General features: G+C 42.3%; 1 long non-coding RNA gene across 2 annotated transcripts; it reads right to left on the bottom strand.

Annotated features, from left to right (window-relative positions):
• Window positions 1-16,803: 16,803 nt before the first annotated feature.
• LOC127384051 (uncharacterized) lies at window positions 16,804-63,672 on the bottom strand. 2 transcript variants are annotated; one of them, XR_007889358.1, is made up of 7 exons: window positions 62,979-63,672; window positions 59,427-61,957; window positions 35,027-35,121; window positions 23,824-23,963; window positions 23,075-23,160; window positions 22,819-22,918; window positions 16,804-17,817 (listed from the first exon to the last, which is right to left on the bottom strand). It is a non-coding gene; the product is annotated as an uncharacterized LOC127384051 (long non-coding RNA). The 2 variants fall into 2 exon arrangements; XR_007889357.1 differs by having other exon boundaries at window positions 23,075-23,963.
• Window positions 63,673-72,089: the final 8,417 nt, after the last annotated feature.

Genomic DNA, 72,089 nt, shown 5'->3' with positions numbered 1-72,089 from the left:
AGCTGCAGCAAAAGTAACTGCATTTATTCCAGTTACCATCTGTCAAAAGCATAGCTCACACTTCCCAATCCTGTGAGAGAGCTGTCGACAAATAATCCTTCTGTGATGGAGTGGGATCAGATACTGTGGGGAAGAGGCTAAATAACTTGGAAAAAAAAAAAATAGATGACCTGTTCTCAGATCTGTGTCTCTTCCAAAGACATCACTTTGGACTCCCAGTGCTGAGTTAGATGATCAACACCTGATTTCTGGTTTGTGGCATCATATTTTTCATATTTTCTTATTTTAAAAGCAGATAGGATATTCCTGGTTCACAGATGCAGAAGGGGCAAATACACGTCTTTTAACACCTTCTAAGTCACCCACAGGAAAAAGGCAAGAAAACAACATACATCAGCCCTTCTGCCCAGTGCTGAAACAGCCTGAGGCAATGTACAGAACTGAAAAATATCTTTGCTTAGGTTTCTATTATAAACTGCCTTCGGTTTATAAGTGAATCTTTCTTTAACGTGGAACATACTGGGGAAGTTTAAAACTTAAATTCCTCTCTCAGTCACTAAAATTTCAAATGAGAGAGAGAAAATTGCAGAGTTATCTACTGTGACCCTTGGTGATTAGCAATGAAAAGTGTTTGATCTTCACCTGACAGCAGCAGAACAGAAGCCATCCCCAGTCTGAGCCACTTAAAAAAGAAAGAATTGCAAAGCTTTCATTCCCCTAAGGTTCTCTTCCAGATTAGCAGAGTGAACAGCAATTTCTGTTTGTTTTTACAATAATATCCTGTTTTGTAATCCACAGGAAAAGGAGTATGAAAGTAACAACCTTGGCAGGGAGTGGGGGCCAAGGGACTTTTTTCTGAAATCTCAAAGCTCAGGAACCTAATGTCTTGGAGGAATTTCCATGTGCAGTGAATGACAAATGGTAAAGAAAATGTCATGACAATGAGAGAGAGAAATTGTTTATTCACCCTCTTAATAAATTCTTCTTTCAAGGTCATTTTTTTCCTTTTTCAGTGATCAGTTAACAGGCAGTTACTTCTAAATGCTTTCAAGTAAGCACCTACTATGTGTTTAAGGGCTGTTAATATTGAGGGTTATTTTCTCAAAGAGGAAACAATAAAATATAATATTAATAATATTATAAATAATATTATTAATAATAAATGGGATAGTGACATTTAACACCAAACAAATGGACAGCTGAAAAATCCAAAAAACACAGATAGCCAAGCAGATAATATTATTAAAGGGACTGACATACAACATTTCTGTTCAGTGCTTATAGGGCAAACAGACTAGGTTGCATTTTTCTCCACGGAAGATAATAACAGGTGAAACCATCTCTGCAGCTCTGGTTCAAAGACTGGAAAGAAAAGCATGTCAGGACACGAGAAGACATTAAAAAGAAGCCTGTGTCTATCACAGCACTGTTTCAAAAGGCCATAAGCTAGAATAAATATTGACACAGTAAGGAAAAAATATGCAACAATAGCAATTGTTCAAAATGGGCATGAGTTGGAAGCTACCAGATCCACACTGACCTGAATAAGGTTGGATGGGAGCCAAGTCCCAAAATTTAAAGTTACTTTTGGAACTTAACTTCCACTGATTTCAGTATGAATTAGATACAGAAATACCTTCAGGGTTCTAGGTCTCATTTATTAACTGCCATTGCTTTCAATCCATTCCCTGATCACAACCCCTTCCAGGTATGGAAAGTAGAAGCAGAACATCAGGAAGGAGATTAATCTTGGGGCAGAAGACATCACAGAGTTTCTCTGCCTCTGCCAGAAGGTTGTTCTGGGACTTTTTTCAAGACTTTATCCTGCTTTTGTTTTCTTTTGAGTTCATTATTCCTAATAATACCTTCTCATGCTGTTATGAAGAGTGTCTAACAGTTCTTCCACTTCTGGCTGATAATATTTTTCATTCAGCTCTATTTGTATATTTCCACTCCTCTTCTCTTCTCTTCTCTTCTCTTCTCTTCTCTTCTCTTCTCTTCTCTTCTCTTCTCTTCTCTTCTCTTCTCTTCTCTTCTCTTCTCTTCTCTTCTCTTCTCTTCTCTTCTCTTCTCTTCTCATGCTTCTCTCTGGCCACTAGGTCCCCACATCAGTTAGGTGATATGGATCACACTGTCAGAGCACATCACTCTTGCAGTTTATGGTAATGCACCATTTTTACCAGTTAAAAGTATGATCTTACTTGCTGGCTCAGATGTTCAGGAAAGACTTCAGGTTTTGTTGAAAATTCCCAACTCAAAATCTAGTTGTTTCTACCCAAACATTATCTCTAGCTCTTTTAAGTTTTACTTTAATCAGTTCAGTAACCTACTTAATTATTCATTGGAAATTACTTCAGCCATGTTTCTTTGGAATGAAGGTTTCTGATAGAAAATCCAAGGCAAGAAAAGAATGGTTAATTTCTTTATTCTTTCTTCATTTGTGCAAAATCCAGTTGAAATCAATAAGCTTGAATCTCTTCTCACACCAATATTTCATTGATGTATTTTTAATGATCTTCATTGGAGCTATTCCTGATTTACACAGCCATCTTCAACAGAAAGATCTCGTAAATTTGCCTTGGAAGCAACCCAGGACAACCCACAAAATGTGCCTAGTTGCAGTTAATAGCAGCAGATAAGAATTTATGAACTTAAAAAAAAAAAAAAGTTGATTTTAACCCACTACAATATTAGTAACCTGGGCCTAAAATACACTTAAATCAATGGACTTTCAAAATGACACTAATTTTTAAAGTAAAAATTCATTGGAATCGTGTATTAAAACATTACATTGTTCTTCTCAAGCAGTTTACTGAAACCAGGGTTTTATATAAAAAAGTTCATCATTGTATGGCTGGTTGTGCATTGAGCAGATAACGTGTATCATCGTGGCTTCTGATCAACACCTATTAGCCATAGTACTCAGCGTATTAATGAACTTTGTCCTTGAACAGTGAACTCATTTTAATTGTGCTGATTTAATTAGAGAGAGGAGGAGAAAGAGTTTCAAATCACTTTGATACTTTAACTGCAAAACCAAAATGCAAATGGAGATTTGTTAAATGCTTTAGTAGCTGCTGAAGGGGAAGGTTTAAGAGCAATGGCATCACAAAAATGCCTTTCTTTACAACTTGGAGAGGGAGTTCCAGTTCTCAGAACATGACTGTATTTTTGTAGAAAACTACTTTTCAAAGTGAAGCTTCCAGTGTCAAGAAACCTTTTGTCTTGTTTTTCCAGTTTTTTGCTGGTTAATTACTTCAAATGAATTTCTTGAAGTACCTCTGAAGAATTCTCACACTTAGAGATGATTGGGACACTTAAGTGTCTCTTAAGGCCTTATCTACACATTAAAGTTGTGCAAATAGATAAAGCACTGTACACCAAATTTTGCATGTTGTTACAATGCTGCCAGCTCATTTTTAGTCTAGCATAAAGTTGTCTGCTCTGTAGGATGGACTTTGATGACTAGAAAACAAAACTATTGTTTCCCAGATTTGATATCACTATAGCAAAACTTTGTGTAGAGCATATCTACCCTACAGAAAACAGTTTTTGAAAATGGAGCAGGTTTTAGGTTCCTGAAGATGCACATTGTCAGCTGGGATATTCAGTAGTGACTCACTAAATGTCTTTCAGCATAGAGTGTCTCCAGTCTCCAAAGCGAAGATTGTAATATAAAGGCAAGCACATGAAAAGAAACTGCACCAAAGAAAAAAGGGGATACAAGCAGCTCCCTCTGTCACAGTGGATAAAGATACTCAGGTTTTTTTCTACTGAAATGTGCCTACCATGCTCTCTGCTAGCCACAGTGCATATGTAGGAGCTGAGGTGAGAAAAACACCCAGTCAGCAGCAGCAGTAACCCTCAAATAAAGCTGCTTTGTAATGGGTTAGGTGGGGTGGCTTCTTATCTTTCACATACTACATTCCTGGTTCAAAGAAGGAGGTACACACATTGAAATTAAGGTTCCTGATAGTCCTCCTCTCTGCCTTACTGAACTGGTTTATCTCCTTACCTCTTCTGCTTCCTTGCAGGGATAGAAAAGCTAAGATCTGTGAAAAGCAGGCACTGAAATCAAAGCTACAAGCAACCTTTGATCAAGGCAACTCTCATTTTCTTAATACACAGCAGCATGCCAAGGGGTGCAAAAAGTTCAAATGACAAGTGAAGAGGCAGAAAAATTTTAAGCATTTACTACACAACACAGGGAGAAGCAGGAGGTGCAAAAGGGAATCATGGTAAGCAAAGGGAAACCCTGCAGCTTAGAGCTCTGTAATAGCCACCAGCATAACATCTGGGGAATACAGACCAGATATCTGTGGTTGTGTTGCACCAAGATGGTATTTTTTATGGTAAAGCTGGACCTGGAGGCGTGCTCTCCCCAGTACACCTCCCAGCCCCTGCATGGGCCATTGGTCTGGCTATGAAACAGAGAAATGCAGCAGGGAGCTTGGCTGACACCATCCTGCCGTGGGGGCCTGGAAGAAGGTGGCAGCTGTATGGTTTTGAGATCTGAGCACTACTCTTTACAAGAGTTCAGGTCCCATAGCACTTGGCAAGTTATCCTGCCAACCGCTGTCCTGGGAGTAGATGTAAGAAGTGTGAGGAGAACTACCTCAGGGGAACAATTATAAGGAAATTACAAAACGCTGCAAAATTTCAGCCAAGACTTGTGTCAATATTGGTCTTACTGTGCTAACAGAATAACCAGTGATAATCAGTTTATTAAGCATTAGGGGTCGTGACAATTATTTCACTGGGGCCTCAGTTCAGCATTTCTTGAAAACTAATAATATTTATTTGAATACAAAAATAGTCACTTATGTACTTCCTGTTAGGTTCTCTCATTTGAAAATAAGGAGCTTAGGTATTCCCAAGAATTCACAAGGAGAGGTCTGTGTGGACAAGAAATAGGCCCAAAGATCATGTATTTCATGGTGGGATATAGCCTAAAAAAAAACCAACACCCTTCCAACTTCAAATATTATTGTTTTCCTAAATTAACTCTGGGAGATTTTAATCTAGATCTTGGGTCTCTGCCAGGGAACACACACCGCTCCCCACATCCCTGAGAACATTGTGAAGTCCTGTACAGTCAGCTGGCATAATAATGAAATAGCAACCAGTTAACTCTATCACTCCTTCACAAGGTCTTCTCTAATGCTGTTCCTCCTTTCACGCCTTGTAGTTTCCCAATTAACACCTTATGCTGGGGGACACAAACCCTTTGTTGTCTTGAGGGGTTTTTAGGGAGGTCACAGGACTATTTAGTGAAACTAAAAGGAGGACTTAATGCATCAGATTACTTCCTACAGCTCAAAGTCATAACTAACTCTTCAATAATACTGATTAACATGTCAGGCTGGATCAGGGAAGGGTAGTTAGGGTGCCTTGAGATGGTGCCTGAGAAGGAGTCTCAGTGAAGAAGGAAGGAGGGATTTATGGTGACTGGAATGCTCTGAGGCCACATTGTTTGGGCCTGAATTCAAGGGGGCCACAGTGAAAGCAGGCTGGTCAAACACAAAGCAAGTGGAGTGCAAACAGGATACTCTTCAGGGTACACCAGTCCACTGCATAAAATGCATCCTTGAGCTAGCTTTTTGTCCTACCTAATTAAAGCAAACGGTGATGTTGCTCATTGCTTATAGATCACTGTTTTCAATCTTTGTCAGGGAAAATTCTCCTGAAGAACCCCATGGGATATAACCTGAATAGAAGAGGGAAGGTGGGGCATGGAATTTTGCCAGCACACTGTGCAACTGCGTCTGGGTTAGCTTCCAATGAATCATCACAGCCATCTGGGGGAAGGGGGAGGAATTCCCTCACTTCTTAATCAACCTATCTGTGCTTTAAAAGGGAAATATTTTTCAGTAAGATGCACTGTGCATATCTGGCACTTGGCCTCTTGTTACTGCCAGCTGTCACTCTGATAATGTGTTATAAATGATGGCACACCAAGCAGACAGGGCTGCAAGCCCATGTGATTGTATTGCATTATCAAAGTGACAACCAAGAAGAACAAGAGCTCTGCCTGCTGAATTGCTCCATAAGTAGATTTTGTGTTGTTGATGTTACTACTTATGTACAAAAATGGCATCTAAACATTTTTAATATTTTCCCAGCAGGAATCAGGACATTGTTAGGACTTCAGTATGCAGATAGTTGGGGTAAGGCACAACATAAAACTTGTTTAAAATTCTGTTTTCATGGACTAAGTAGGCAAAACAGTGATTATTAATGAAACCAACTCAAGTATATACTTCTAATTTCACATCTGTAAGCACAGGTGTCTTAAGTGACATAAGCTGGCATCATTCCTCCAATAAATCAGTGCCTACATTATCAGGTGCTGTGGAGATACCTCCCCTGAGCTACACATGTGAACAAAAGCTATGATTGTCAGGTAGTGTATGGAGATTTAGCAGGAGTGATGCAGATATATCCATAGCTATCCATGAGTAGAATAAGTTGGTAAAATGTAGTGCAGAAGCTGAGTTGTGGCCCTGGGAGAAGTACAGTTGTAGGATAAGTGTTTCTGCTGCTACCCAGGAGATACTGTCACCTTCCAGTGCCATAACCAGATCTGTGACTCTGCTCTTCCACAACAACTTTGGTGGCCCAGGAGCAAGTTCTTTGTATGTCTGGATGGAGGGAAGGCTTCCTCAAGCATAAACTGACTCAACATGAGCAGAGAATTCAACTCAGTTCTAGTCTGGAAACCTCTTTTGTGGCTCTTCTCTCCCAGAAAGTCCAAAAGCAAAACTCCAGCTGAAGATAAAAAGAGTTTGTCATAATAGCGTGTTCTCTAGTTCTTGGTTTCATCTGCATTTGGAAAAGAAAGTGATAAAATGCTACAGGAAAAGTTGTTCTTTGGATTTGCATGTTTGGTCTATGGCATAAAGGCTTTTCTGGCCTTCTGTACAAAGTCTATATGTTGCTACACTGAATCCTGGCAACTTCTGCTGTTTCTGAGTGTTTCTCAAGACAAAGTAGTCACAGTTTCTTCTAGGAGATATCTACAAACACAATAACTCCTTCCACAGCAAGCATTACTGGGTAAAGTTCAAAAGCCTCAGAGACAAACTCAGAGGTCTTTGTTGTATTGGTCCATCACTCCTATGATATGTACAGGGCTTGTCCTTTTCAGGGGTGGCAGAAGGGGACAGGTGACAGACAAAATGTGTAAAAGGAAGGCAATGCCCTAATCCCACCCAGAAGTGGACCAATGAAGGGTTCAAGACTCTTATAGGAGCAACCACATCCCACTACAGAGAGCTTCTAAAGGGACCAATGGAAAAAAAGGAGAAAAAGGAGACATAAACTTGCCACAGATTAATGCCATGAATGTCTTCAACATTCGATACAACCTTCCAACAGAAATTTCTACAAGATAAAATGATAAATTTTCATGAATTAACACTGCTCATGTCATTTGAGGTAATCACTCTAAAGACAGCTGGAAACAATGTTTCAAACCAAATTAATGCTATGGGTATTAACCAATGTAAATATGTCAAGAGATATAAACTTGTCATTTGATGCAGTTATACCAAAAGGGACATTTCTACTGAGCAAAAGCTGAGTAAATGGTAAAATATCTGTAAGAAAATACCACTAAAACAAAGTTACTCAATGAATAACTACTTCCTGCTCCATATCTGTACATGCCAGTGGTGCTGTCAGGCAGTACACTCATATTTTACTAGCCACCAGATTCATACTGTGTGAATTACTTTGCTCTTACAAACTTGCACAGGAATGCAGTGCAGTCAGGGAATGCAAATAGATTTAGAAATTTTTAGGGTCAGAAGGGGAGGTGATGATTATCTTGTGTTACGTAGGAACCACAGAAAGCTACCTAGTTATTTTCAGAGTGAGAGGACTGATGCTTTCCTATATAGTGCATGTGAATTCTGCTTAGATCAGTCAAGGAGGGGAGATCAGATGGGTGGTTGGAGAGTGGGTGCTGATTCATGGTAAGAGCCATAAGGAGAAACATTGACTGGCCATAGTTAACATCACTACAAGTGTAGCCAGAAGATGCCAGAAATCTTCACATTTACTGATGAATACTGATGTTCTTTAGAAATCTTGCATTGTTTTAGAGAATCATGATGGGCCTACTCCACTGGGTGTGAGAAGCTGCAACGATTCCAGTGGAATTTCTCATGGAGAAATGTGCAAATAACCTCGTGGCCCAGAGGAAATTAGGGCAATATCTTTGATGTGGAGTCAGCAGACAGCATTCAGTTTTTTGGCTGGGGTGCATGAATTAAACCAGGATGTGTATGTCTGAGTCTGGGCTTGAAGGAGACCTCTCAGTTCTGCATTCTCAGACTTCAGGTCCAACATGCATAATCACTACAGGGTCTTGGTAGTTACTCCAGCTACTTCAGAAAGATGTAAGTGGCTCAGCATACAATATTTAACGCCTCTTCCCTAAGCTGAACCTTCCCACCAGCTCACATCACAGCTATACCTATATAGATAGGTGTAAAACATCAAAACATGGGCTAAATACACAAATCCCAAATAAGAAAATTGCCTAACTTTCTACTGATTTCTGTAATTCCTTTCTGGTGAACAAAACTCATGACAAACCTGATACTTTAAATTTCAGCCCTTCATAGAATCAAGGAATCACAGAACCATAGAACTGTAGGGGTTGGAAGGTTGGAGGTCATCAAGTCCAACTCCCCTGCCAAGCTGGATCACCTTGGGCAGGTCTCGCAGAAACTCATCCAGATGGGTCATAAAAGTCTCTAGGGAAGGAGACTCCACATCTTTCTGGGCAGCCTGTTCCAGTGCTCTGGTACCCTTACAGTAAAGAAGTTTTTCCTCATGTTGAGGTGGAACTTCCTGTGTTTCGATGACTGAAAAGAGACTGTCCCCTTCATCTTGACAACTACGCTTTGGATATTTGCAGATGTTTATAAGACCCCGTCTCAGTTTTCTCTTCTCTAGACTAACCAGACCTGGGTCTCAGTCTTTCCTCATCAGACAGGTGTTCCACTCACTTAGTCATCCTCAAAGCTCTCTGTTGGACTCTCTTAAGTAAACCCCTGTCCCTCTTGAACTGGGGAGCCCTGAACTGGCTACAATACTCCAGGTGTGGTCTCACTAGGGCAGAATAGAAGGGAGGAGAACCTCCCTCGGCCTGCTGGACACACTCTGCTTAATGCACCTCCCCCTTAATACTATTGTCCTTCTGGGCCACGAGGGCAAATTGCTGACTCCAAGGTCCTTCTCCATGGAGATGTTTTCCAGCAGGTCAAGCCCTAATCTGTACTGGTGTCTGGCGTTGTTCATCCCCAGGTAATGACCTGTTTGGCAGTTGCTTTTGGAGAAACATTTAAGGCAGGTGTTTTCTTGCCCTACCTCCCACCTTCCCTTTTTAAAGCCAGAAGACTCCACAGCTGTTTTCTCCACTGCTGGAACTACCCCTCCTGCACAGCACCTCATGACAGTGTCCATCTTTGGCCTTGAACTCATAATTCCCATTTTTAGCAATTCATGAAAAACTCACGTTGTTACTCAAAAGTAGCTTGTGACCTTAAAGTTAGAAATACCCTGGTGGGAAGAGTATAAAAAAGGCTCAGGGGAAGCCAGCAAGGATCATGTTTTCTAGCAGGTTTTTACATGATCACAAACAAGTCTTTGATCATGAGGGAGAGCTTTGGTTGCTGCTGTAGTACAAGCAATGACAATATGCATTAGCTGACTTATGCTGTATCCATGCATGTGTTTTCTTACTGAAAACGGGTAAATTAGCTGTTAAATAAGTATCCCTGGAAGCTTTTGTCAAGATGATCTTTCTCTAGCCAACCTTTTCCTCAAAGCAAAGTGACAAATGTGTATGTCTATAAATACAGCATAATTAAACCGAGCTTCTTCATCCCCTTACAGTACCCAATATATGTATCACAGCCCATGAATTAATTTTTATTAAAAATTTTTATTTAGTATTATTTTTTAAACTAAGATTAACTTTTGTCCAGAGTTATTTTGCAACCTAAAAGTCCAAGTCAGGATTTGGTTTTAGTTTTGTAATACATCGCTACTTTTGCTCTTCCCAGTTTTTTTGAGACGTGGTTTGGTTTTTAACTTAATATTCAAAAAGTCCAGACTCAATGCTTAATTAGAATATGAAAGTCCAAAATTTAATCAGCATGGTTTGCATCCAGCAAGTTTTTTCTACTATGGTATCAGTTATAACTAACTGTTCCTAATTCACCCACCAAAGCAGTCTTCTTTCTTTCCAAGAGCCATTTCCTTGCTGGAACATTTCACTACAACACATTGACATCCTACCCCTTCTGGTTGTGAGACCTGACAAAATGACTCTGAGGGTTGTGTTTAGAGGACAAATAAAGTGGTGCAAAGTGCTCCATTATATCTTGACAACACATTTAGCTGCAAAGTATGCCTCATTTTCAAGTCACCTTGTTCTGACCGTCCGTTGCAAAGACACTGCTCAACTCCTGAAGCAGTTCAGGTGTGCAGCAGCATCACACAGCAAGGTACATATTTGTAAATCTCACTTGTTTTTACAAAATGCTGGCTACTGTCTTTGGGAGTGGGTGGCTGAAAAAAGAAGCTCTACAGAAGGGTGCTTAAAATGGGAATCTGAATCAGTCAGGCAATGGCAGAATAACTTCCAGAAGGATGGTGTGTTTGACATTCAGATGTCCTGATCCAATAATACAAAAGTCGAGGAGGTGGCTGTGCATTGGAGCCCAAGTCTGAAGAACCTGAAGTACATGATACCTGTTGGATACAGCATGGAGTATGCTAAGTGGAGTACCAGAGCACTGAGCATTTATTTTCACTGATATGTCTTTATTTCCTGAACCATATGTTGTTGTTGCCGCCGCTGATGCTTGTACATCAACTGGAATTCTGCCATTGCCTGACTGATCAGATTTTGCATTAGCCTGTAAACTGGAGAAAGTTGAGGAGCAATTTGCCTCAGTGGAGCTAGCAGAACCACTGCAAACAGAGCTGACACCTTCTCCCTGTCTCATCCCTTAGCCCTTGGATGGAGCAGGCATGCCTGTGGGTTAGGTGACTCAACAGCACTGCCTTGTGCTGTCTAGACAAGCCAGCTCTGTGCAAGGAGCTTCAAGAGGGGCTGGGGAACAACATGAAGAGTTTGTACTCCTCTGCTGCATTTGCAGTCTTCACCCTCAGTTTCAGCCCCTGGGCATACCTTGTCGTGGTGTAGCAGCTTTGGGTTCCCACCTTTCTTCTATTGCCCTTACAGCCGTATTCAATATAATTATTGTCACAGTAAATCCACTTTCTGACTTTTGGGGCAAGATATAAGTACCAAATAAAGCAAGAGTGCTTAAATCTCAAGAGATTGTCTTTGCAATACAAGAGGCACCACTCCCACTGGAATTAAAAGTAGACTTAAACAAATAACACTGAGGACAGAGGATACTTCTTGGGAGCTAATGAGTAGCTGGGAGGAGCTTGTATGGCCAGAGGCAAAGTCAAAGCCATTAACCTCTGCCTGTCACTTAGGAAACATCCTCTGCTGAAGCTGTTATTGCCATGTTATGATCTAAAAGATGGAAATAAATATGTAAGTATGTAGTGGCCTTAATTTTTCACAAGTGGTGCATTGTCCATTAGTCTGTTCACAGCAATTTTAGAGGATTAATGCCCAGGATGCAACCATATAATTTGTTCCATAATAATTTCTCACCGAGGAAGCATAATGATGCCACAAACATATTGAGGAGCCGTTTGCAGAAATACTAAAAGGTTTTAGTCCACCACAGACAGCAACTTGGGCTTGCCAAGCTGTAGTAAAGCCTTGGGACATCTTTGCTCCCATGATTCTTTTTTTTCCTCTCAGCTAAACATTTCAAACCTTACCAATCTTAAAAATTTTCAAACCTGAAGTTAAATAGTTATGCAGAAATGAATTAGTTTCACAGGTTTGGAGTACCTACAGCCTCAGTTTATCTAACTAAACCCTGGGAGTGCTCAGCACTTTGAAAGATCATCTGGTTTATGCTTTCTCATCCACAGATTAAATACACAGGCTCCTTTTAATAAACAAATCAATACATTTTAGATAAATGGTTAGTCCCTTGATTTAGGCTGGTTTCCATTTTTATATCTAGAGGCTTGATTTTGGATGACCAGGTTTGAAAACACAAGCCTTAGCTGTAATCTACTCCTCCAATGTGTTTAATTTTGACACAAATGTGATTTTTTCCTTCAGAAAGTACACAGTTGTCAGAAGAAATAAGTTTGACCCTCCAAAAAAGAGTTGTCCTATCTCTGAAAATAATTTCAATGGAAATTTTTCTGCCAAGCTAGTAATTTGTAAGAGATAAAAAAGAATGAAAGACATGCTTCACCACCACTATGTGGACAGAGCCAAGCTATTTAAATTCACTTAATTTTCTAGTTTATGTCCTAATGCATACTCTTTGATGCATAAAATCCTTATTAATTTGTTTGATAAACAAAGGAATAGTGCTTTCATTTTTATCGGGTACATTGATTTTTCTCCATGACCTCCAGATTATCAACCACAAACCTCATCTGATTTTTCTTTCCCTATTATCTGTTGAAAGTTAATCGCCATAATTATTCTTCAGTCAGTTTGCTGCCCGTGGTGAGGGACTGAGAGCAGAAAGTAAGAAGGGAGATGTTGAAGCCTGTTAGGTCCAGCTGCACTTCAAATATCTATAAAACTCCAGACGATGCCTCTGGATCCTGTGGGTCGTGTAAGATTTGCTGCTGCACCAAACACAAGTTAAGGCTTGATGTAGAAAATATTGGCTAAAGGTTTACAGGCTCTGTGAGGGTGGGTGTCAGGCTGGATGACTGTCACAGCCTGGCCTGGCCTCAAAGGCTTTGACCACAAATGCATAGAGCAGGGGAATGGTGTCTGTCACCCTGCACTTGGCTTGGCCCTGGTGGGCGATGTAGGAGGAATGAGGAATTCAGGGTGTTTTGCACTCTCTGGCCTGTGGAGCCACCAGTCCCCCAGCCACCCTGAGGGATGGATCAGCTGCAGCACCTGGGGCTTCTCCTCCACTACTGCTCTGCTAGGGGTGACTGGGCTGGAGCTGCTGCAGCTGCTCCACACCTTGCACCTACTCACTTGCCTTAAGGGTCCCTTGGGTGCCTGGGACACCTGCTCAACTGCTCCTTCACACTGGAATGGAGGGGCAGCGAGGTGACTCCAGCCCAGGGGATGGTCTGCCTTGGGGTTTCATAGAATCACAGACTGGTTTGGGTTAGAAGAGACCTTAAAGATCATCTAGCTCCAATCCTTCTGCCGCGAGCAGAGACACCTCCCACTAGACACATTAACTCCAAGCCCCATCCAACCTGGCCTTGAACGCTTCCAGGGATGGGGCACCCACAGCTTCCCTGGGCAACCTGTGCCAGTGTGTCATCATCCTCACAGAAAGGAATTTCTACCTAATATCTAATCTAATCTGAAGAAGTTTCCCCTGCTTCAGATGTGCACTTGGGCAGACACAGCCCATGGTGTCCGGGAGGGCTTTGAGGAACCCCACGGTGTCTTCCAGCCAGCAAGGCATGGTCGGCCTTGCGGCAACAGCGGCAAGTTGTGGTCCCCAAGCAATAGTAAATGGCCTGAGATCCTGTTCCTCAGTGGAGAATTCTTGCTGTGCAGCTTGGTCCTGGCGTGGTCAGCAGAATTGCCTCATTTGGCATTTGGTCAGTGGTAAAGGACAGCTGCTGGGGCTGCTTGCTGGGGAAGGAATGGATGGTGGGGGCACCACATCCCAGCTCCTTGGCTAAAACTCTGTGTCTGGTGCTCCCCTCTGATGTGGTTTGTGCTTTGCCAGAAATGCTGCAGCTGCTGGGACTAGAGCAGCTGTCTGGGAAAGAAGGAAACTGAACTCAGATCATGCAGATCTGCAACAACATCTCTTCATTCTTGCCCTTTTTAAGGCATTGTCAAGCACCTCTGAGTTCTTCTGGAAACCATTGGTGGTTCAGAGGAATGCAAGAATCTCCTGCCTTTTGGGGGAATAACCTGGGCTCTAAGAGACAAACTCTGATGGTCTCTGAGGGCACCTACATGCCATGGCAGAAGACTGTACCCATGGCAGCAGACAGACCCCCTCCTCTGTATACAAAAATGTTGTCAGTGGTTGGCTGGTGGTTGCTGTGTAGGTGGTTTAACTGATACTTGGCATTAGGCCATTTGGACACACCTGCATTGGGGGTCTAAGTGTTTGGAAAGCTAAAAAGAACAGACAATTTGGGATATGTTTCCTAAATAGAAGCAGCTGGAATGGAAAACCTCTTGAGTCACTAAATTCAGTATCACAGTGATATTGAATCAGAATATAATCTGATTTGGGTTAAAATCTGAAGAACAGAAATATTAAAGTTCCCCCTCAGGACCTAGGCTACTGATAGGAAGATGATGAGCACTTGGCAAAAAAGAAACAGAAGAGAAACACTAGATAAGAACTGCAATGAGCTTTATGAATAGCAGCAAACCACATCTAGACCCATACTGTGTGATTCAGATGTGTTCACTGAGTTCATATGCCTTGCCTGGGAAATTTTACTCTTTTCTCCGGCTCAGGACTCTGACTGAGGCAAATTTAAACTGTTGCTTTGAAGAAAAATGTGGTTCTTGTATAAAAGTCAGAGTAGGGTGTTGTGAACTGTTGTGCAATGAGGACAGACTGCATTTGTCCATGCTACTTTTGCCAAGAGATTATAAGTTCATAGAAACAGCCAGTGCCTTTACAGTTTTCCTGGAGCTTAGTGAGGCTACAGCTGCATTAAAAATTAAATGGAAAGAGCAGTCATTACTTGTAGGCAAACACAATGAATGAGCAATGATGGGCTAGCCAGGTCTTTGAGGACATAAATCTTTCTGTCAGAGACAGCTGAAGGACTTTGTAACCATATGATTAGTGCTTGTGTTTTGGTTGGATTGGAATGCAGTTAAGGATGTTGTGGGTTCACATCCACTTGCTGCAGGTGGTGAAAACCAGAATGAGCAGGATCCTACACAGCTCAGGAGCTGGTCTAATAACTATGGACAAAACAACTACCAGGACTCCTACACCATGAGAGGAGAGAAAAAGGAGACAGACTAAAGTGGAATGGCAATCAAAGTATTTCCTTATCCACCAGCCTCTATTTGTACTTTTTAATGTATTTTTTGATGCAATATTCCCCAGCTTGCATTCTCTCTCTCTTTTTCTCTCTTACAATCAGTTTGTCACGGACTTTGCACTAACTTGAGCAGCAGCTGAAGCTGTTCCACCAGAGCCAGCTCAGGTCCAGCCCAGCTGTGAGCCACATGGGAAGTCAGAGGCTGAGGAAAGCAGAACTGGTTTAAATCCAGTTTGATTGCCATGGCTCCAGTTCAATGGCCTCAGGACAGCAGTAGCAGTTATGTTAATAAGATCATTGCTAAGACCTGAAGTGTTGTATGAGAAAGTAGTGAAGGGTGTTCTCCTAGGAGAATTGTACCAGTTCTTCTTCCCTTACCCCTTTAATGACAAGGCATTTGGCATATGACGTATTACAATGGACAAAGATGAATGACAGAGAGAATGTTCTTAACCTTCCAAGACATACTCAAGTAGCTAGTTTCCTTTTTCTAACCCTTAAAGATCTGAAGATGTCTCTACATAAACATAGACAGATTGAGGCCATTTACTGACCAGTATTCACAGGACTAAATTTTCTATAAAGTAAATTATTGTCTGTCATCAATAGTGACTTCCAATTAGCTGAAAGAAGGCTGTAAATGTTCAGAAAGTACATAAGCATAAAAAATTAATATTCTGATCAATAATACAACAGGTCATAGTTGTCTTCATACTCTAATGTACCAGCACATATTTTTTCTAGATTATTTATTGATGTTTCCACAAATCAGCATAACTAATCAGTGGGAAAACACTCTCTGCATACACATGTCACTGCTTAAAACCACAGTCAGCAGATCTGGTAGGGAGTCAGTGGGGAGCCCGCTATAGCTAAGGTGATAAGAAGAAGAGTAGTGAGCTCATTTCAGCTATAAATTTCTTTCTTACTCACTTTCCCCTGATTGCTCCTGATCATCAGATAGTCTGGGGTGCCACAATTGTATGTGTCCTGACTCATTTGAGATTGTAGATGTTTCTTTGCCCAAAGCTTGTCTGGAGCCAATGTGGCAAGATCTGCAGCACTTAAGGTGCACAGGCTTCATAGTCTGCAGCCCAGAAAGAACCTGGCATCACTCTTGGTTGCCTGGATCTTCCTGTCTTGAAGGAGAAGATACCTATTTACATATGAGACATATGTGTCAAATAGCTTAGCCACTTGCAACTCTAGTGGGAATCTTTATGTTTTTGAGAAAAAATGAAAATTTTGAAGACAACATAATCAGCTGCTTCACCCTAACCTAAGGAAGGAAAGTATTTTTCCATCAGCTTCCACCAGAAATACTGCCTGGTTCTTGCTCTTCACTACAATAGGAGAGGCAATTCTAAACTGCTGTCTCTCCAGATGTGTGGAGAGATGGGAATTTTATCTCCCCAAAAGCAAGATATCATAAGACAAAGAGTTCTGCATTTGATCATACCATCCTGATCTGTCTGCTCAGTCTGTCACCCTGAATTCTCAACACCTCTTCTCACAAGCATCTCAGTCAAAACTCTGTTGTTCAGTATTTCTGTGTGAGCAGGAAAAAAGAGATGACATCATAAATGTCCTAAACTCTCCTAATGCTGAAAATCTATCCCATTGTATTCTACAGTTACAGAAGAGACAAGAGTTATGTATCATTATTGAAGCCCTTTATTGACTCTGTAACACTCAGACAATGGTAGAAACCAGCTGCTTTATCTTCTGAGCATCAATAGCTTGACCTCTGTCACTGGCCTTTATAATTCAGTTATTTTTAGGGCTGTTGGTTTTTTTCTTTCTGGCTAGGAGATAGCACAGTCTCTCTGATGAACTCAGAATCTCTTCCTGAAGATGTCTCAGGTTAGGAAGTTCCTGCTTTCCCTGGAGCCATGGGCTTAGGTCTCAGCATGACTGACTCATGTTTTCTGTCCTTGGCCTGACCTCCACACGGTCTGAGAGGGTTCAGGGCTCTGCAGCACAAGGGAAACCACACTTACCCCATGGCCTCTCCTTGACCATGTAATTGCCCATGCTTATTGCTGTGTCACCCGTCAGTGCACCATGCTGCTGGTGTGTCCTTCATCCCTGGGCAGTAGGGAGTGGGGGTCCCAGCTTACTTTCCCCCATCCTACCTCTCCACTGGATGTGATAAGGGAGCCTGGGTACTTCCTGGGTGTAGGGAGATTCCTTGGGCTTGGTCTTTTCACGCAGGTACTAGAGGGGAGATTCTTGTCTTCATTCAAGCACTGAGTAGCTGCAGGCACAAACCAACCGATTGTGTGGGGAAGAGTGGGGGATGGTCTTTCACACAGGCCCTTCAGATGGGGTGTCCTCTTGCTGTGCCAACACGTTAGAAATCAGTTGTGCAGAGGGGTTTTCCCTGTGCACTGTGAGGAACATTTCCCCCCCTCCCTTCAGCTTTGCATGCCTCCTGACCTTCTGCCTTTTATCTTCCAGCCTCCAGGCAGCTGGATTTCATAGAATCATAGAATCATAGAATCCTATTTGCAGCAATGCACTCCAGGATGAGCAGCTCTGTAAGATACTGCCACTGCCACCAGCACTCACTGCTTGCAGGGGGTCAGTCCAGGCTGCTGAGGGTGACAGCACCAGCCAATGGTGCTGAAAAGGTAGGATAGCAAACATTGAGTTCTTACAGTCTCCTTGGGCAAAAGAATTCTGCAAAAGAAAATCTTGTAGTTATCCTCTCTGGCATCACCTTGTTCCCTGTTTTTTTATGAGGTACCTGTCAAAAAGTATTTCTGATGGGCTGCTATAACATGCCAAAATTTCTTTATATCTGATGCTTTAAGTTTAACTATATTTATCTTGCTTACGAAAGCTGATAAGTGATGCAGCCACAATAATGCCAGCAGAAATTGCACAGCAATTTTACTCGGGTTCTTTTCAAGTCAGTGGAACTGTTAAATGAGATTAGTGCAGCAGAAGGGTTTATTGCGGCCGTGAGAAACCAGATAGACACGTATCACAGAGAACCAGGGATAGACTAAGAGGATCACATACAGAGACATTGTGCCAAGGGGGTATTGGCAGGATAACATAAGTGCATCTTTTAGCTCTGTGGAGCTGTGTCTTACTGTATTTCTGATACGGTTCTCCACTCATCCCAACAGTCTTTCCTTTTCCTTCTCCAACATTTCATTTATCTTTCAGTGCCTTATTCTGACACTGGTCACGCTCATAGCTTGATGGGGCTTATCAGGAGCAGTGGGGATCTGGAAACAATGGGCCCTATTATTCTCCTTGCAACCCTTAGCCCTAGAAAAGCTGTGTGTTGGTGGCTATCACTTTCTTTTGTTAGCTCTGTTTTCTTTATTTAGAGAAGATGCCTTAGCAGGACTGTAACTCACTGCTGAAGTAACATTCTTCAGAGAGAGAAATCAGCACTTTCCCATATACATGCAAAGTTCTGTTGTTATGTATGTTATATAGATCACAAGTTTTGTGTATATATATACATATATATGTTTATATATGCAAGTCAGTGTCGGCCACTATCTGGGACTGAACCAGAAGCTTCTGAAACAAAGAGCATCTTATGTATACATGCAAGCTTAACAGCAAGCTGCTGCATAAATTCCCATTCTCTTTGGAGTGGACATAATTAACAACACCCCACATAAGGACTCATGGAGATGTTGCTCTGAGGTTCCAGATGGGATGCAGTCCTTTTCTCCCCATCTGAGTAGAAGCCCAGCTCGTGCTCAGCTCATTTCCTAAGATGTACTTCCTACGTGCTGTGAAAGACTAGTCATATTTCAGCCCTGGTGACAGGCAAAGGGCAAAGCTAGAAGTGTGTCCAGCTACCAGGTGGAGCAGCCAGCTAATTTAGCTCCATCGGCAGTGCAAACTGATAGACACAATGAAGACATAAGGAAGGGAGGAGCAGCTGGACAGTAGACAAGCCTGTGAGCCTTCCAGCTCTCTGGAACATGGTTTGAATTTGTTCCAGCCATTCAAAATGATCTTTCGCTTCTTGGCAGAAACTCACAAAGTTTCTTTGCTGAGCTAAGAGAGCACAAGTCTTCATTGTGCATGGACAGAGGCAGACACTGGTCATTTGATTATTGTTGTTGAGAAAATAAGTGAGTGCAATGTTGCAAATGCCACTGGAGGAAGTGAGAGGCTCCCTCATGAGAAGGCCTTGGATGCTGTTTGTATCCAGAAGCATCCTGAGATTAAACCATAATTCTCTGGCTGAGTGACCATCCCGGCACTCTGATATGTTGTCTTTTAACTGCACTCAGGAGGCTACTGATGAAAGCAAAGCATTTCCTTACCTCCCTACCAATACACTTTCCTTCTGTATTGTCAAGGTTTCCTTACAGATACATATACTTTGCAGCTTTCCTCTGCAGACCTTGGGAAAGGCCTGTACCCACACCTAATAAGTTGCTTTCTGTACCCCAAATAGCGAACAAGATAAACAGGAGAAGGATTATTCTCCAGACTTTACAGATGGTGAACAGAGGCACAGATAAACCACACAACTTGCCTGTGGTTATCCTGGAAATCTGTAACGGAGCCAGGCCTTGAACCAAAATTATTTCTGGTGTCCCTGTGCCAGATGGCAACCACAGTCTGGCCCTTCTCTCTGAAGGTACATATTTGTAGGGTTTTAAGGTTGGAGGAATGATCACCTTATCTAGTCTGACCTCCTCTGTGTCAAGACCAAGAATTTCTTTGATCAAAGCATATTTTACAGGATAGAATACAGTCTTGATTTGAAGACACCAGGATATAGAGAATAATTTTACAACTTCCCTCTGTGCTCTTTTCCAATGGTTAATCATCTTTACTGCTAACTTATTTTTCATATGACTGAGTCTGGCTTTAATTTGTTTCCTGTGATGCTGCTTTTCTGGTAGATTAAAGGGCCCTTCACTATCTATGTTTTCTTCCTCTCCTCTTCACAGACATTTTTTCATGTGTCTGGAAGAAGCACTCAGGTTGACAAGTTACTTGCTGTCAAATCCTGGGAATGTTTATCTTCCACTTTGTGTATGTCTTTGGTATTTCACCCCCTTTTTTCATAATGTAATAATTAGAAAGCTTTGAAGAAAACTGAGGGGGGGAGAATGAAGAAAGTCAGTAAGTAATATCCTTTACTTTTTTCCACGTGCAATGAGGAACATGGAGCCAAAACAAGAGAATTGACAGCGCTGATGCAACATTCTGCTCTCTTTCATTTATTGAGTGACACCATTTGAAACTTCTGTTGGGAGTCACCTCACGTTAAATTGGAACACCAGCAGAATATCTACTTCAGGAAACTGCATATGTGGAACTCCAGTTCTGGTTTGACAAGCCAGCGTTGCAATGAGGCTTCTCAGTCTGGGGTGAGAATATGTTGTGAACTATTTCTGATAGGAGGAAAGTCCCATTTACTGAAGCATAGACTTGACAACACACAACTGGTATTACATAAATGGTGTTTTCTTGTGGGCTTGGTGGCTACCAATTGGGTGGCATTGGAATTATATGGCACACATAGTTGGGAAAAGGCCCAGAAAGATCCAGGAAGGTGAAAAAATGTAGAAATTGAATCATAAGTTTATAAAGCGCACGTGAAAATGCCTAGGACATTAAAAGGACCCATCTTCCCACATGGATATTATCTAGTTTGAGGTAACAAACTGTAGTTTGTGTCTGTAGAGTCTAAGGCCCCTGACTCTGTCAGAAAATAGCTCAGACCTACAGCTTTCAACAAAATCCTCTGCTTTACATGTGACCCAGAGCCCATTAGTCTGTGAGCACACAGACCACTAGCACATGCAAGATGTGAAACCAGAACACAGCGGTGCACGATGAATCAGTACTGATTAACCGCAGTTAAAAACAAAGATGTGATGTCATCAAACCTTCAGAGAAACATGTAAGAAAAATGTAAGAACGTGTAAAACCTGAATAGAAGGAGCAGAAAGGCAGAAAAAACAGAAGCTCATTGAGGTTTAACCTGTCCCAAGGACTGAAAGTGCAAGTGACTGACAGCTGCCCATCCAGCAGAGCCTCACGCAGGGAATGCAGTGCAAGAACACATGGTAAGTGTTATTCATGCTTAGCTTTAGTTAGTCTCATTCCTTTACTGTGTGTTTTGGCAATAAATAGTGATTTTGTGCTTGCAAGTTGTGTAGTGCTTTTAAGCTCAGTGAAAGGCACCCAAAGAAAAGTGACACAAAGATTTGAGTTATGTAACAGTGAAGTTATATGAAATAAATGCTCCTATTTTTCCTCAGCCAAACTTTAAAAGCCATTTTTCATAAGGCTCATATTTTCCACCTTGTTTAAGAAGCAGAAATTAGTCTTTGCCTAATAGTGCATTTCCAGCCTGCACATCCCACCCCACAAATACAATTGTTCCCAGCCTCCACCCAGTTGCTGTTCCCAATTGATCAACTCCAATTGGCTGGATACCTGATTGCACTGCATGAATCCAGCTTGGACCAAGCTAAGGGACAGTGTAGCAGTTATCCACCAACAATGGAAGGACACAAAAACTACAGAGAGAACAGGATGAAGTGTAGGAGGTGATGCTTCCTTGTTTTCACTAATTTCCTTGATTTTGTTTCTCAGATGTTTTGGTTGCTTTTGTTATTTTCACTGTCAACAACCATTATAGTTCAAGGTGACATGGATGGTGAGTCCACACCTTGTTCTCTTCACAAAAACAAGATATGTTTGGGGTTTTTTTTTAGCCACTCAGGACTTTTTCATCCTGCTGCACTCTTTGCAGGTTGTGGCAAGGGATGCATGTTCATAGCAGTTTTGAGTCTGGGACAAAATTCAGACTGCAGGACAGGATTCTCAGAAGAAACATAATATGTGTCACAGCTGCAAGTGCAAAAAGTGAATCCCAGAGAAAGCAGCTGGAAAGAAAACTTCAACCCCTTGTTTCTTGAGGGAAGTAGCAGTGTGGCATTACCTTGTGATTTCAGATTGAATGTCTCAGAACCTGAACCTGGTTCTTTACAAAACATGATGTAAAAAAATTCCCAGGTCAGCTAGCTTAGGAACCAATCAACTTATAATCCATCACAGAAGAAGAGTTTCTCTGTTATATATGCCTATTAAAATACTTGCCACCACTCAGTCTTTGTTTTCCTCAAATGCCAAATTCACTCCTTACAGGCTCAGGCTGAGTTTTGGGGGTTTTTGTGTACTTATATAGACAGGACATTTGGAATTCAGACTTCCCAAAAGACACACAACATGTATTTCAAGCAAGAAAACAGGAACTCCTCCACAGAGCGTGTGTTGCTGGAAAACCCTTCTATGCGTTGAGACATACTTGATGTGGTCCTTTTTTGCCCTTTTTTTCCCCAGCACCTTTTAAATCTTAATCAAACTTGGGCAAAAGTAAGAGGTAAAAAGGCAAATAAACCAAGGACCCTTGAAAACTTAATAGGAAGACAATGAAAGTATCCAAAGCTCCAGATTATTCCCAAAGCCCTTAATATATTGCATTATCTACTAATGCTACAACCAATGTGATTTTGATTGGTTGAAAACAGGAAAATAATGTTAGGAAAATCACTCTACTGACTTCAGGAAACACAAAAGAAAATTTAAAAGATACAGGAAACAATTTGCCTAAAAAATGCATTTCTAATCCAATTTTTACTTCTGTGGTTATCTTGTTATCAGACAGATGAAACTTACCATCTGCAAAAACCTGTTTATTCTTCAAGGGAGTAAACAGTCCTCTCTTCATCTCTGTTTTTCAAACATCAGGTGAGAAATACAGCAGATGCTTGCTGCCCTGGAGAGGAAAACCAGAGTTGGAGCTGAGGAGGTGTTTCCAGTGTGCAGTAAAGTGCACAGGAGGCAAAGGTGCTGGGAATTCAGGCTTAGATCCAACAAGGTACATCATATGCTTTACTTCAAGCAAAAATTTTAGTTCAGTAAGACTACTTACGTGCTTCAAGGTGGACATAGATAGAAGTATCTCTCTGCAGGCATTGGAGCTAAGGTTGTACAAAACCAGAATTTCAGTTTGAAGGGCTGTGGCAAAAAACACATAAGGGGGAAATAAAGTCATTCAATGACAGTTATGAGTAGATTTTGCCTACTCAGTACAATTGGGTAAAACTTCTTAAAAGTGCCTCTGGTTTTAGGTATTTCACTACTGTAGGTGTATTTTCTTGGCTTGATATCCAGCAGCCAAAGGCAGAGGGGCTCTGTAGGACTTAGGGGTATAAAAAGATTGCAACGTGCTCTGGAGCAGCAGATGTAGCTGCTATTGAAGACAGGAGGTTAAGGTCCTATAATCTACATTTCTGTAGGAACCTGTGAACTCATAGGCATTTCAGAGTGTCTTTCAGGATTCCAGAAGTCTTTTGAAAATAGGTTTCACTGCTCCCTTTGAGGAGAAAGAAAAGAAAGAGTTATTTCCATTATCTCACAAATTATAAATAGATTTAAAGGGAAGCAAGGATCCAAGCTCAGGGCTGACAGGTAAAATGCAATTTAGACTTTTGTTGATGCTGATGGAGGGTCCATCCTTAGGGATTTCCTTGGTGTGACACCAATTTCTTCATCCATAAGGGAATAGCAGGGAAGGAAGGGAACACTTTGCTGTAACTTATACAGGAGAAAACAGAAAGATGATGTGTGAGTACCATCCAGTACAGGGGGGAATTAAACTAATATACACTTTAAATGTACCTCTTTGTAAATCTCATGTCAGCATCAGCTTCTTTAGAGAGGGAAGAAATCTAAAAAAACATGATGCCACCTTCTGTCGTGGGTTCATTTTCCATCAAGGCAGTGCTGTCTTGCTGGGTAAAAGAAGATCAAAATTCACCCTGTATTAATAAAAAACATATTAGAATGTGACCCAACATCTGCACAGGTGAAACCAGCACAGGTGAAACCAGCCTGTGCAAAAACAGATCCTAATTTAGGTCTCTTCTCTTATTAATTGCAGCAGTTTTGCTAGGGAGGGCAAAATCCCATCACAAAATCCTCTGGGTAACAAAGCCTTGCAGCTCTGCTGGAGCAGGAGAGCTGAGGAGGTTACAGGAGGACACAGCGAAGCCAAAGGAGGTCACTGGATGAGTCATTCACAGTCAGGTATTCGCAGCTACTATTTCCTGGTTCCCATCACCAGACAACACTTGTCTTAGCACATTATTCCCAAAGTGCAGACTTTGGATGATCACAGACCACCAATCATGCTCTCCGAGACAAAGATTCACACAAGCTGGTGAACTCCTGCTGAACATCCTCCCCGTGCATTGCTCTTCCTTGCTATCAATATGAGTCTGACATAACATGTTGCTAAATGAGATCAGGATAACAACAGCCATGGGAGGTCAATAAATTCACATGTTGTATAATCAAATATGTGCCTCGAACAGGTAGATTCTCGCTTTATGAGATCGTGGGAGTTAACTTTCATTTAGCAGAAATAAGTATTCAGCCAACTGAGGCCCTTCTCTTTTACATACAGATAGGCTCCTCTGTTCATCTACATTCTATAAAGCCTTGTTATTCTTCCATGTTTATCAGATCTGTGATATCGAGGAGAAGAGAGAATGTGTGTGATATTTGCCAGCTGAATTCCATCTGTGTTTTCTCTTCAGAGATGGAGTTGCAAAGGCTACATCCTATCTGCTGTCACACCTTCTCCTGACATAAGAAGCTGAGTCTAAAGTTTGGCCAAAGTGATGGAAAAACAAGATCTCTTTTGTACATCACAACTGCTTCCTTACCTACACAAAAGTGGCATTCTTCTTGTTCTGGCATGCATGATGTATTGTTGCACTGTATCATGATTTTCCTATTAAACAAAAGGAGTCTGGCCAAAATTATTTCAGAGAAGTATTTTGGTTTGTTTTTAATTGGATTCTGGGCAGGTATGTGTGTGTTGGGTTGTGTACTGGAGCAGAAGCAGGGAAATTGCAATTGACAAGTACAAGTACTGTGTGATTACAATAGAGGATATGACCTCACAGCATTTCTGGGAGGAGAAAAAAACACCTACCTGAAGAAAAGCCCAATTTTGTTGCTCTTAAAGTGATTGAGGCTTTGCCATTCATTTCACCACAAGCCCTAAGGGACTGAGGAATTTAAGTTTCTCAGGATAACACCCAGGATGGAGCAACATTATTGCAAATCAGCAAGACTCGGTAATGTTTTCTTGCCCTAACATTTAGAGTTCTGTGCTCTTTGGGTCCGGCAGCTGCAACATTTCTGGTAAAGTGCAAACCACATCAGAGAGGAGCATGAGACACCCCACTTTTAGTCAAGGAGCTGGGAGGTTTTGCCTGGTCCATTCACTTTGTAGCAAGCAGTGCAGAGCAGCCATCCTCTTCCACCCCTTTCCCACAGGAGTCACATTACTCCTGAGGCCACAGAGCACTGAAACCTGTGAGGGGCTGGGGTTGGTGCCCAGGAGTCCTTCCTGAGCTTCCTCCTTCTACCTGGTGTGAAGCAGGTGTATGTGCCCAGCAGCTCATGAAGCAGGGAGGGAGCAGGAAGGGCCAGCACTGCCATTTGGCTCCAGACCTCCCCAGCAGCTTGTCTTTCACCACCCTGGAAGATTTTCCACATATATTTACAAACATTTTATTAATTTACCTGCCCGTTATCCAACATTGAAAGTGTGAATTACATTAAAAATTTTACAGATGAAGGTACTTGTTGCATGGATAGAGGCACTGGAGGAGTACTCTGACTTTGTGCAGTGCATCCTTCTCATTTTAGCAGAAGCATAATATCTTCAGATTATTTTCAGGGGCACACACACTCTTTGATGATTAAGCAGGTAATAAATACCAGGTACATACACAGACATATCAACATACAGGTGGCTAGTGGACCTCATATGAACAAAAATGCCCTTAATATCTGTAAAATAGCTATGCATCTATGGGTACTGCAAACTCTGCTGTGGTCCACAGTCATACGAATTAACATCTATCCAGAAAATGTGATTAATTATGAGCAGCTTGCACCGATCTTTTCAATGAACAGTTTGTGACATTATGGGTTTCTGTTGAAAACTAGGTCTGGTTACCAGTGTGAGCACACACATGCACATGTATGGTTTATTTTGAAACTGTAGATATGTCAAAATGAGGTTCAGTGGGTACTAACTAGTTACAAATTTTTATGTATATATGAGTTTTTTATTCCTGGTCTTCTAGGAATACGTAGATGTGGGTTTCACAGATTGCTCTCCATAGTTAGATTGGAACTGAACTCATTTTGGTCATGTACAAAAAACCACCTAAGAGAGGTGTTTGGTCTCCCCGCAGGGCCAGAAGAGTGCCTTCACCCCATCCTGTTACTCATCTCTGAGGTATCCATCTCTGTTGACTACTTGGTTAGATGAGATGCCTTTTAGATAGTGGGTATGGAGCTAACTAACTGGCTGAGGCTAAGGTAACACCTGTAAGTAACTGATGATTTAACTGGAGAGTTGGTCAAGCTTTCTTAAAATCCTCCTCTGATCTCTTCCCTCTAACTTTGCTATAGCACGATGACCTGACATACAACAGATCTCCTGCTGTTAGCCAGGCAGCCTGGAAGAATCTTGCAGTACAAAGAGAAGCCAATTGACTAGTTACTGAGCTCCACTTGCTCAAAGTCAGTCCCTTGTGCACAGGCAAATAATTTTGTGTTGTGACCCCTATGAAGTCCCACAGGCAAAGTAAGGTTGTCCTAGGAGCCTTTCATGGTCAAAATGAAGTCTTCAGAGCTGCTGGGAAACTAGCAAACTCGGGAAACGTCCCATATAAGCATAAGGTGTTGATTCATGTATTTATGGTGGAGGATCAAATGACCTCCTCTGAGAAGGGGTTATGTGCTAGAAGTACAGGAGGTCAACACAGAGAGTTTGGGAAGGATTCCCACGGGACCTAGTCTCAGAGGCATAAAAATGCAAACAATCCTTGAAATAAAATATGAGTCAAAAAAGGATGGAAATCAAGTTAAGGAGCCCAGATAGCTCATGAGTAGTTTAAGCACATGCCAGGCCCAGAGGCAACTCCTAAGTTGCCAGCATCATTGCCTGCAGATTTTGCAATGGGTCGTACACTTCAGGGTAGCTAGAACCCTACCCTGGATTCAGATCCTATGAGAATTGCTGCTGAAGGACAATAGCTTACAGTAGCTGGAGGCATGGGAGTAATATCCAGTCTCTATCAGAATTTGTTCTTAAGCACATAAGTCCTGGCTTGCCAGCCCTAAAGCATGGTATACAATCTTCTATGAACTGGTAGAGTGTGAGCATTGGCAGGGCAAGCTCCTCCACAATTCTGCCACCTCCCCTTAGGGCAGCACTTCTCAGCATGACGAGTTCAGTCTTTCTGCCCATTCCAGCTTTGGCATCTCTTCTCTCAGCAGAAGTTCTGGTTCTAGTTGTTGTGCATGTGAGTTATTCCAACACACTCGCCCCCAAAAGTTCCTCACCTGACAATGGCTTTGTGGTGCCAGCCAAAGCACATCACAAGGATGTTTCCTGCCTTGGAGATCTGACAAGCTAAATAGACAACACAAAGAGTAGGAAGAAGGAAGGATTATTATGGTGAACCAACATAGCAAGAGATTAGCAGATTCCCTCCCAGTCACGCAGCAAGTCAGCAGGACAGCTGGAACAACGTCCACAATTTCTGTACCCCTTTCTTGCTCCTTGAACACAAACATCTCTCCTTTCTCTTTTTGCTAACATGAATGATGTTGCATTAACGATGGTTATCAAATAAAACATTGAACATCAATCAAACAACATCCTTCAGTCATTACAGATGTGGGCTGAATCTCTCCCAAACTAACTGAAGGCTGCAGATTCCAGCAGGTGGGAATTGCTGAAGCTGGCCCATAAAAGCCCAGGCTGTACGAGCTACCTGAACTGACGAGAGTTGGATGCACAGACTGACCTAGCTGAACTGCTGAGTGCTTTTTCATAGTGGTGCACTATATATGGTAGAACATATCTTCAAATTAATTTCAGCATTATGGCACTTAAATCTACTTGGGCATCTAGGTCTCCCTAAATGGCAAGACCTTCAATGGCTGCTTTTTGGGGATCATCAATATCTTCAAAAATTTAACCCATAAAAGTGTGACTATGGCTGCACAGGGAGTTAGCAGCAGGACCAGAAGTGGAGGTCAGTTCTTACAAGGTTTATGAGAAGCTCTAATCACAGAAGTGACCGACTTGTCTTGATTCTTTCGTATTTCAGATCAAGACAACACCTGTCTCATTCTCAAACCCTGACACAGCAACTCTCATATTTCAGCATGGAGCTCAGCTGAATCCGCAGTTGCATCTCTAATATAAATAACTGACATATTTCTAGTCTAGCCACTTAAAATAATACAAATTTAATGGATTAAAGACCTGGGGAATGACAATACATTAAATATACCATTATTTTTCTGGTATTCTCATGCAGTAAATTGCTAAGCTTTATCTAAATGGCCCCCGGAAAGAAAAGATGTTGAGTCAGGTCCCAGAGTTTGGTTACACACTGTGTGCAAAGACAATAAGGGCAACCACAAAGGTCAGCCAGGAAGGAAAAATATCTGGGTGGTAAAAGGAAGGTGTGACCAGCACATGCAAGCACCTGGCTGCTCATTTAACCTTAGCAGGTCAAGTCATCCTGCCTTTACCCATGGACCTCCTTTGCTATTTCCCTGGGAGGGTCCAGGATAGTGCAACCCTCTGCTATTGCACTCCTCTTGACACGCAGCCTTTCCTTCTTCTGCCTTGTGAGTGACCCTTCTCTTCAGAAAATAGAGGTTTGCACTGTGGAGCGGATGGCCTGGACATCAGCACACGGATATAACCAGTAAACAAATCCTCCAGAGAGGCTGGTTTAGTAGTGTCATTGTTATCTTCAGCTAATGCCTCCCTAGTAGCATTTTCAGTGCTGGTCCTAAACTGCACAAGCTGGACTAAATCAAGAACAACAAGCCCATCTCCTTCTTGCTGTGCTGACACTTGTCTAGGAGTCTCCCCAGGGTGTTGAACCAGTAGAGTCCTCTTCTTCCAAACAGCAATAATAATGGAAAGGAATATTAGCAGAGTTTGGACTGGAGTTTAACTCAGGATAAAGATGCAAATGTTGGAGCAGCAGGGCAGGCAGCCAAGGCCTCTTTCATAATTGGGTGGGTACAGCAATGTATGTGGGAAGAATGGTATGCCTCAAACGTCATGCAGCACAGAGAACATCCAGCACAATGTTGGCTCAGCTCTTGCTGGCACCATCTTATGGCTGCTGTTGTTTGAGGCTCCTGGGTCAGACACAGCCTGGGCAAAGGTCTTGTACCCACCAAGAGTGGGTGAACTCTGCGTGCAGCTATGCTCAGTTTGGTGGGCTGCATGTTGGTGTTGTTGGTTAGTTGCCCATTAAGGTGAACATCCAAGCAGGTGGCTGCAATGGCTCCTGGCCCACTGTCCTCCCTTCCTTCCTCCCCATGAATGTCCTCCATGACAAAACCTTTCCATGCACTGCCAGCCAGGAGAGGAAGAGTGAAAAGGTGTTTGGAGAGATGCAGAGACATTTGTGAGTCAACTGTCCATGATCTGGATCGCAGCTTTTATCTCCCATTCAGCTGTGAATTACTCACTTAGAAAGTGCCACATGGGGGGGTGGAATTTGAACAGCAGCAACAACAAAAACAGGGGGAAAAACCTGCTTGTATAAGATCGGTGGAAAACCAGAGGCCCGTGGCACTTGCATGAAGAAGTGATTTTATACACAGCACAAGGCATGATGATCCCTGATAGATTTAGGATTTATGTTGAATTTTCTTGCTCCTGTACAGGAGGAACTTGTACTCGTTGCACCTTGATCCTCTGAGTTAATTTTACCTCATCAGAAATGACTCCAAGTTTTTTGTCTCAGAAACTGTTTTAAAGGAATGATCGCAGAAGGTCCAATTCTCCCTCAAAATTACAGGGATCAAAGAGGTGTAAAGCTAATGTAAAGAGGAAAAAATTCTTCAACAGCCAGAGAAGACCATTATGATTGTTTAGAATGGCTTTCTTCATGAAGTATAGGATTTGACCTGATAGTTTGTGAGGCTGTGGAACACTTTGATAATAAAGATCAGACGTTCCCCAAGCCTGATAGCACTGTGCACCAAAGGAGTGATAAGCACACCTCTTCCATAAACCTTTGCCCCAGTAATGGAGCCCATAAAACAAGAATAATGCCATCTCCTAACAAGAGGTAAAGCCTCTCAACACTGTACAGCCCTGTTTGGGGCAGAAATGGAAAGCTGGAAAGCAGCTTTGACTAGAACCTTTAAATCCAAAGGTTAGCCCAGCTCAAAGAAGTCAAAAGAATCTCAGGGCTACCCAGAGAGCAGCTGTGAGTGCGTGGCTGGAGAAAATGCTGTTTTCACCTGGCCAAAGCAGCTTTTCTATGAAGATTAAGGCTCTGTGACTTAAGCTGGGATTCAATTCATTCATCTAGCTTGAACCAGTCATCCCGTCTGTTTGCAGTCCATGGGAAAATGCAAGTAGCAGCTTAGATAGTAGTAGCTTTCTCTTTGGATAGGATGATTTGCCATCTGGAGGTGTCTATCTTTACTGGCTGTAGCAGGACCATACATGACTAGGTTAGGTTAAAGGGCAAATGTTTAGATGGATAAAGGCCAGTGAGCTGATTTCCAACCTGAGGTTGTACTCGTATAACTTCATGCTCTGGTCAGAGTGCTGCATGATTTTGGATGAGGTGTCAAGCATCTAGAGGCTGATCTAAGAGTCCACCCCAAAATGGACCCCTTGTGTTTTTCTCACAACCTTGGGAAATCCATTTTATTGTAATTTTTAGGAAGACATCAGGTAGGTTCAGCTTCAGCCACTTTGCAGTACAGAGCTGAAGAATCCCCTTCTCTGGAGATATTTAGATCCTGCCTGGATGCAGTCCTGAGCCATGTGCTCTAGGGGATCCTGCTTTAGCAAGGGAGTTGGACTAGATGATCTCTGGAGGCCCCTTCCAACTCTGACAGTTCTGTTGTAGTTGTAGATGCCCAGTCCCTGGGAATGTTCAAGGTCAAGTTGGATGGGGCTTGGAGCAACTTGGTCTAGTGGTGGGTATCCCTATCCCAATGCAAGGTGGTCGGAACTAGATGATCTTTAAAGTCCCCTCCAAACTAAAACATTCTATGATTCTGTGATTCCTGAAATTAGTGTTGCCCAAGAAGATCCTGCTGTCTGCTGCTGAGGAAGCCTCCAAAAGCTAAATCAGAGAGATTTAGGTCAGATAACTCAATGAGCTTACAGTGTGGCTCATCACATTCATGCGTGATTCTACTGGCTTATTTCCTACACAAACAGTATTTTAATGAGCATTTGGCCCTTGTGATATTTATTTAGAAAGAAAGATTTCCTCTATCTTTAAACTATTTAAACCTGACTTCCCATTCTGATCACTAATTTGAGATAAAGGAGTACATAGACTTTCATGCAATGCCAAACAACTGAGTACAAAACAAGGTATCTCTGAATTGCAGAGAGGGACAGTTTGGGGACAGGCAAATCCACTTGGGCCCTTGAGCTTACACAGTCTGAGAGTTCAACCCTTCACAGTCTGCCTGCTCAACTGCACCATATAGTACCTGTATTTCCACTTTAATAAAGGTGTCCTGCTATTTCAGTTCTGATTTCTTTATGCTCATTTTCTAGAAGTAAAACAATGCTTCTTTTCTTGCACTGTTTGAAATACATTAAAGAAGTGTTCAATGGGAAATGGAACTAGAACTGCAGACTCAACCTCACCTGTGCTGTAACTCTGTATGCTGAGGGAAGAGCAGCCTGGATCAACCAGCAGCAATAATGCCTGGGTTAGGGCATGAGAAAGATACTGAAGCTGGCTCAGCTGGAAGATGCTATTGATTATTTCCATTTTTATTATTATTCTCACCAAGAAACATTGAAGTTCTGTGCATGCTTTATGTACGGTAAAACAAGTTAGCCTTCTCTGTTGCAATCTAAGTGGATTTGCCACTTGAAGAGGGGTCATCTGACAATTTTAAATGCTCAGTCTCCCCTGATTATAAATTGAAGATAATGCTTCTTCCCTCCTCCTTCTTTTCCTTGAATGTCCCATACATTCCTCTTTCACCGACTCTTTTTTTTGTCATTTGGTGGCTTTCTGTGCTGTCAGTAATGTTCCACATGAATTTAAACAAGTCTAATTATATTGGAGGGTGTCTGTGGCTGCTTTTGAATGCAGGCCCCATCTCTGTGATTACCTTCTGCCTGATCGCTGTGTACAAGCCAAGAGCTCAGCAGTGTAGGAGTGTGACAGTCTTGAGACATTTCTACAGCACCCAGGGGCAGTAAATTAATGCTGACATGACCCACCAAGCACATGGCAGCTCCATTGTCAGAGCTCGTATAACAGGAGAGATTGAATTTCACACCGCGTTTGATATTAAATCTCTCTCAAGCACAAGTTGACTTGGCTGGGTAGAAAAGATATTCAAGGATCAGCAGCGAGGGCCTCAGCAAGGGACGGTGCTAAATACTCACTGCCCTCATTTGAGGCACTACCTCAATGCCTCAGCCTGGTCTTGGTGCACAGCAGATATTACAGTTATGTCTGCCTTGCTCCTTACAGCTGTCCCACTCCAAAACCAGCAGCTTCACCAGGCCCCTTACCTCACTCCCACCTCCTCTCACTGCAGACTGCACACTCGCTGTCTCTCCCTCAGGGTACCTCCAGCATCACAACCCTGTCTCTGATCTCCTGTGTCCCCTCACCTTCTGCAATATCTCAGCATTGCTTTAGTTGTTGCTGAGCCAGGAGAAGCACATGCTCCTTTGACTGGTTGGCCAGAGGATGAATCCAGCTTGAAAGCAATGAGAGGTCACCTTCGACTTGAGCCCGACTTCTAAAATAAATTGTCCAGACTCTTCACTGATGATACAGAAAATACTCTTTCCAATAAAGAGACTATTTTCTTACAAGTTTGTAAAACACAGTGCTCAAAACATTAGAGGAAAATACTGTATTTTGAAACTGAAATGGAAAACTAGACTGAAATAGTCCAATCAGGAACCAGACAGATATAAAATTAATGCATGTACACTCATTTTCCGTTGCACTCTCCTTTACAGCCCTCATGAAGGCTACTCTGTAACCTCTCACATCTCTCCAAGTCCTGTGAAATCTGGAGCTTGATTAATGTGTTACTCTAATCACATTTGATTAGTAGCAGTTTGATTCACAGTTTACACTGAAAACTGCTCCTGATTGCTCTGGGGATGTGGGGAATCCAGATGCCTACAGAGCACTCAGTGGGTAGGTGCAGTTTCTAGTTCCATTACTCTTGGTCTGCTCTGCAAAGCCAGTCACCAACTCAACACAGACATCTATTTGCACCTGAAGATGTACATGTGCCCTTCGAATCCTTCATAGTCTTTGCTCCTGTATAGCTGATACAATTTGGGAAAACTTTTTATCCCAAAATATTCAGAGAGCTAAAATTGTTCAACCTGAAATAACCCAAAGCAAAATTTTGCTCGTAGGTTTTTAAGGAAAAAAAATTGCTTTTGAATCAACTTGCATAAATTCTGTTTTCTCACAGGACACTACATATCTCCCAGTTATTTGATATTGGGATAAGAATTTTCACTTGTACAATACTAAAGTACATTACTTTCTCTAGAAAGGTCACCAATCTTGGTCTGATGATGATATGAGATGGAGAAATGGCAGTTCCTCTTGCCAGTTTTTTGTTTCAAAGATTAATGACCATGACTGTTAAAATTCATGCTTCATTGCCAGCTTGAAACTGTCTGACTTCAGCACTTAGACCCTCGTTATACTGTTCTCCACAAGCTGAAAGCACATTTTAAAAGCTGGCACTTTCTTCATGTGAAAGTATGTAGATGTTGTAACCAATTAAAGTACTTCAGTTCCTTTGGGCTGGCTGAACACATAGAACTCTCTAAGTCCCAAACGTTTTGCCTGTGAAGGCATTTTCTTTAATTCTCAAATCATTGTAATGGTATTTGTGTCAATTATAGGCACTGAAACTGAGTGTGGCCTTTCATTATCTCCATACTGAACTCAAAGCATTTCTTGGTCCATACCAAACCCTTGGATAAACCATGACAGCAAAACTCAGGCTGATTAGTTTTTCCACAAGGGTCCCTGGATAATTCTGAATTAATTTTTGCTCTCTTTATTCCTGTGTGTACTACATTTGGCTGCATTGTAATGTGTTTTATCAGGACTTTTCTGCTTCTGGTTGACTATTGCAGTTCTCATTCCTGGCGACACTACCAATTTCAGAGTTTCCCCCAATCTTATCAGTAATATTTATTTATTTATTTATTTGTTTATTTATTTATTTATTTATTTAATTTCCACTGATAGAAATCCTGGCAAATGCTCACATGGTTCCTATTGCCACATCTCACTTCCAGAAACACCCCTGTTTAATAATCCCCCACTGACAACAGCTTTTGGGGAGCTGTCAGTGTGAGATGGTTCTTACTGCATGCCCACAACTCTCAGTGGTCCCTGTGGAAAATGGGATCCTCAGCCTGGTCCTCAGGATGATGTCAAATAAATGTATTAATAGTTCTGCTGGATATTAAAAACACATTGCTCAACTCTGTGATCTGATTGTAAAGACTGAGTGGCTAAGCATGAGCAAAAAAAAGGAGGGTTTCAGGACTTTTTAACATAGTTTTCCTAGGATTTTTTGTTTATTTATCAATACCTATTTCACATATTTTTTAAATCCTTGCAATATGTCATAGTGACATGGTGACATGGTGCTTTAACAGTGGCATCAGTACCATTCCATCAACAAATATATTCTGTGTAGTCCTTCATTTCTGCAAAGATTACATTAACTGGGTTACATCAAAGGAACTCCAGATCTGTCTTACCATTGTGCTCCTTTGGACAGTCCATAGTTGGTGTTTCACTGTCTGTGAACTGTTCCACAGTTCTCCACCGTTCTCCACAGTATAAGACCTTCTGCCTGCTCAGGGAGAAAATCAGATTCATAGAAGAAAAAAAATTAGCTGTATATATGGCTTATGTGACTAAAATAACTACACTTACACATAACGAGAGAAAGACGTGTACATATACATGTACACACATAGTCCAGTTGATTTCTTTCCTTGAGGCATTTTCTCCACTGACTAATTACCAAATAAAGTGCTATTTAGGGGTGCATTTTTTTTTCACGTTTGCAATCTGTAACCTACTCTGAATCTCCCCAAGGGTCCTACATGAGCACTGGATTACTCACATATGCTCAGATACTCTTGTAGCACGTTGAGTGTCTTTACAGCTGTAAGTTAATAAATGAGAAATAAAGCCCATGTAATTCAGAGAGAAGAAAAAGAGAGCAAGAAGAGAAAGACTAAAAGAAAATAAACTTTTAAGCTAAGAAACTTGGGTTGAGAAATTCAATTCAAAAAGTACTTGGAGCTGTGTTTTTGCTCAAGGAAAAGGTGAAGTGCCAGGTCTAGACTGGGACTAAATTCAGATACAAGATATAGCAGTGCCAATATTCAGGGATGCTAGAATCCCTGAGATTCTGCTGAGGTTTCCTTCACAGAAATGTGTATCAAAGTGAGTCCCCAGAGAGCACACTGATGGAGGCTGGTAGACCCAATGCAATGCTTTTTCATTCCCAGAAATGCACAGCAAAGTAAATTCCCACACAGGACGTTGATGAAAATTAGTAGACACAATGCAGTTCATATGAAACGTCTGACTAAAACCAGTATTACTGGCAGCACAGGGTGTCAGCTGGGGCTTTTCATTCCTAGCTGGACTCATTCAGCCTGGCAGCTCTGGCTGGCTGGGCTCAGTGCAGGTGTTTTTCCACTTCTGGCTGCTATTTTTCCCCAAGAGGACAAGGGCCAGGCCCCCAGCAGCTTCCCTGGGCACAAGGTCAGTTCTGAGGGGCACGTGGAAATACAGGGGAAGACTTTGAGGCAGCCTAGCAACTTCCTGGCCTCCAGCTCATGAAAAAGTTTCCCCTGTCTGCCAAGCCCCTTCAAACTGCCCAAACACTTCGGAAATTACAGTATCTCATTTTCCTGCCTGTTGGGAAATTTGCTTCACTGTATTAACTGTCAGAAAACAAAACACACCTTTTTGGGCGGAAGATTGGTTTTTGTTCTCATTTCTGTTGAATTGCAGTAATGGACTTGGTTAGACACTGAGCAAAGATATGTGGAGTTTCAATTAGGACTCCCCATGAAGGCCCTATATCCAAAGGCAGCAAAGACACACTTCCACATTTTTGTCTAGGCTGAACACCTACATTTATACCCACTACAGGGCTCTGGCTTGCACCTCCCACCCACAGCTTGCATTTCTCCTGGATTCATGTTCTCCCATCAGTGCTATTAATGAAGTCACTTCAGGAGACTCAGGTGCTGTAGTTCTGCTTTGTGGCTTGGAGGGCCCTTCACCATCCCCAAATTAAATCCCTCTAGGCAATAAAATAGTTGGGTCCTAAGGGATTTTTTGGAAATGTGTGGTGAATGAGCAAACAGAAAATAACTTAATGCTATGTAGATCCTTCTGGCTCTAAAATTACCTTTTGTTTGGTTTATTAAGGACTAGTATGCACTAATGGGAAGTTAAACCAGCTTTTAGAAAGCCTTTGTCACACGATGTCTTTTGATACATCCAGTTAATATTTCCAAAGCATGTGTCTCTTCATGATCAGTAGTTGTCCCAGTAAGTGTCCTAGGAACAGGATGAACGGCTTTAAATACACTTAAGACACATTTTCCCCAACACCAAAGCTAGAGAAATATGGGTTTAGGATTCCATTTTAAGGGCACAAACTAACTTAAAACCAGAGGTGCTATATGCTGGTCCCAAGGGCAGAACAGAAGAGCAGCACAGGGATTTGGGCATTGCTCAAACCTCCCCACCCAGGATAGGAGGCCAGTTGCATGGAGAAGATCACAATAAGTGCAGTTTAATATGTGAGGGAGGAAGACAAGAAGAACCAAGTTACTAGCCTGGATTCATCTGAGCTTGGTTTAGGTGTAGGAAATACCTAGATATCAGTCTGTCTGTCCCCAGAAAAGCAGTAGACTGAGAAAAACAAAGCCTTCTTCTCTCCAGATATTAGTCTCTACCTCCATTTATTATAAAAAGAGTCCATGGTAAATCCATTCCTAACTTGCACATGTTAGCAAGGTGCCTATATTTAAATGGGCATATATATGGGATGAAGCTATATTTGGATTTTACCCATGGAACAGCTAGGGACAGACCCTCTTACGTGGTCAGCCATACTCGTATAGTATGTAACAGTTGTTCTTGTGCTGAATAAACATCCAGCAATGAGAAAAGTCCTCATCACACCAAGCCGCTGTTTTCCAAAGAAATTGCAATACCTGTTTCCTAACAGAAGTCTCTAAACATACAGCCTTCACCTTACTCTTTCTGAAATCAATTACAGAGCTTACAGACTACTTTCTTCAAGGCTACTTGAGGCCCATATACTGCTGTGCATAGCAGAGAGCTCCTTGGACACTGGCTCAGTTCAGTAATTTCTCTTCCTTGGTTCACCCCTCTCCAAGAGCTGCTAAGCTCAGAGAAGTCTTCAACAGGCTGACACCTCTGAATGCATGTTCCTGCTTACCTTGTCAAGCTGCTGCTTCCTACCTTTCGGTCCAATGAAGATAATTTAAGAAATGTAAAGGAAATAGCAGAGTGGCCAAGCCCTGGGAGCATCATGTGGTGTTAATGTCTCTGCCCAGCTTTTCTGACATCCACACACACACCCTTGACCGTGGCCCAGGACCTCATTTCAGCTCAAGACTGGGCCATCAGTCCCAGCCTCAATTATACCATGGGTAGTCCTGACTCCAGCCCTGTCTCCTTTTGCTCCTGAATGGACCCTTAGGTCAATCTTGGAATTTCTCCCCCTTGAATCCCTTTTCTCCATATGGAGAAGGTGCCTGTTTCATTCCAAGTATGGGCAGGCATTGGTCATTTAAGATGTTCAGTGTTTTCTGAGTTTATATGAGGCTACCTAAAATATGAAACAAACTTTTTATATTACATTTTGAATTGGTTTTTTTCTTTGTTTTAGTATCACTGAAGCACAGAGAACCAACTGCACACTGCTGGTTTTTACTCTGTTTGCTCATTTACATGTGTAAGAAGCAGTATTTTTGGGTCATATAGGTGAATGAGGTCTAGAATGCAACGTTCTCTGGGCACAGTGATCATGGTGTTATCCAGGTGCTCAGTCTGGCCCCGACCTGCACTCCCTTTCTGCTGCATTATTTGCAGGGACAAGAGACAAGATCCAACTCAAGGAAGCAATTGGATTCCAGGAGGAGATGGGGAAAGAGGACTAAAATAGAATACCCAACTCAAACCCCACGTCTCTGTTGTATGAATAATACCAGGAATAATTCCATGAGCTACTAACTTCACTGCAGAACCTCAAGAGATACCAACACCTCCCTTATACCATGATCACATTGAAGTATTTCCTGCAATTTCTCAGCGTTAGCAGTATCAATCTATCTTACACCACCTGTGGTAATTAAATGTGCCTTATAAATGTCAAAAAACACTTTCCAGCATAAATCTTCAAAGGTCTGCATGAAACTGCTTAAAACTGGCTACTTTCTCTTTCTGCCTTCTGCACTAAACAGGGAAATTGCAGTAGATGTTACTGAACTCCAGGCCTTTATTTCCACTAATGGTAGGGCACAGTACTGAGCTGTGAAGTCCCATCATGACATATCGAAAGGTATTTTCTAATCAGTTCATGCACATCTCTCTGTTATCAATGACTACACAGGTAAAAATGTCCTTTGGCCTTTGTGGGCCTGGAAAATCCATCTTGCTTTTAAAGTCAATTGGAGGTTGTATCTGGAAATGCTTAGATGAGTTAATCTTAGGGTAGTGATTTCCAGCACAAAAAGTAAGCTGGCTAGGAAATTATTCTACTCTCCATAGGGTCATTCACTGCTATGTACAAAATATAACTCATTCTTTTAGGGGAACAATTGCCTCTATAAATGTGAATCATTTATAGATGGTGCCTACAGCTTCAATCTTGAAAACAATTACAAGTGTGAGAAGATCCTGGACTGAAATGAGACCGGTGTATAACTAAAACAAAGCCCAACAAGTGATGGTCATCGTGCCAGGCACACATTCATAGAATCATAGAACGGTTTGGGTTGGAAAGGACCTTAAAGATCATCTATTTCCAACCCCCCTGCATGGGCAGGGACACCTTTCCCTAGACCAGGTTGCTCGAAGCACCATCCAACTTGGCCTTGAACACCTCCAGGGAGGGGACATCCACAGGCTTCCTGGGCAACCTGTGCCAGTGTCTCACCATCCTTACAGTAAAGAATTTCTTCCTAACGTCTAACCTAAATCTACCCTCTTTCAGTTTAAAACCATTTCCCATTCATTGAGGGGCAGAAATCCAGCCCCACCACCTCATCCCACATGCTCCATACCAGTTCGCATGTTCACAGAAGAGGTCTGAGCTTTTCAACAACTACCAAGTTGTGGTGACCTGTCATCTAGACTAAACACTATGCTATCTATAAGACCTGGTTTTTCCTCTTTTTCATTTTCTCCTGCCTTCACACCCCCTACTGCCCATCCACTTAAAAAAAGACTGGCGATTTGAGGTTATTTGAATCTTCTTGCAGAGTAAAATGCAAGAACTCCTCTCACTCAAGTATGCCTTCCCCAAACAAAAGACAAACATTTGGGACTGTTGGTTTGTATGTGCTGGGAACAAACCCCACAGGTTTTATTGCATATAGAGTGAAGTGCAAACCAGTTCACTTCCCATGAAATGCAGAGGTAATGCAGACTGAGAGGGGAAAATCTGCACTGGGGAAGTCTTCAATTGCCTTTGGCCATAGTCCTGAATAGTGTGTGCTGAAGGCAAGTGACAAGCAGCTCTAAGAAGGTCTGGAAAGAAGTCAAACATAGAGTGAATTAGTTTGCACTTTGCTGCTCTGTGCACATGCAGGAACAGCCATGGAGCCAACACAATAGACCAGATGATCCCTGAGGTCCCTTCCAACCCGGCATTCTATGATTCTGTGAAAATTACACATCAATAAACCTGAGAAGCCCAAGCAGGTATAATCAAGGTCAGGAAGCTCACTTCCACCATCTTGCCCAGGAATAACACTTGGATGAGTCAAAAATTACAATCCACCGTTAAAGCATTCAGGACATTCCACCAGTCTCAGTATTTACGATCAGAACCAGCACCAAAGCCAAGCACCTCCTTAAACCCACAATTCCCTGTTTCAGTGGGTTCATTTTGTAGATGTGCCTATACCAAAAACCACATTCCAGGAAGTTGTCACATTTCTTCAGTCACAGAGCATTTGGTGGGCCTGTACAAAAACCTGCTTTCTATAATCAGAAACCATCCAGAGAGCGAGCTCCGCTCTGCCACTCTCTGCCTAAATATATAAATAATCAGCAATCTGAAGTGCCTGTTGGGCAGCACCCTCAGGCTATCGTTTTACACCCAGCTGTTATTCTCAGAGGATTCTCAGTAAATCCAGGAATAGACCCTGCCAGGAGTCGGGAACAGGCTCAGAGGAGAATGTCACCATATGGCAGCTCCTGAGTGTTGCATAAATATATTGATTAGCTGAACAGGCTTCAGGATGTCTCTGTTAAGGACAATAAAGTTAAGAAGTAATGCAAAATTATCAGAAAGAAAAAACAGTGCCTAAACTGGCCATTCTTTTCCATTTAAGTGTCTTCTCTCCAAAGTATGACTGATCACTTGAGAAAACTGATTAATTCAGTTTAAATCTGAAATGTAAAGATAAATTTCCAAATAAAAATTGAATTCAATAATCATGTTATTGCTATGACAACCCAGCATAGCACACTAGCAACCCAAATGACAATATTCTTCCTCCTATTTCCTTGACATTGGCAAGAAAGGAAGTGAGGTTGGAGTTTTTAGGATATGTTTTCAAAAGGGGAAGATATGATTGCATGAAAACCCATCATGATGGCAGAGGTTCTCAGAGTATTATCTTTACCTGTTTAAGCAGATAGTGAGTGGTTTTTAAACTGTGTGCTTTAAAGCTGAGAGGAACTTGTTGTAAAACAGTTTTCACTTGCTGTGTGACCTACAGCAAACTAATTTAACCTCATTGCTGTCATCATCAGTCCAAGTGTAGCTCAAGGGGGAGTAAAGCTGCAGACTTTAGGATGGTTTGGGACCACAGGACTTCATTGTGTCCTCTTTGGTGGCAAGTGACACACCTGGAGCAGTGGCTCACAGCAGGAGAGAGATGCAGTGGGCCAGCTGACAGGGATGGGGTATGAGAGCTGAAGTGTAGGGCTCCTTTGACAGTGTCTTCCAGCTCTGTCTTGTAGAGACTCAACCATCCTCTGACAGAAGAGCCCAGTCTGTGCCAGCTGGGATGTGCCAAAGAGATGCTAATGACCAAAAGCAAGTTACTTTTAGAGATTTTTACAAGACTGAGATCATAGAGAGGAAAGAAGGAAAGATAATTCATGATTTAAAAAATCAGACAAACATCAGGTATTAGGCTGCTCATTCCCCTGCCATCCACTAAGAAAGTAACTTTTCTCAAAGGGCAGAAATGCCCTTTTCTTACTGCTGCTCCTCCCTCATTTGTTTGTATGAGCCCTGAGGACACTGTGCAAAGCTGGATTCTGCCTCTAGCTGTCTGGGCATTTCTAGAGGCAAAGGCAAGGCACATGGGAAGTCTACAGCCACGTAACAAAATCCATCCTTGGCACAAGCCAAACTACAGCAAAACCTTAGCATGGTGCCATAGAGTTCTGTCACACAGCTTCACAACAACAGCAGGATACTTTTAAAAATTTAATTTCAGTGTGTTCAAGGCCAGGTTGGATGGGGCTTGGAGCAACCTGGTCTAGTGGGAAATATCCCTGCCCATGCAGGGGGTTTGGAATTAGATGATCTTCAAAGGCCCTTCCAACCCAAGCCATTCTAGGATTCTTTGACGATTCCATGATTCAGACCTCGAGGAAGGATTTGGTCTAGGTTATTTTGAGGGATCAACTTGGGCTGACCATCCCTCTCCATGAATGCAGAATTACTATCCCAGCATGGCAGCAGGGAGCTCTATTCTGTGGCCAATACTACACTCCAGATGAGTGGATAAACTCAGGTTTTCAATTACTTGTGGCTGTAGTTGCTGTTTTGCACTTTTGGAAAGACTGAAGCTGCTCACCATGAGACCAAGCCAATTTCGTAGCTGGGTGACAACTGAGCAAGTATAAAACAGCAAACAAATTCATCCTGAAAAATTTCTGTACTGCATTTTGGGTTCAAAATGTTCATAAAGAAAGCTCTTTTAGTTTAGAGAGTCATTGGCCAAAACGGATACATTTTCCAGGGAAGCCAGCCAGTTTTTAACAGAGGCCAAATCTGTTTCCACATGGAAATTGGCTCATTTTTGGTGTATAGATGAGTTCTGCATAAAAATATATTAAATTCCTTCCCCCACATACAACTGTATACCCTCTCATACATTTTGATGGGAAGACTGCTATTCCATCAGCAACAGGGAAATGCAATTTGAACAACTGCAATATTGTGTAATTAAAATGATGGTCATGTCAATGTGGATGACACAGGGAAAAGAGAGAAAAAATCCAGAAAACAAAAATTATCCAATTCAGTCAGCTCTTGGAAATGCTTTTTCAATCCATCTAAGCTCTCCTAGAAGCTGGACATGGGTACAGATACCTTCAACTTGCTTGTTCTTTAAGAAAATAATCCAAGTCTTAGCAATAGAATATAAAGTTAGAAAGAAACCTGCAGTTCATAACATAACTATTAACAAATGTATGGTATATTGACATTAATTAACCAAAGGCCAATTATACAGCTTGTTCAACTGTAGTAGTCCTCATCCTGAGTGCATTTGGATAGCAAGTTTGTTCCAAGGAGCACACCCTCCTCAAAGAGCATAATGGAAAAAAGAGATATGTTTTTTAATTCCTACTGTACCAAATAACTGATATGTGTCAAAACCACATAGCATGTACCAAGGCTTCTCTCTGAAATGTCTGCCATTTGGAATATTGTCATTTAAATATCTTGACTGTTTAGTCTGTTTTGAATGGTTTCATTAGAGAACTGGTGGGAATTTCCCCAAACAAACTGGAAAAAAATACGTTTGGGAAAGTATTTCAAATTCAGGATTGTCAGAATACCTGTTTTAACCTTTTCAACGAAAGAAAATAATTAGTGCATACATATGTATTCTACAAAATGTATCTATAAGATATATAACAAATGAAGAGTAGCATGACTTATAAATAAAATCCTTAGAAATTATCAAAGAGGAGAATTTCAGGTGGTCTGCTTTAAATGCTAGAGGGATTAAAGTCAAAAAATGACACAATTCTGGCAACTCACATGGAATGGAAACCCAAGTCTTGCCCTCCTCTAATCTTACACATCCCCAGTCAATGGCATCTCTAGTAAAGGAGATCCTAGTGCTGCCCATCATTGATCAACAGATGCAGGGCTTCATACCACAGGAGCCTGACACTATGAAGACGTGTAACTGTGGCACTCATGACCAGGCTGGGTATGGGGAAGAAAGTTGGGAACACGTGTAGGAATCACAGCTCAGTTGCCAGCTCACTTCTTCTTGAGAAAGGTCGTTGCTTCATTCAGGTATTTGCTAAATATAGGAAACGCTCAGGAAGCTGAACCCTTTGATCTTGAAATACTTGTAGGCTTGGTGCTATGAAAACATGAGGGAAACATTTAAAGAGCATCAAGGGTAACAGATGTTTGGCTTCTCCCATCAGCTACCACTACATCAGTCACTGGCCCAAAGTAGCATTTAGCACAGGTGATTTTCCACAAAACTAATCCTTTTTTCATCAGGGCATTCTTCTTCCAATAAAAATCCATCTGCTTGCCTAGCAGACACCAGCATAAATTGTTGCTCATCCAAATAGGTCTTTCAAGACCCACCAATGGGTCTCTGCACCAAGGCTGAGAGAACCACATGCTGCTTAGTGAGAAATTGCAGAGCTGCTCCCAGCTTGAGCTGGCTGAGTCACCAACTGATGAGAAACTTGACTTTTTGCTTGATTTTTCCTGCTCTTTTTAAAGAAAACTTTAAAAACAAATAAACCCTACAGGCAAGCAAGAAAACTTTCTCATTTCGTAGGCACCCCCCTCCCAGCCATGGTTAAATACACCACAAAATCCATTTTCTCATGGATTTTTTCATTTATTTCCTGCTTGCCTCCTCTTGTTTTTCCACACACATTACTGTCATTTTCTTCTCCTGCACCCAGGCTGTGAGCATTCAGTTCATCCTCTCCAACATACACAACAAAGGGCTACCAACTGTTACATGCCCTAGCTGCTTCATCCACATCCCCCTTGCAAACCAGAAGCCATGAAGCAGGAGACTTAGATGCTTATGGACCAGTCAATAAACACAGATAATTGCTTAAAACTATTAATTCCATGCAAGTGTCCAGACAATTACCTACTTATGCATTTACATGATTCTTATTAACATGGTGTCTCATCAGCCCTCATTCATTAATGGATTTTATCCTCTCAAAGTGCCTACCACAATAGAACAAAAAATAATGGCAACATTTGTTCCTATTTTTCTTATAAGTAAGTGCCAGGTTCTTCTGATCATCAAAATAGTTTTTTATCTTGACAATGCTACAAAAAAACATACTGTCAACAAAAGAAAGTTTGCACTGGAAAGTTTACAAGTTCAACAACAGTAATTCTGCTGCTTAACAAAAAGGTGATAGCAAAAGAACTCAAAACATTTGTACTGCCACGAGTGCAATTTAAGGATATTTAGCCTCTGCTAAACCTTTTACAGACAAAATGTTTTTTCACCCTGTCTATAATATTAATCTTCAGGTTGCAAAAGCTAGTAAAATACTAGCAGTAAAATTTTCTCTTGAATGCTAAAGGTGCATTACAATACTGCAGTTTTACAAACAGATCATTTTGTAGAAATATCCTTCCATAACTTTTTTGAGTCTTTTATCATAAAAACATTTGTTGCAAGACATAATTTGTTTAACGTCAGCATTGAGGGTAACTTTGTTTACACTGTGTAATCCAGTTCCCCATTAAGTTTTATGAACAACAGGTATCATGCCACTATATTCGAGCAAATAAAGCAATAAAATCACTGGACTTTCATCTCATAATTTTGCGTTCAACCATATTCTGTGTAGCAAGGCAGAATAAATCTTTGGGCACCAGGACAGAGCACAGACTTCTGTAAACTAAGTTCATTAAAGCTTAGTCAGGATGAAAAACATGGAAGGATGTTTTGCTTCTCTCTAATTCTGAGAATTCTGGGTAAATACTTGGTGTAGACTCAAGTGCCAGAGATGAGAAAACTCACCCAGTTCAGGGTGCCACAGCTTTTCACATCCCCAGTTAAAAACGTTTCATGGAGATGAAGAGAATAACCAATCTTCTGAAATGACTAAAAAAAAGAGTCAGGACTGCTATACATAACTTGAATCCACACGCCTCTTCAGCTTTAGGTTTCCTCTGGGAAACACTGTTATGTGATCAGCAGCAAAGCCAATAGATGTTTTTCTCTTTGACCCATAATCCGCCTCTTATCCATAGAAGAGTGATACGTGCAGTTCTGTTCATGGCCTTATGGACTGACATTGGAGGTGAAAGTTGTTTTGGGCTAAAGGAGTGCATGGCTGATGTATTGCTTCCATTTATTATTTGATCTCATTCTATTGTGTGTTTCCTTATGGCACACTCAATAGGTCTGTAATCATGGGGAACAAGATAGAAAGGGTAGGGCAAGTATTGTATTTCCTGCCTTGGCTTTTGTATAATTTTTATTAGAGCTTATTTTGAATCACAACTTTAAGATAAGGATCCAGCACGGAGGATTAGAGATACAGCTTTCTGGACTTAAACCTCCAGGGGTTTTTTTTTTGTTCACATATAAGCAGCATAAAGAGTTAATACACTGTCCACTTTTTTATAGCTGAAATATTTGAACATTTGTTTAAAAAAAAAAAAAAAAAAGGGAAATGATACAGTGGTGCTTAAAAAAATTGTTTTTCCAGCTTCTTTGGTACAACAATTGTTTGATATAAACTTACATGACACTGTGAGCTTCCTCTCTGCTAACAGGCCAAATGTTCTTTTTCCAGCAGGAGAAAAATGCCTGTGTCCAGGGTGAGATCACATGGCTGCCTTGGGATGAGGAGTCCCACCATGGTGTCAAGGCAGAGCTAGACAGGCACAACAAGCTCATGAGGAGTTTGGCATGCCCAGAGGATGAAAGGAGGGATATGTGCATGTGGAGAGGTCTTATTTAAAGGAAAAGCCATGTACAGTGTGGCCCATATGGGAAGAGAGGACATGAAATATAAAATTGACTGTAGCTGTTTGCTTATAAAGAAGATGGAAGTTTGCACCAAAGCAGTCGAGATGTGAGCAGAGGTTTCACCCAGCTGAGGGCATGGAAAAGAGGTGACCTCCAGCTGAAAGCACAGCAGATAGCCAGGAGAGAGACAGCAAGAGGCCCAGGGACTTTTATCTCCACTCCACTGTCAAGAAACACCTTTCCTCTTGCAGGAACAGACATCCCAAGATGTGGACATCCCACCTCTGGCCTTGGGGCTGGGCAAGGCAGAGGGAAGCATAGTCTGGCAGCAGGTTCCCAGTGACCAGAGGGCCAGAGTTGTGCTTTGATCAAGATGTCTCTGATGACTTTTGGGAATTCAGCCTGAGGAAGTGAAAGAAAACTTTCAGTACAGCCACATGGCCCTTGAAATAATAGAAACCACTTGAGAAGCTGCAGGTTAGAACAGGTCTGGATATTTCAGAGGTTTTCAGTAAAATCTTCAACTGCTTCTTGAGGTAGCTTGTTGAAGTGGAGATCTTGCCAGGCTGTTACTCATAAAAAGAGTTGAAAGATCCCATAAAAAAGGTCTTGCCTAGAAAAGCAGGTTGCATAAAATCATACCGTCCAACATCCTCATAGCTTCAGTTGCCTGATGAGGAGGTGAAGGACAGTCCATGACTGACTCCAAGCTGCACCCTTTGCTCACAGAACATGATATGTATGCAAGAAAAATGCATAATGGACCCAGGCCCAAATAGACCCTGGGACTCTTCAAGTCCTTTGCTCCAGGAGTGCAAGTGCAGATTGAAATGTGTGTCCCTTACAATGGGCCCCCAGAGACAGGCTCCTCTTCTGTCTCTTGTGAAGGGAACACTGACAAGAACCTTGCCTGCAAGGTCCTTTCCCCACCTCAGATACCTGCTAGCAACCCTACAGCAGGTTCCTCTGCAAGACCAAGTTCCACAGCCCTGGGCTCCTCCTGGGATTTCTCCCTCTGACTGGGGTCTGCAGAGTTTGTCTTTGGCATGGTCAGTGCTGGCTGCCTTCCCCCATGGAACAGGAGCAGGCACACCAGCAGTTATCATGTTCAGCAAATGCCCTGCAACACCCTGACTTGCCTACAGTTAACCACTCCCCGGATTTCCCACTGTGGGCATTATCCAAAACTACAGACATTTGATATTTGCACACTTTGACTCGGAGCTTTTGCTTCAGAAGCCCTCAGTGGGCCTATCAAAACAGACAGGATGGTGTAGATATTGCAACAGTAAAAGGAGGGAAAGTGGTGAAGCTCTTCCACACCAGATGTGCAGCAGTTAATTTGGGGTGGCAAGAAGCCCACAGTGGCCAGTTCCTGTGTCCTGTCCAAAAGGCAATGACATTCTCTGATTGCAAACATGATCCTACGCACCTCAAAGACAATTTTAGCCACAGACTAAATTGTATAAATCTGCTTTCATAAAAGATAAAATCTTCCCTTGTGTTTTTTTCCATTGCCCAATTAACTATTGTTTAGCTCAGCATGTTTTAATCATAAGTAAGTTCATTAATAGCTGTGCTCTTCGGAGTCATGGGGGACTCTGTGATACCATGGCATTAATCTTTCTGAATAACATCATTAATATCATTTGCCCCTTAAAGGCACCCCCTATGTCCCCCAAGCAATTATAAAACTTTGTTTTGTTGCACTGAATGAGCTCATCCAGCTGAAATGACTACAATGCATGTCTGCATAATATTGCTGTTAGTTACATCCTATTTATTTATACTGTTCATCAGTCACTCTTAGAACTTTTGTGAGCAAGTTTGTCCTTTAGCTGTTAAAGCCACCAGCTCAGCTGCCTGTTCCCCACCTCAGGCAAGCTGTCCTACAGAAGGTCATGAAAGAAGGAGATCTAGATATCCCTAAACTGGGAGATTTTAGATTATTCTCTTCAAAGTAACTAGGAAATTTTTTTACAACTTAAGCCTTCTCTGGTTAGAAGGACTCCCACTGAATTCAGCAGGTCTGGGGATGTGTTTGAGCCCTGCTGGCATTCTTACCAGCCTTACTAAAACAAAGTTCCCCGTTTCTGGGTGAACAGACACTTTTCTCCCCAGAGCTGGGAAAAGTGAAATTGCAGGATCTCCCCACAGTGAGAGTCTGGATTCTGTCTATTAAAGATTCCCAGCACTGGATATATTTGAATAAATGAATATATCTTTATATTCTACCTACAGACACTTACACCTTCCCATCCCGGACTCAAGACTCAAACTTCCAAGGCATTTGGGTTCATTTCTATCTCACCCTACTTCCTCATCAGTAAAACAGAGACACAGCTCTTCTCCCCTTTATTAAGCAGGCTGAGAATAGATAAAAAATTCCTATACAGATGTGAGAGATCTTAATCTTTTCATGAGTGCACTGGATAGCTGCTGTGTGCTCTGAGCAGAGCAGTGAATTTTGTGGGTTTGCTTTGTTTGTTCTGTCCATATTTGGATGGGAAGAAGCTTAGGCAGTAGATGAAAGTAGTTCATATAATAAAACTGGGTTTGGATGAAACTCAGTGGTATAGTACTGTTTCATTTCAGCACTCCTGAAATAGTAAGGCCTTGTCAAATTCAATCCCGGAGGAGAAGACCAGGCAGATTTCAGCTTCAACATGTGCCACATAGTTGCACTTTGCCATATTTGCTCACATTATGGCACAAATGTTTGGAGGAAGAAGGGCAGAAATTCCCTGTTTCTAAGCTGTAAAATGCTTTTCAACACCTCTGTTCTTTACTGCAGCAGCCGTATTTCATTCCTGGTCCCAGAGCAAGGCAATCACACCACCACTGCCACTCTATCTGCAGCCATGGTGAAGCAAAATGTGGATCCAGCTCAACTTTAAATAGGAGAAATGAATGTTTTCTTCTTAAATTCACAATCGTATGTAAAAAATACTTCTCCTGTCTGCTACATCTTTCCCTTCCAGCTATGCACAAATTCCTGAATATATGACCATAGGGAACTGTGATTGTTTAGTTTGAAGAAGAGGAAGCTGAGGGGAGACTTCATTGCTTTCTACAACTACCTGAAAGGAGGTTGTAGGGAGGTGGGAGTTGGCCTCTTCTCTCAAGTGAATAATGACAGGATGAGGGGAAATGGCCTGAAGCTGCACCAGGGGAGGTTTAGACTGGATATTAGAAAGAATTTCTTTACCCAAAGAGTGGTTGGACAGTGGAACAGGCTGCCCAGGAGGTGGTGAAGTCACCGTCCCTGGAAGTGTTTAAAATAAATGTAGATATAGTGACTAGTGACATGATTTAAGCAGAGAATGGGAAAAATTAGGTTATGGTAGAGGGATCTAGGTGATGGTTGGACCTGATGATCTTCAAGGTCCCTTCCAATCTGGATGATTCTATGATTCTATATAACCTTATCTTACAGGGCTTTTGACCAGAGTGTTTGACTGGCGCTCGTACAGGCAAGATGCACTTTGACATTGCACAAAGAGAAGAAAAAGAGGAACAATTCACTAACAAGGAACTTTGCAGGGCTTTGAGAAGATGGAGGAGTGATCAGATGTCACTCACTAACTAAGGACAGTGCTCTCTGCAGCTTTGGTTGTCAGATCTATCTAGTGAGGGAGGTGTGGGAGAGGAAGAGGCAATCAGAAGTGGCAATGTTGGAAGTTAGCCTGGAGCCTGAAATCAAGGGAAGAGGCATTATCAGAAACATCCTTTTGCCCATTCCTGGCTGAGTCAGGACACAGCCAGGAAGCTGTATGTGGATGCTCTTCCTGGAGGTCCAAAGTCAGATTTTAGCAGCAAGTGGGCTCCTGGAGCAGAGTATCCTCACAACCCCAGTGATGTCTCCAGGTGATTCTGGTGCTGAGTATAACCATGTGGAACAAAGAGATCTCACCAACACCAGCCCAGAGTACAAATTCAGGTGTCCTGTGAACCAAATATGAGCATGCAGTGACCTGGATGTTCCTCCCAGCTGTGCCACAACATTCCCCCCGACATCAGGAAAACCTCTGTTTCACAAATGCCCCCTCTCTGAAGAGGGAACATTTCCTTTCTCTCACTCCTGGACTCTGCAGGCTAGTGAACCATTTCAACAGGGGTTTCATCTGGCTGCAGCTCTGCAGATAAGAGGGCACAGTGGGAGCCCTGATCCCAGCTGGGGCCTCCAGGCACAACAACAATATGAATTCTTAGGAATGGTGAGGGGTCAGGGCCAGCAGCAGCCCTGCCTCTCCTCCAGCTCACACCCTGCACATCAGGGCTCCTAAATATCCCTCCTAGTGATATTTACAGAGCAGCCAGAGTTGTGGGTGCTGCTGACCCAACAAAAGGAGGATCAGGCAGGTTTTCATTGTGTCTCCATTTTTCCATGTGGACACACAAATTTAGGAATATTGGAGAAATCATTCCTCAGCTGCATCTCCAGCACAGGTCAGAGCAAACTCTGCTGACTGCAGACTTACTGCAGAGGATGCTGCCTCCTGGCTCTAAAACAGCATATCGGGTTTAAACCTACTTTCAGAACCTCTGTCCAAGTCTTCCTGCCAAAGTTCAGGTCTCTCTGCATATCCCACTCATCTGCCTGCTCCTGCTTCCCTCTCCCTCCATCCTCCTTCCCACAGCCGTGGGAACAGACTTCATCACTTGAGAAAAATGCCCCGCTCATACCCCCTGCTGTTGCTTGAAGCAGACAAAAAAAATTAAAGTCTTTTGAGCTGAGAATCCTTGTCAGGACAAGAAATAATACTGACCTCAGTGAGGATGGCACGTACGGCCAGAGAGGTGGCTCAGGCTGTGTGTGCTGCAACCAGTTGTCTGGGTGACTACAATACAGTGTGAGTATATGGAATATAATTTCCCCCTCCATTTACATTTCATACAATGGCTTTGGACCACACATTATTTAAAAAAATAAAAAGAAAAAAAAAGAAAAAGAAAAAAAAGAAGTCTGAGCACTTGGCTTTCACTAATGGCCTGTTACTCCTCTGTCTTTTCAGTGCAGAATGACAGTGTGATTTGTGTCTCCCCCAAAGACTCCCCTTGCCTTCTTCCCTACCCAGTCTGAAATTTGCTACTTTTGAAAAATAATAACACCTCTGTACAACAGTGGGAGGACTGGCCTCACATGGGTGGTCTCTCTATAATGAAGATAGAGTATCTGGGAACAATATTTTAATGTGTTTTGATCTAATTGAGTTTTTCCAGCGTTTGGGATAATTATTTCTACCAATTAGCCCAGTGGTATTGTTAGCTGGAGGCAACTGGTCCTCCTTCAGGCCTCTGACAGAAGTTTACAGTATGCACAATGGTGCACAGTCCATTTTATGAGAAAAAAATTGCCCCTCTGCTCCCAAAAGTATGGGAAAGGACTCCATTGTGAGCCAGATATTTCCCATGGAAATTGTCCTGAGAAGCCTCATAAAGTCCACGTTCCAGATAAAAGAAAGTGGGTGGGGACTTAAAAATAAAGCTCAAAAAAGAAGAGGTTATGGTTGAAGGGGAGAAAGTGGCACAGGAGAGGGGATGCAGGGGTCAGACTTGATGAGGCTTTGGTCCTTGTGCCCTGCAGTGTCCCAGGGGAGATGTTAAGCCCCACGGCTCTGGGACCAAGCCTTTCCCTAATGATGGAAAAAAAACAGGTCAAGATTTAGCAAGAACAAATGAATTCAGAGTAGATTTTAAACCTTTCCTTACAAACTTATGAGCTAGACACTTGTTTTCCTAACAAATGAGAGTGGAAAGATGAAGCAGGCACGAAAATGCTGTAGCAATGGCCTTAGGCACAAGCCTGTAGAGGCTTTGCCTTACACCAGCCCTGAGCAGGAAACTTTTTAGCAGCCTGCAGAAGGACCCTTACTGCTGAGGAGAGAGGGCTGGCAAGAACTCAGTGCAAAGATCCTGCTGTAAAAATATATAATAATTGTAAAGGTAAAGACTAGTGAGAAGTAGTGCATGAGCTGGTAGAAAATAGGCACAACACTGGGGAATATTAAGTCTTACAGGACCCAAAATCTCTGCCTGGGCAAAGTTCAGTTAATGAAAGCAGAGGAACTTTTCAAGTCAAAGATGAATGAGGCTTTTACATAGCCCAAAATGCAAATGGCCTGGTGATAATGGCCATATTATTATGAATTCTTATCTACATTTAGTTGTGTTTTAAGAAGTAGGAGGAAAAATGCTCCCCCTGTAGAAGCTTCTCTGTGAAATCTTTTCTGTTAGAAAATAATTCTGAAAAGGAAAGTCATTTGTAGAATTAGAACATCAGGAATGATGCATCTGCGTTCAGGATAGAGAACTTGGGCTGCTCCATGGTGACACAAACACCCTGGGAAGCCCATGACTCCCTGAATCCCTTTGTTTTCGGTACATTTTTTCATTGCCATTTTATGTCAGCATTAAAAGGCCACCTCTACCTGCACAAGGCAGAGCTGCTGCCCCTTTGGTGTGATCCTGGTGTGGGATAAAGACACAGTGGTTGTCAGAGGCCAGTCATGGGCATTGCCAAAGCTGCATGATGGCTTCCAAGATTTTACCAGTTTCAGGATCTGCCTCTAAATATGCAACTACAATCAAATAAAACCTATAGCAACTTCAATTAGTAGTGTTGGAAAAGTATAAGAGAAAACTGAGTGAAGCTTGTTGTGAAATCGAGGCACAGAGGAGATTTTTGCAAATGGGAAAACAAACACTTAATGCTCCTACAGTAGGAAAGTAGGAATGGTACAGCTAAATGGGATTTTAAAGAGAAACCCTGTAAAGATAACTCATTTTATAAGCTTTTAGATGTGTGTTTGTCCCTATCTTCCTACATTTCCTTCCCTACCCAGTAAATTCTCCCTATACTGGGGTGGTTTCTGAATTACTGTTAGCAATTTCAATGTTTTAGCAACAAAGCAGATAGTCTTTTACATGGATAAATCACAGAATCACCGAATCTTAAGGGGTTGGAAGGGACCTCGAAAGATCATCTAGTCCAACCCCCCTGCCAGAGCAGGATCACCCAGAGCACATCACACAGGAAGGTGTCCAGGCAGGTTTTGAATGTCTCCAGAGAAGGAGACTCCACAACCTCTCTGGGCAGCCTGTCCCAAACTGACGTTTTAACATGGGCTAGATGCCTTGGCAGTGAATCCTTTACACAGCAAATATCTCCATACAGAGTCAGGAAGACTGAAACTTCAATGGAATCATAGAATCATAGAACTATTCAGGTTGGAAAAGACCCTTGGGATCACTGAGTCCAACCATCATCCCTACTCTACAAAGTTCTCCCCTAAACCATATCCACCAATACCACCAACAGATAATGCATGGAGTGACTCATGATGACTGGGGAGGCACAGAGATTTAGGTAGATCTCCCTGAGGAGCACAGAGTGAATTCATTAAAATACCTGAAAAACAAGTCATCCGTACCCATTATTCTTACCATGACACCTCTTCCCTTATTAAACTTTTTATCATATGTATAAATAAATTTCTTTAAGGAATGCACTTCTATTTGACATCACTTCCATGGTAGCCATGGCCCCATTTTTTCCAAGGACTGAAACTCCTGTAAGTAGAAGTCAGACAATCTGTCTGCCAAGACCATTCCTGATGGCTGTCCATCTCTCTGAGCTGTTCTGCCAAAATCTGCAGTGATGGAGACTCTGCAATATATTTTATATTAATTTTATCTGAAACGTAAGAATATTAGGGCAAGCATTTTTAAGGCAGAATTGGATACAAAGGCTTCCTAACTTGAAAAAATAGTGTTTGATCTTTCTTTCACATTGCCACTTACTCTATACATTCCAGATCAGCAGTACCCAGTTGTTTGGATCTCAGTTTTAACTATCTCATACCATTTAGTTCTGGCTTTTTACAAAAGATGAGCAAGCTTTATTATTGCTCCAGGTAGGAAAGGGTTTTTACTGAGATCACACCATAATAAATTGTCTGGTGACCATTCTAGCAGAGTTTTAGTAACCTTAAAAGATGAAAAAAAGATAAAATCCCAACTACAAAATCTTGAAGCAATTCCTTAAAAAGAGAGGTCTGTCTCAGATTAGAAGACAGTCTCACTGTGTTTTTAAACAAACTCCTACAGAGAGGCTTAAAATAGTGAATTGGGCAATAGTCAACAGGGACACCCCAAATCCAACCTAATGTACATCCACGAGAGGCAGTTTTGAACATGTAAGTCAGCATCAGATGCTTTACAGAAAATTCATGCAGCTGTGGGATAATCTGTCTGCCAGGACAATTTCAACCTAAACCCTTCTATTTAAACTCTTAAACTCTGAAGGATGAGATCTGATAATATTTCCAAGTCTCTAGTTTTGTTAGCTTTAGACTTATAGTTCTCTCTGCACTTGCTAGGAACATAAAATGTCCAATTCCTACTTGCATTTTGCTAAATCCTTAGCTTCAAAGGGGCTTCAACAGTCTTGCAGTGGTTTCAACAGTCTATCTAGACTTTGTCAGTAAAGGCAAGGAAAAAAAGAAAAAAAAATTGGAAGTACCTTAGATATCAGAACTAGCTCCAGAAGAACACTGAGAAAGATAAAGAAGAGTAACTTCAAAAGGTCAGAGAGCAAATGTCTGCAGCAGCTAAAGAAAACCCATCTTTCACCCCAGAGAATTAATATAGCTGGCAGAAAATGAAAATAATTTTGAAGGATACCTGCTTCCACCTTGAAAAAAATAGGTTTTCATTGGTAAATATGCTAACCTGAAGATGTCCAATATCACTTTTGCAACAGAGCTACATTTGTACAGAGGAACTCCAGGAAATTGTTGAGGTGGATACAAAGAGCCATGAATGTAGGTACTTAGAAATACTTTATAAAGTGCTGTAACTTTCCTGGAGGCAGTGGATTTCTGCCAGTTGCACAAGATGAAGACCTGGCCTGCTCATTAAAGGTTTCAGATCTTCAAGAAAAGAGGTTGGCACATGTTCATAGTTGGGCTCCCTGACCTAAAAACCCAAGAAGAGTAATGGAGTAGCAGGATGGAGCAGCAAGTTTGAAAATCCCCCAGATAACTACAAGCCAGAGGTCAGAAATGCACTGACAATCATGTTGAGTTATTTCACAGAAGAAATTACTTGTGTTTCTAGAGGGTATACCTGAAAGGACATCTTAATTTTGCACATCTTTTCAGGTGGCAAAGAGGGTCATTGCTAATAAGATATGGGATTCCTGCTTATGCTAAAGATGTGAATCCAACCCTGAATGTCTGGGTAACGCAGAAGCTGGACTAAGGTAGTTAAAACTTAGTATCAGGATATATTATTTTTAGATTAAAATGCATACAGTAATTTCTCATTCTACACAGACATTTATGGGCAAAAATGTGGAATAACACCAAAAGAGATCACTCCAAGTCAGGGCAATGCCCCATCTAGTCTATCCTTACCAGTGTCAGTGCCTTAAGGAAAGGAAGCATGGCACATATAGGTCAAGTATTTCCATGATGTACCCTCCCAAAGTGCAGTCACCCAGGGATTTGCCAAGCTGGAAGAACATTGTATTTAATAAATGTTCATGGACTCTTCCTCCTTGAAAATGCCTTTTTGAACTAATTTATAATTTCGGCCTCCACAGAACCCCTACCAATTATTTCCACAATTCCACTGGGTGAAAAATTAGTGCTTTGGTAAAATTTATTTTGAAACTGATAGTTTGACTGGGTGCCTTTGACTTTTTGGGTTGTGTTCACCTTCTCCATGCTGGTCAGGATTACACGTGTCTTCACTTCACTGCCTTCAGCCACCTCACTTCAAACAGGTTGCAGCCTATGCATGAAAGTTGCTCTGTTCTTCTCTTTCCTTTTTGCTTTTCTTAGTGCCAGTTCTCCTATATCTTTCTGAACATAAGGATGACCAGGATTATGCTTCATATCTCAAGTAGGAGAGGACCCAATATTGTGTTCACATTCTCTTTACCCCAGAAAAGTGCATTTTAAAGCAAGATAGTACAAGAGTTGCCAAGATCTCTGTAAAGCCTCATTGATTTTATTGTTTCTTCCCATGCACTTTCCCCACTAAACCAGTTTTGCAGGACTACATCCTTGGATCCTATAGACTTGGCTCTTCTTCCCATAAACCTCAAAGCAAAGCCCTCACTTACTTTAACAGGCCCTTTTGGTTTTGCACTTGAGCTGTTTAACTGTTAATCCAAAACATCCTGTCTCAGTGATGCCAAGCACTTGAAAATTAAAATACACCAAAAATTGGAAAGTTATATGAGTCACCCCAAAAACAGTTGCCCTGCTGTTTTCCAGCTGATACAATTTAGGATTGCAGTGAACATTTGATGTGTCTCTGGATAATCCCTTGCTCTGGTAGGTGTGTATGCTCTTCTCTTGAGCTCTGTAGCAGGCAGCAGAGCTGATTGCAACATGAGCTTAAGTTTGCAGAAAATCAGCTTTCTGGAGTTACTGCTGGAGCAGTGCCTTTCCTAGCCAGGAAAGATATTGCACAGAGACACAGATTTCACAACATTTCTTCACTCACCACAACTGAAGATCATGCTGGCTCTGAGTTAGTTCATTCATGGCCCACCTCTCTTCTCCTTGAATTATTTTTTGGGTTTCAGGTTGCAGCCTTGTGCCAATCCACCTACACTTCCTGCCTGCCTTCATCCTGCTGGGAATCACAAAGGTTCTTCTGGGCAGATGGCTATTCTGCAGTTGTGTCAGGAGGCAGTGAGAAAGGACCTGTTCACCTCCCCAGGAGATGTTCGCAAGCAGAGGAGACAACAATGTTCTTTGCCAGACAACTTACAGCTGGTGTAGAGTGATGAAGATCATTCACATGAATGAAGGTTTGAAGCACCAACGTAGCAGAAAGAACAGACTACATTTGTCCTGGTTCCTTTAATGTGCCCAGTGCCAGGGACTGTGGAGTGAATCCTGGGAGATGCTGAGAAGAACCTCACTCTTCAGAATAATAGTTAAGAATTCACTAGTGAATATTTACCAACACATTAATATTGCCATGTCCAACACTCTCAAAGACTGGCAACCTTCAATTCATGCAGGATCAGACCTGCTTAATCCACTAATCCTCACAACATGTTGAAACAGCCGGGTTTCATTGTCCTTGTTTTGCAGAAGGGAAGAGCTCAGACAGTAAAGTTGAGTGACTTGCCTTTTGCCACCCAGAGCATTTCTCCTTTAGCTCCTCTTACTGGTGCCAAAGATGCCACCTTTTCTAAAATAAAAACTTAATTGAAAGTCACCTGAAAGAAGGACTGCCTTTGGATCAATCTGGGTTCAGGAAAGGGGGATTTAGACCACAGGCTGCCCTGTGTTGTCTCTCACTGCTCCTCTCACAGGAGACTCTGTTCTCACGCTCACACCCTCCTTTCATGTTTCTCAGGTAGATTCAACTCGCTCCAAATAATTCCTGATTAAAAGTGCAGGCTCATGCTCATCCAGTGCTAAACACCTCTTGTTCCTTCTGTGGGAGGAATGAAACATGCACAGCTCAATAGACTGCATAACAACTTCATATTGTCCAAAAACAGGCCAGGTGTGATGAGAACCAGCATTTTCTGAAGCTAAACTGCATGTGCGTGCTACAGAGCACCTCTTTGCAACATCCAGTGCTGCAGGGGCTTTCCTTTTTAAAGAAAACTTATATTTTCAGAAAATTGTGGATCAATATGAATAACAAAGCATTAAACATGGTTCATGTTAACAAGAAACCAATGCAAGTTTATGACCAATCAATCCACTTAACTCTGCCAAAGCAATAGGGCACCACAGGGGTTATAAATTATTGAGCTGAGTTTGCAGTTTTAAAATGTTATCCAAAATCAATTGCCCTCCCAATTAAACCATTAGTTGTCAACAACTTTGTTAAATAATAAGCCAGCAGTTCACATCTGCTTGGGAACAAAACTAAGCTTGAGCTGTTTCCCTGACTACTTGAGCTGAATCCATGTCCATTATCATTAATATGAATGAGGGTAGGAAAGCAAAAAACTCTGCTGGAAATGAAATCAAGTTCTCCTCCCCCTGCCTGAAGCACATAAATCTTCTAAGTTAATGGTGCCACAGAAAAGGTCTGATTGACTTCTGGGAGGTCAGGGATGCACGAGGAATGTGGGGTCAGGCCCCATGTACCACTGGCCATTCTTGGAAGGGGTGTGTTATTGCAGCCTCTATTAAACCTGCTGCTCAGTGCCCATCTAATGTCTTTAGGATCTATCTATACACAGCACTGATGACCTCTGGAGACATTCTGCTTTGCTTCATCTTTATGTGAGCAGGAGTGGGAGGAGCCGTGCTGTTAAGAAGGCCCAAAAATATGTGAAACTCAGCTCCTGTCCTTGGCCCTTGGGGTCAGTGTTCACTGGGCATCACTGTGGAGATGGCTCCTACCTGAGGTCAGCTCCATTGTTTCTCTCCACAGGACAAAGTTAAAGAAAACACACAAAAGGGAGAAGATGAGACTTGTGAAATATGGCCCAGCAGAAGAGAGCATCTGGGGTGCACCTGCCCTGGGAGAGTAAGCCACGACCAAACATGGCTCACACCAGAGTCCCGGGCACCTCCACGATGTGCTAATGCCAATGCTACATCCTTTTGGTGCAGCTTGGTACATACTTGACATCCCAGTGGAGTGGTGGAGGAGATTTGCTCGTTGCTAGTGAGGAAGGACATTGCAACAGACTGATGCTAACCGACTTCATCTTATTTCTTCCAGTGGGATCAACAGGAGTCAGGATCTTAACAGAAAGCAAACTTAAAAAATTAAAACTCATCAACGAATCCGACCAGCAGGCCTGACAGAACTTACTCTCTTCTCACACCACGTTTATGCTGTGAAGTCTCCAGGAATGTCAGTGACGTATTTCCTGGATTTGCAACATCAGCAACCACATCAAGCATTTTGCACTTGTTACCTCTCATGTTTGGCAGCACTGTTGCTCAAGAGAGAGGCATGGACCCACTTCCTTCGTGATTTGCTCTCCTGCAGCTGAGCACAAGGCAGCAGGTGATCGAGTTGCTGTTTTCAGATACACAAAGCACTCAGCTATGCAGTTCAACCAGCAGTGGCACACCTGGACAGCAAGAAATTAGGCTGGAAACAGAAACTTAAGAATCAAGAAAACTTACTTACAGTCTTCCTCAAATACACTCTTCCTAAGCTAGTTTATTGTGGTTCCTTGTAGCATTTCACCAATCTCCTAGCAAATAACTGCCATACTGGAGCTACCTTTTTGGTAAACACAGAATCACATCACAGAATCATAGAATGGTTTGGGTAGGGAGGGACCTAGAAGATCATCCAGTTCCAACCCACCTGCATGGGCAGGGACACCTCCCACTGGACTAGGTTGCTCAAAACCCCATCCAACCTGACCTTGAACATCTTCAGAGAGGGGGCATCCACAACTTCCCTGGGCAACTTGTTCCAGTGTCTCACCACCCTCACAATGAAGAATTTCTTCCTAATGTCTAACCTAAATCTACCCTCTTCTAGTTTAAAACCATTACCCTTGTCCTATCCCTCAATGGCCTTGTAAAAAACCCCTCCCCAGCTTTCCTCTAGCCCCTTCAGGTACTGGAAGGATGCTATATGATCTCCTCAGAGTCTTCTCTTCTCCAGGCTGAACAGCCCCAGCTCTCTCAGCCTGTCTTCATAGGAGAGGTGTTCAGCCCTTTGATCATCTTCATGGCCCTTCTCTGGACCCTCTCCAACAGCTTCATGTCTTTCCTGTGCTGAGAATGGGACACAGTATTCCAGGTGGGGTCTCACAAGTGTGGAGCAGAGGGGCAGAATCACTTCCCTCGCCCTGCTGGCCACACTTCTTTTGGCGCAGCCCAGGACACAGCTGGCTTCCTGGGCTGCAAGTGCACATTGCTGGCTCATGTTGACCTTTTCATCAACCAACACCCCCAGGTCCTTCTCTTCAAGGCTGTTCTCAATCCATTTTCCCCCCAGCTTTTATTTGTGCTTGGGGTTGCCCCAATCCAGGTGCAGGACCTTACACTTGGCCTTTTTGATCTTGATGAGGTTGGCATAGGCCCACCTCTCCAGCCTGTCAAGCTCCCTCTGGATGGCATCCCTTCCTTCCAGTATATCAACCACACCACACAGCTTGGTATCATCAGCAAACTTGCTGAGGGTGCACTAAATTCCACTGTCCATGTTGCTGACCCCTGAGGAACACCACTCATCACTGGTCTCCATCTGGACATAAAGCCACTGAGCACTACTCTCTAAGAGTGAACATTCAGCCAATTCCTTATCCATCAAGCAGTCCATCCATCAATTCCATATCCTTCCATGTTTTGAGACCAGGATGTCATACAGGACAGTTTTGAATGCTTTGCACAAGTCCAGGTAGATGACGTCAGTTGCTCTTCCCTTGTCCACGGATGCTGTGACCCTATCATAAAAGGCCACCAAATTGGTCAGGCATGATTTGCTCTTGATGAAGCCAAATTGTCTGTCACCAACCACCTCCACATTTTCCATGTGCCTTAGCAAAGCCTTCAGTAGGATCTGCTCCATGATCTTGCTGGGCACAGAGGTGAGACTGACTGGCCTGCAGTTCCCCTGGGTCTTCTTTTCTTCCGTTTTTGAAAATGGGGGTTATGTTTCCCCTTTTCCAGTCAGTGGGAACTTCACCAGACTGCCGTGACTTTTCAAATACAGTGGAAAGTGCTGTTGTAACTTTATCTGCCAGTTCCCGTAGGAGCTGACAGATGGATCTTGTCAGGTTCCTTGGATTTGTGCAGTTTCTGGTTCTTTAGATGGTCTCAGATCTGCTCTTTTCCTACAGTGGGTGGATCTTCCTTTTCCCAGTCTCTGTCTCTGTCTTCTGTGACCTGAACAGTGTGGTCAGAGCCGTTACTGGTGATGACTAAGGCAAAAATGTTGTTCAGTTATCCTGTGTGACAAGGTCTCCTGTTTCCTTCTGCAGAGGACCCACATTTTCTCTGTTCTGCTTCTTATCACCGATGTACCTGTAGAAACTCTTTTTATTACCCTTGATGTCCTTGACCAGGTTTAAATCTATCTGGGCTTTAGCTTTCTTAACCTGATCCCTGGCTTCTCAGACAACTTTCTCTGTATTTCTCCCAGACTACCTGTTCCCTGCTTCCACCCTCTGAAGACTTTCCTTTTTTTGTCTAAGAGTGTCCAGGAGCTCTTTGTTCATCCATGCAGGTCTCCTGGCGTTCTTGCCTGCCTTCCTCCTTCTTGGGAAGCGTTGTTCCAGGGCTTTGAATATTGACCAGCTTTCTTGGGCTCCTCTTCTGTCCAGGATTTTGTGGCATGATATCCTACCAAGCAGATCCCTGAAGAGGTGGAAATCTGCTCTCCTGAAGTCCAGGGTAGCAAGCTTGCTGCGGACCCCCCTTGTTGCCCTACAGATCCTGAATTCCACCATCACAAACATGTTCAAGAGCATCATCAAGGAAGCCACTGTGTAAAGAAATATAAGAAAGAGCTGAATTTGAGGACCAGAAAACAGTGTCATACATGTATTTTTATTTACTCTTTAGCACCTTTGTCTATTTTTATGAGAGGACAAAGTAAGCCAGTGCCTCAGCATAGCTGCCATCACCCAGAGGTTTGAAAGCAGGCACCAGAAGATCACCCAACAGCCTTTCTCTTTGCTCTCACCATCATGTTGTATGTGTAAAACACAAGTGGACATAAAACCATCACATCAAATTATTCAAAGCCCAGCCCTACCCTTGCACTGCTCATTCCTCTGGAGCACATCCCATCCTCCCGTGTGCACTTATTTGTATTTCTTCATGCTGTCCTTTACAGCAGGCTGCTCTGTGTAACAGCCCCTGAGAGGATCATTCCCAGCAGGACATCCCTGCAGCAAGGCTGCTTCTCATCTGCCATTATATTGACCATAATTTAGTGCCATTGTATTTCTATCCCATTCAATGTTAAACATTAACTTTGGGCCTACTATTGGCTGCTGAAGGCATCTGTTGCAATCATATGGGAAATACTGGGCATTATTTGGCTCTTCAGGAGGTGAAGGCAGAGGTCCATGCTGTATTGTTTCAGGGAAAAGCAGAAAATGTCTGTGCAGAACCAGTTTTAAAATCAGTCTTTAAATTGGGTTTCATAACTTCTGCTTCCCAGGGTCGGTTCAGGAAAGGACTAAATCTTTTCCACAAGCCCAGAATTCAAAAGGCTCAGAGGTTTCCTTGATCATCAACCTTGTTAGCTCCAAGGACCTATTCTTTTGGAGCCCTCTTTGTGTGGCAAGAATAGAAAGTGAGTTCTTGGAAGTAAAGACCCTCCTTCTGTTCAGGTTTGCATAAAGACAGGGTCACTGCCCCTGAAGGCTTGCCTCTTCCTTTTCCTTTTCTTCAACCACATAAATAGAAGAGTAACATCAGCCCAGAAGCTGAATACATCAGGTTCTAATCATACACCAAAGCTTTTGCAACACATGAAACTCATATAATTCCGTCACCTGCGCAGGGTGTCATGGACATGTTAATCCTCTACAGGACTGAATATGCAGACTCTTGTCTTTCTGTGGCATGTATCTCCTGTTGCATAATCCCTAAACACCACTTGGGCTTTGGAATGAAAATCTGATAATGTTCTGAACTTCTTTTAACCTGCAAATAGAAGGTTGGTGGTAGGATTAGAAAGTACTAGAAGTACTAGGAAGTAGGAATCCTAAAAACTATCTCTTTTCTCTTTGTCTTCAATGGTTCTGACATAAACTCCCTCTACATTGGTTCTTCTCACCCAAACTTACCAGCAAAATCTCTCCCACCAAGTCATTCACAACTTTTAGCCTTGTTTTACCATTTCATGCCTACCATGCATCAAAGCAAGACATACCTAATTGAACCATCATTCTTTATTCCTTCATACAGCTCACAGCAGTAGACTAGAAGACCCAACAAGATGGTCCTTCATGTGAGTTTATCCAGCAACTTGCACGTGGGGACACCCATCCCTGTTAATTGCACTTGGCAGCATATAAAAGTCCAGTGATGGTCCCTTTTGCAGATAATAACAGACCCAAACAGCTTACAGTCAAAAGAGACAAAAATCTCATTCTGGAGTAATGAGGGATGCTAATTATCCCACTACAAAGAGCAATGATGTTGCATTCACCCAAAGTCATGTGAGAAGCTGTGACAGAGCCACTGGTTAAGCTCAGGTGCCCCCAGTTTCCATCCAGACCTACTTCAAACAAACATTGCACCTTTTCTGGCAAGTGTTGGGGCTGAGTGCTGTATGTAACCTTAGGTCCACATTTCTCTCTTCATTGAGGACAAATGTTACACCCACACTCCAAAGCTGCCTGTTTCCCTTTGTATCTTCTGGTGACTAGATTCAGTTTAACCATGTTCTCCCTTGTCTGTTCTTTTCCTCTTGTGTCTTGCCAGCTTTATATCACAGTGAAGTGCTTTTTTTTTTGCTGGAGAAAACTGAAGCAAAAGGTCATTAAATATCTCTGCCTTCTGTAGGTCATCTATACCTCTCCTGATCCTCATTAGGTAATGGGCTTCTGCCTGCTGCTGTCTTTTTCTTACTTTACTGTATTTATAGCACCTTTCTCCTTGTTTCCTAACACTCCTTGGTGGTTGTAATTCATTTAGCACAGCAACCTTTCTGCCCTACATGCTTATTTTATCTCTTGATCTCATCCTCAGTAATGTGACCTCATTCTCCTTTTTAAAATTATTCTTCTGGGACTCTCCTATCCTCACCCTACCCCTGGCTCTCTGCAGTGGGTAGAGGTGGATCTTCTGCCGTGAGCACTGTAGCTTGACTCAAGGGCTCAATGTCCATGAGGGCATCTGTCACTCCTCACCCTTGGCCATGATGAGCAACCCTGCCAAGATGTGGGACCTCACTCAAACAAGGCATCTTTTTCAACCACAGGGCACCTAAAGCACTCCTAATCCTTCCAGCACCCACAGACAGGGGGTATGCCTCATATCTGGGCCCTAGCAGGGATATGCCAGCTTAAATCCCCTTATCTGTATTCCATGCTGCTGACATGCTGTGACAGCAATGGGGGGGAAATTGTGGGCCTCAGTCCCTCTGGGAAGGGACAAGGGAGCATCCAGAGAGGGGGCAATGGGGCACTGCTGAAATGTTTTGCCCCCCATTAGTGCAGGAAAGCCACGGCAATCTGCCCCCAGTTTTCAAGTCTCCTGGAAACTTTAGCATCAGCTGAGGCTGATTTGGTCATCTTCTGCAGCAGGAACCAGCATTTGCCTGTGCAGATCCACTGTGGCAAGGTTAAAAGGATGCAGATCCACCTTGCTCCTCTCCTCCTCTGCTCTGCACATAGGAACCAACACTTCCCAAAATCAAACCTGGAGCATCAGCAGTGAATTAACGTGACACTGGTAAGAGTAAAGCTATTAAAAATGTTTGTACCTTTAAAACACATATCTCCTTTGGCAGAAACAGCTGACATAAAAAGCAAAAGCAGACAGTGCCCCAGAGTAAGAATAACCCAAATGGAAGTACTGGGAGCTTTAGTTGTGTCCCTGTGCATGTTGCAGAAAGGGGCATGTCTGAACAAGACAGGTCCACCCATGTTTAACCTCCCAAACACATAAGGGACTTGAAGCCTTACCAGCTCCATCCATGATGCTTGGCAAGGCAGCTCCAGCACTGCAGTCCCTGCAGCACTCTCACATACCCAGCAGGTATGGCTGAAATGCTCCTGAGTGACAGTGGGCTCCAGCCCTGCTTCGTCTAACCTCAACACAGATGGCCCTGGAAACCAGTGGTAAGTGAGCAATAAAATAATTTTAAAAGGAAATTGTTGATCACAGCCCCAGTCCAGGTAGGATACCAGAGAGAGCTGATGGCAACCCTCCAGGTAGGACACCAAAGATTCCCTCTGTCCTGTTTGGGCTTGGTGAAAACAAGATTGCTTCTGCTAAGTTTTGGCTGGGTCTCAGCAGGTGACTTCCATCCTTAGCACAAGGTGTCAACTAAATTGTAAAATGTTTGCAAGTCCACTGATACGTGCTGGCTTCACTGGCCAAGCATGTGTTTTGGGAAGTGCCTTAATCCCAGTTGTACCTCTTCAAATCCTTCCTTTCTGAGATTGCCAGGACTTGGCACTTGGAAGCCAAGAAAAGGGAAAGCTGGTGGGATTTCTGAACCAGCAGCCCAGGGTTTTTATTTCAGTGTGCCTGGAGACGAACAGCTCCAGAAAATGTCCTTCATTAGAGATGACAGTTAATGAAGAACTGAGAAAATAAATAAATAACCCTTTCAGGCCTCACTTACAAACTCCCTAGTTAAAACCTGATTTTAAAATACTTTAAACGTGCATTTTTAAGATCTATAACACTCATTTACACACATGTATGTCTGACTACTGTGGTGTGCCAAAGCAACAGTTTGGCAGAAGCACTCTCCTGCTGACATGTCCCTAAACGTTCTCAGACCTCTCCTTACCCAGGAAAGGTTGTTTGATTGGGGTTTTTTATGCCTTAATTCTTTAAATTCATAGGATCATAGAATTACTTAGGTTGGAAATAACCTTTAAGATCATTAATTCAGGTAAACCCCCAGGATTTTCCCAAATTCAGCCTAAAGCCTGGATAGCAAATGAGCAGGGCTGGTGTGTTTTTCATCCCACAGCTGATCCAAGCCCTCGTAGCAGCCTATCTCACCCTGTGCGACCTTGGGTGAACCAGCCTGGCCCCACCAGCTCCAGTATCAGGTTATGTGAATGCAAACTAAATTCAGCAAGCAGCCCTAATTAATGCTCCTTATGTTTATTTGACTCACCAAAGATACGCGGCGACCTAAGTAGTAAATCTCATCGTTGCATAGGAACTACAGGGATCAGTTCGTTTCCAAATGTGTCCTGGATAGAGCCCAAGATACCTAATACTGTGGGGAAAACACAGATTGAGTGTCAAATTAAAGCAACAGCAGCTCTACAACAAATGGCAACTTCCTCCTGGAAAAGTCAAAGATGGCTGTAACTGCTGATGCTTTTAAATGTACTTTCAGGATATTAATAGAGCTGATTTAAAATAGTTCCTCTCACTCTGGTTCCTGCTTTAACTCATACCCAACTACTAAACAGACTGTGGCTGTTCCTGCTAATACTCTCCCTTAAAAATCACAGCCAGGCATGAGTTTCCTTTCTCTATTTCCAACTTACTCTTTAATGGGCAACAAATGTGTCTTATTTGCTGACTACTTAATGAGTCTTACAGAATTTCCTGGCATACAACAGGATGGTACTTGTTAGAGCTGCTTGCAAATTTGCTTAGTTCTGTGCCCACAGGAGGTTCACTGACACCTAGATGCTGCACTGGCTGGTGAGATGCTAACATGTAAATCAGTATATCACATTAAAAAAATAGCAACTTCTGTGGGAGTATTCCCATTTGCACCTGACAAGAGTCAGAAACCAACATGACAAACTGTCAAGATGTACACGTAAACAGTTGATTTACTCATGTAGTTGTAGGAACCCTATCCCAGTCTGCTCTCCCATCATTAGCCTCCTTTAGAAATGCATCAAGCACGAGATCATGGCAACTTCAGGTCTGTTGAATTTCATGCACCCAGAGTTTACTATTGATTATACAAAGGGAGTCTTTCTTTTTGTGGCTGTGCAAAGGAAAGATGCCTCTTTGTCTATTTTTACATGCATGTTGGGACTAGACTTTTGAATTATTTTTTTTTTTAGGGTGACAGCTCCATCAGGAAACACTTCCAGATGCAGTCTTGCTGAAAGAAATATTTATACCTTTATATGCCTTTTCACCTTCTCTCAGTCGCTATGCCAGACATGGGAAGCATGGATTAAGAGCTGGGGACAACAGTAAAAGCAGTGGGGAGAGAAGCTGAGAGGGGACCCTGGGGCAAGGGTGCCTGGGGCATGAGAACAGCTGGAGGAGATGAGGGAAGGGCAAGGGATGGAGCCATGGGCAGTGGGATTTGTAAATATATAACATAAAAAATACAATTTTGGCTAAGACCTGAGCAAGTTTTCACTGGCAAACCTCTTGAGGTCCATGGCTATTCCTTCCCAAAGGGGGCTGTGGGCTGTGGGTTCCACGTGAGCTGCGGGTAGGTGGCTACAGGCCCCGCAAGCGCCTTCGGCAACAAAGAGCCAGATGCGGTGAGTGTGAGCAGAGTCAGATGGAGTTTGGGGGAATAAAACACCCCAAAATAGGTGTTCATTGGAATAGAAACAAAAAGAGAAATTGTACATTGACCCTGAACTCATCTGACTGAGAAAAAGGAATAAATCCCTCATTTTTCCAGCATAAAAACCTATGCAGTTTTCTAGAGACTAAGAGGCCTTAGATCTTACTGCTTTGTCTTTCTTACTGCTGGTAAGGCATTCAGCCTTAAGAAAACCATTAAGAATATGTTTTCCCAGGGTATCCCAGGCTTTTTACTATTCAATAGCAGGGGAAAAAAAATGAATTAATATTATGCTGTTTGTTTCACCAACTGAGAGGACTTAAGGATTTGCTTCTCTTAGAAAAGTTTTGCTTTGCAAGTCTCAACCGTACCAAAAATCAGCCCCATTTACTGCAGAATAACCTCTTTGGTGCTCAGCACGTATTTGAAATACACAGGCAGTCCAGATGAAAACCAGCAGTATGAAATTAGTGCACCAAGAGGGGAAAGGCAAGGATTGGATCCAATCCTCTGGGGCCGGCTGCCGGCGAGCCTGCAGCGTGTCTGCTCTCTGCTTTGCTCCCCGTGCCCTTGATTTCTCAGGATGTTTTGAAAGACAAAAAGAAAGTTGGTAATCATACACCAACAGATGGTTCCTTGGTTAGTTGCTCTTTATTTAGAGGGAAGCAACTGCGATTCATCAGCTTGTTCTTTTTTTATTTATTTTTTTTATAGCTGCAACACAGTGAACTTCCAACTCCAAATCTATTTCTAAGAAGTATTGTGTGGCAAATGTCTATTAATAACAAACCTTAGGCTGACTGGAAATTTCCTTTTTCAACGTTCATATTCCATTCTTCAATATCTTTTCACCCAGTTTTGTTTCACTATTCAACGACAGAGCTGTCTAGAAAGTTTTTCCAATGAATGCTATATTAAATTTATTTCTTTCATAACTCAAATTAAAATACATATATCTGTTTCTTATTTTAGGATTTCCTTTCTTTACTTTAACTGCAAATTAATAGCTAGCAAGATGCTTGGTTTTTACTCTGATCCTAAGAATTTCTGATGTCTTATTTTGAGGGAAGTGTTATGCTTGTGGCACCTCCCTACACATATCAGAGCTAAGATGTACCTGTGAATAGTCCTTTTGAATGGTATTTTATAGAAGTCTAAATGCATTTAAAGTTAAGAATGTTTCTTAATAACTTAACTAGATGGAAGCCTGAACCTAATTTTTTGACTGATTGGCTTAAACTTGCTCTCTACAAAAAGTAGAGAAACTTGTGTTACAGTCCAGCTGATACCGAGGGGTTAATTTTCCTTTTGACCCTTTTGGGTTGATGTAGGAATTTATTGAACAGCAATTTCTCCAGAATTCCCTAAATAAGATAAAACCTTGTACAAAAGATAAAACTCTTTGGGGTCTTCTGTTTCATGTTTCCTACCTGAGCAGACAACAGTACAGGCCTGCAGTAGAATTACAGGCTGCAAACAAACTTCCACAAGAAGCAGTGTCCAAATTTTCTTTCACAGATGTGCAGGAGACTTTCACTGATCTTTTTTTATAGCAGTACAAACTCTACCTATCAAAATCACTCAGTTTTTCAGATATTTAAATGGTCCAAGAAAAAAAAACCCACAACAACAAGTACTACCTTGGCCTTTTAAAAATAACTTTAAATCCAATATATTTTAGATTTGAAAAATGAAGGAGGACCACCTCTATACTTAGCTACAATAAACAGTGTAGCTGTGTTTATTTATTTTTACAGAATTCCTCTGAATTTTGTGAGAGGAAATCTCAAATAGCAAATTCAATACCTTGAATTTTAAAAGAATCTGATCTGAGCCAGCTCCAAATTGTTTTGGGTCTGAGGTTTTGTGGTAGTTAGACCTTTAACATTCAGATTTACCTCTAAGTCAGACTGTGGTTGGATGAATCAGAGCCAAATTCAATACCATTTCCAGGTCATTCAGTGCTATGAAAGTACAACAATTTTTTTATTAATTCTTCACTTTTTGTCAAGTTGTTATCACTACCAAATATCTGCCTCAATATTCATTCTGTAACAGAAATAAATAAGAGGAAGAGTCCATTTCTCACAAGTGTTTTATGGATATACCACATACCTGGTCATCTAGCCAAAAAAATCTGTGTATTGGTTTCCTCTGAGGAATGTCATGCTGTTGGTAGACAGGATCACTGATGTGAATGTTGTCTTCCCCTTCTTCCTTTTATCATAGAATCATAGAGCAGTTGGGGTTGGAAGGGACTTTTAAAGGTTGCCCAGTGCAAAAAGCTCTCATTGACATAGCTCAGTAGACAACTGGGCATTTCTTCTGCTTTATCCTTGGTTCACCTGCCTGGACTTCAGCTTACCAAGTGCTGCTGAAAGGCATTAGGATGATGCCAAGTGTTCACATGGAGAAAAGAGGTGCCACAAGGAGTTGCAATGGGAGGTCCCTTCGACAAACCTATCCAAAGGTCCAAACCACCTATTTCAAAGAATTAATTTATGTATGTCCTCCTTGCAGGAGAGCTCAAGTTAGCCTCTCTCGTCCAGCCAGGGCTGTTGACCCACTCCATCTCCTTGTGTGAGAAATGGGCCCATCCCCAGCACTCAGTCCAGCTGACTTGTCCTGCAGGCACCTTCCTCCCTTCCCCTGACTCAGATGAATCCTTCAGTTACACTCCTCATCCTCCTCCTCCCCTCTCTGGCACTGAGCTGAAATCCCCACAGGTCACACAGTAGGCAATGAGATTAAGACTGGGATTTGTAAAGATGATGCCTTTTTAGAGAGCCTAATAGGCCAGATGCTCAGCTGAGGATCAGGCCATCTGTCCACTCAAGCCCTACCTGTACCAAACAGGTTATAGCTAACAGAACAGCTAAGAGAGAGAGGGAGAAAATTTGGGACTGCAAATCCAAAACCCAGCTACACAAGGACCTCCTGACACTAAGCACATGGAACAGAAAATAGGAGATGACATTCATGGCTGGTAAAAACACTAGTAAAAGAGAGAGACAATCCCAACTGCACACAGAGAGAAGGACGACTTTGCTTTTTCAGCAGATGTGAAGGAACCATGAGAGTCAGGAAAAAACCACGTAATTATACTAACTTTAAACACACTACCAGGGTAGTGTGAGCTGAGGCTCCCCTGTAAATGAGAGTCAGACCCAGTCCCCAAAGCCAGCTGCTCCTTTAGTGCAGTGATCTGTCTCCATACTCACTCATAAGCAGTCTATGCCCTATGACTTATAATAAAAGGGAATGATGGTCCCTGAACAAACCCAGAGAAAAGGTATTGATTTGCAAATAGTTTAAAAGAATATTCAAGGGTCATGAGCTGACCCTTTTTCAGCTCTGACATTTTATATCAGGGAGGATCCTATTGAGATGAGAATTCATATCCTAGACATTGTTTTGTCTTGTTTCATAAATAAGTTGAATAGCATAATTGATTGACACCCACTGCACTTTCTCAGCTTCCTAAGGCTCAAAAGTGCACTGCTGTTTTCTGCCATAAATAATATGAACTTTCAATCAGCCACCAGGCACAAAAAGGAACTGAGAATTCTTCACACAATAGCTGCAATCTGGCGTACGAGGGACCGCAGGTCTGAAAAGGAGAGCGATATTTGATATCACCAGGTACTCAGTTTCTTCCTGCTGCAGAAATAGAATTTCCTAATCAAATGACTGAAATGCTAAATAAGAAGCACCCCAGCTTCCCTGCGTGGAGGAAGACCAGTTTGTCCAGCATTTATGTGTGTTCAGGTGTTAGGAAACTGGTCTGCTGTCCTGTGAACACAACGTGCGGAAGGACGTGCTGGGCCACCAAATACAGTCCCTTGGAGGTGCTGGTACAGCATCTCCTTATCCTTCCTGGATTCTGATCAAACTTCATCTCAACCCAAGTGATGTTATTTGCCTCCAGACTACCCAGTTGTCCCCAGATCTCAATCTTCTGACTCTTACAAACCTCCCCCTAATTTTCAGTCTGTGCTTATTTGTGATTAATTGAGATCAATCCATTCTCATGGCAGGTTTATTCTTTTATACTTAAATAGCTCTTTTCTTCCTGGATGTTTAGCCTCCTGATGAGCTAGTGTTCATTTTTCTCCTCAGTCTTGGCTTCACTAAGGGAAATAAATAAGACACACACTTTGAGTCTATTCTTTTTAAGAAAATTTAGTGACTTTGTCAGCAAATCTAGTTTGTTTGGGTTTTTAAGCTCTTGGGTAAGCTTATATGTATCTTGTTCAATAAACAGGTGCAAAATTGAGTTTGAAAGTGTTGTGTACTTCCCCTTGAGGAAGAAAGGTGTGGATGTAAGTGCTTACCTTCTGTTGTCCAAGCTGGAAAACATTAGCTCTAACATCCCTAGTGCTTTAATTTCTTCATCTGTAAAATAGAAAGGACAATACAG

Source organism: Apus apus, chromosome 4, assembly GCF_020740795.1.
Source record: "Apus apus isolate bApuApu2 chromosome 4, bApuApu2.pri.cur, whole genome shotgun sequence".
In the NCBI taxonomy this organism is placed as follows: domain Eukaryota; kingdom Metazoa; phylum Chordata; class Aves; order Apodiformes; family Apodidae; genus Apus; species Apus apus.
Note: the sequence above shows the minus strand (reverse complement) of the source record. Positions and strands in the feature narration are given on the sequence as shown.